The sequence below is a fragment of the Solanum stenotomum genome, chromosome 4, assembly GCF_019186545.1.
Source record: "Solanum stenotomum isolate F172 chromosome 4, ASM1918654v1, whole genome shotgun sequence".
Classification (NCBI taxonomy): Eukaryota; Viridiplantae; Streptophyta; class Magnoliopsida; order Solanales; family Solanaceae; genus Solanum; species Solanum stenotomum.
This window is the reverse complement of record NC_064285.1, coordinates 32307838-32379926: the sequence shown is the minus strand read 5'-3', so window position 1 is coordinate 32379926 and position 72089 is coordinate 32307838.

Genomic DNA, 72089 nt, shown 5'->3' with positions numbered 1-72089 from the left:
ATCCGGGCCATCAAGAGAAGCTTGCTTATCCTCCCTTCCTTTTTCCGAGAGTGTTGGGAAATCTCTCATCTTATGACCTTTCTTTCCACATCCAAAGCACCCCATCTGTGCTGGCAACACACTTACCCAAATGTTGCTTCCCACACTTCGCACACCTAGGCCTCTCAAAAGAAGAACCAATTCCATTCCCTCCTTGAGATTTAGGGTTAGACATCGTATCATTGTTGACCATTGAGGAATCTTGATTGGGAACCTCTTTTTGGACCTAGGTTGACCTTGCATGTCAGTCCTAGACATCTTCAAATCTTTATTCATCCTCTTAAGTTTGGACTCCTCGATGGATTGAGCATACACAATAAGCCTAGAGATATTCATGTCATCATGGAGCATCGCCGTATGGCACTCTTCCTTAACAAGGTCGGATACACCGGTCACAAAGTGAGTCATCTCATCTCTAGGGTTGGACACCAAAGATGGAGAATACTTAGACACTAAGGTAAACTTCAAAGAATACTCCTTCACACTCATACTACCTTGCCTAAGGTTTATAGATTCCTCCACTTTAACCTCCCTCTTCTCACGGGGAAAATACCTACAAAGAAAAGCACTCTTAGACTCCTCCCATTCTATAGGACCCGCTTCTATAGGCCTATTGCTCTTTCATTGAGTGAACCACACTTGGGCCACATCTTTCAACTGATAGGAAGCCAACTCCGCTTTTTCCCTAGAAGATACCCCCATAGCATTGACAATGTTATATACTTTATCCAACAATTCTTGGGGATCCTCTCCTACCTTAGAACCTAGGAAAACTAGGGAATTCATCCTCACAAAGTCCCTCAACTTGGAAGCCATAGTACTCTTAATAACATTCACTCTAGGCCCCACATCTCTATTCACTTGAGCCATCATGTCTTGGGCTAAGGTTAGGAAACCCGACCTAATCTCCTCATTGTTCATTGCCGAGGGATCCACCAAAAATTGGTTGTCTTGAGGAACTTGGCCTCCTTGAGGACCTTAAGGATCTTGAGGAAGAACTCTCTTATTCACATTCTCCTCTTCCACTCTCCTTGCAGGCATCCTTCTTGTATTCATATCCCATAAACACAAGAGAAGGATTAGGAAAGGGACACATATAGAACTAAACTCTAAAGCACGACTTCAAAAATGTGAAAGAAGTGTAACTCCTAACGTCCTATAGCCTCTTGTTCATAGATGCATCGTGACTCACACCGATGTACAAGGCTCAACTAGATGTGGCTTGTGAGACATCAACCCTAAAAAAACCATTCCCAAAACCTTTCGCTCTGATACCATATTTGTCACGACCCTAGAGCACACCTTAGTCATAACTCGACGTACTCGACCCTAAAGGGGTCTTACACATGCCTAATAATATTCATTCATCGCATAGGTAATAGAAATAGTACAAAATTTAAAACTTTTTATTCAAAAACCATACAATGTAAAGACATTTATAAAGCAGTGGCATTCTAAAGTCTCACATGGTCATCTTAGACAAACCATTATACAAGATAGGGTCACGGCCCTTTATAATCGATATCTTGACAATAGTCTTAAAACATGAAAGAACAAGAACAATAAAAGTCCTTGTCCTCGATCTATGAGGACATACCCAAAATGTCTAGGAGAAATCTATTCCAAGCTTGAATAGGAAGAAAAAAATGGATTGTCAATCCCTACACTTCCCAAGAGTAAAGAAAATATGGGTTGGCACATAAAGTACTAAGTATGATAGGCATGCAAAAACATGCTTAAAATGGACATCTTTGTTTAAAAGTCATGAATATGCCGTTTTAGTAAATCTTCATGAACATTGATAAAAAAGGCATAATATAAGTCACAACCAACATCGAAGTCACATTAGAACATAATCCACACATGAACCTTTACCTTTCACCTTAAGCCTTCACCACAAGTAACCCTCAAGCTATACTTTGTGCAATGTATAGGTTGCGTCCCATACCACCACCCACACTAAGGCACCACCTTAAGGTCACCAAAAGTGAACTCACTATTCAAGCTTTCTGCCTTTACACAATAAACCATTTAACAGACATAAACATTACATAAGTCACATCATCACATTAAGACCACACCTAAGACAACTCTAAGTCCTAGTTTTGCAATGTGCAAGTAGCACCACATACTACTACTCAATCTAAGTACTCCTTCGAAGTCACCTTAGACAAGGCACATTCAAACCCAAAAGTCATGACAAGGAAGTAACTCATAATACAATCCAAGTATAACATGCCTCTTTACATTTAAGAACATATGCATTTAAAAGTCAACATTCTTCATTAGCTTCATTTAATTAAGAGCACCTTCATTCTTTAGACATTATATAAACATTCTCATAAATGTCATCATAAGAGCCCATTAATTTCATAAACATTATAAGGAACAAGCCATAACCTCCCTCAAATGCCTACTTGTGCATTTCATAGATGGCGTCCCATACCACCACCCACTCTAAGTAGTACAACCTTAAAAAGCCATAGTTCATTAACATTATTGTGGGGGTAAGACTTTACTGACATAGACCATGTGAGCAATTCATGGAATCACGGTGTCACCCTCACCTGATAAGGGATTCCTACTTGCCTATGGTAGGACCGTTGTACTTTCGCTTCGGTGGATCCACTAGCTAGACCTATGTCAGCACATAGGTAAGGGATAGGGAGATTTCTACTTATTACCCCGCCTCAACTCACAGATAAGCATCCATCTCAAGAGATTGCTACTAGATATCTCGCCTCAACTCTCGAATGAGCATCCATCACAACTCATATCCTCTCGATGCTTTGCATTATTCCCCACGGAGTACATTTTATTCTTTACATTAGTTCATTATGGGATTAGGGATTGCTACTAAATACCCCACCTCAACTCCCAGATGATCATCGATCCCGACCCAACATTCATTCATTCATTGAAAAGCTCATAGATTCAAAGATGAGAATAACCTTTCTCCTAAGTACCCCCTTATTGTAAGAAAGTCCTTTCACAACAAGTCATTAACATTTATTATAGTACAATTGATAATAGCCTTTCAATTAACCCATCTTCAGTAACATTATCATTGAACATCATTCATTCTTCATTCAAGTGTGTGTGTGTGTATGTGTGAGAATAGCCTTTCATATAATTACCATCATTCAAAAGTGTTAATAGAGAGATAACATTCACTCCTTACACAATTAACTTGTATACAAGATCATAATTCATTCATTTTGATCAAACACATGCTTCACATTATATTTATACATTAACCTCCACATGTAGGGTAAAAGGAATATGTATCCATCAATTAAATACCATAACATACATCGTAAGTACACATCTCCACCTTTCAAGTGGAGCAATCATCTCTACCAGAATTCTAATCCAACATGTAATTCCACCACAACTTGACCTTCCATGGCCATGATCAAGATTCACCAACAAACCCACAATTTACTTCAATTAAGGCATGTATAATGATACAATTCAATAATATAAATCAATCTAGACAGAAACCATAAACATTCATTAATGATCAACAACCCACTTCATAAGTTACAATTTAGGAATTGAGAGAATTCCTGGGTTCATAGAGTATTTCCATCATAAATCATTAAATAAACACCAATACAATCATAATTTAAAATTAGAGACCATTTTAAAATGTTTGATGAAAGAACCCATGAGATTGAGTAAAATCCTAGATTTTCATACTTTGAAATCACATTTGAATTGGCTCCTTGAATGTAAAATTAGACAAGGATCAAGACTACCATAACTTTCTATTGAATCCACACAAAAATTGAAGGACAAAAACCTTGAAATCCCCAACCCTAGCTTGAACTTGACCTTGATCTCCAATGGAGTTTCTAGAGAGGACTTTTTGGGAGGTAAGGGGTTTTGATTTGGGGTTTTGAAATAATTTAATGTAAAATAGATTTTAACACTTTTAATACTCTTAAAATATGTAAATAAACCCAAAATAACCGTACAAACACTTAACTAGCCAAGGGAGGAATTTACCAAACCACCCTTGGCGTGGACATGTCTTTGATAGCACATAGGTGCCATTCACGAGACCTAGACTCACGGACCGTGAGTCCATTCATGGACTATTCTGTTGGTCTGTGGTCAGGGTTAGAGAGGTGCATTTAGGGCCTATGACCTACGGAGGATGTACCACTTCTGTAGGTCACCCCATTTTGGAAATCCTCATGGTTTCCTTGGGGTCTTGGGGTTTAGAATTATGGGTCCTCCTCAAGGGCCTTTAGGATGGTCCTTGGGGAGTCATACCTTGACGGTTAACCCCTAAACACCTCAACCATGGCTCAGGACAACACAAATAACCATCAAACCTCACACCAAACTATAACACACACACGTTAGGCTCTAGTTTAACTTATTCATTTTTAGGGTCGTTACATGCTAGAAGAATAGAGGGTGGTAATGTGAATGAGGAAGCTCCTCAAGGTAATCAAGATCATCAAGTTAACCAAGCTCCAGTTGATCCCGTGGTTGAGAATGTGACGCATGTAGAGTTTAGGTCTACTGTCCAAATGTTGGCTCAAGTCGTGCCGACTTAATATAATAGAGAATTTGTAGCTCCGGTCAATCTTAATATGAATTCTGCCGCTTCTAGATTGAGGGATTTTTCAAGAATGAACCCTCCCGAGTTTCATGGTTCAGAAGTTGGAGTGGATCCTCAAGAATTTGTGAAAGAGGTTTACAAAATAATTAATTTCATGGGTTGACTTCAGTAGAGAAAGAGTAGTTAGCCGCTTACCAATTGAAGAGTGTGGATCAAGTATGGTATACTCAATGGAAGAATAATAGGCCGGTAAGAGCGGGTCCAATAGAGTGGGAAGTGTTCAAATAGGCTTTCCTTGATAGATTCTTTTCCTGAGAGTTGAGGGAAGATAAGGTGAAAGAGTTCATTAACCTTCATCAAGGAGGTATGAGTGTTCAAGAATATTTTCTAAAGTTTACTCAATTGACCAAGTATGCTCCGACTTTAGTGGGGGATTCAAGAGATTTGATGAGTAGGTATTTGACGGGTGTGTCTAGATTGTACAGAAAAGAATTTAATTCGGCAATGCTTCCTAATAATATGGATATCTCATGCCTTATGGTGTATGCCCAAGAAATGGAGGATGAGAAACTCCAAGACAAGAATATGGAGGTAAGAAGAGCTAGAACCGGTTATGGGAATTATTACAATGCTAAGTCTGATGGACAAGGTTCATAAAAAGGTTCTCCAACTAAGGCTCCTTTAGTTCTACAAGGGTCAACAAGGATAGGGTGTCTAATCCTAATCCTCAAGGAGGCAATAATGGTGGTTCTTAAGTTGCTAGGCCTAATTGTGCAATGTGTGGTATAAAATATGATGGCAAGTGCCTAGTTGAGTCGAATGGGTGCTATGGTTGTGGAAAGGGTGGCCAAAAGATGAGAGATTGTCTGGTACTCATGGCCAAGGGGATAGAAGGCAAGCAAGTTCCTACAAGTGGTTCATATTGCAATGCTCTAAAGAAAAACTGCTTTTATGCTCTTCAATCCCGAGGTAACCAAGAGAGCTCCTTAGATGTTGTGACCGGTATGTTAAAAGTCTTTTCTATTGATGTATATGCCTTGTTAGATCCCGGTGATACTTTTTCCTTTGTGATACCTTTTGTAGCCATGAAGTTTGAAATACTCCCCAAAGTGTTAGTAGAGCCTTTTTAGGTTTCTACCCCGATTAGTGACTTGGTGGTTCCTAAAATAATTTATAGAAGTTTTCCCATTTCATGATCCCGTAAATTTACTTTGGTGGATTTTATAGAGTTGGAAGTGTATAATTTGATGTGATTTAGGGTATGGTTTGGTTGCATGCATGTTATGCCTCTATCAATTGTAGGACTCGGGTGGTTAGAATATTCTAATTTCTGAATGAGCCTATCTTAGAGTTGAAGGGGGGAGATTATATGCCTAGAGGTCAATTTGTCTCTTGCCTTAAAGCTAGGAAGATGATCTCCAAAGGGTGTATTTACCATCTTGTTGGGGTGATGGATGTTGAGTCTGAAACCCCTTCTCTAGATTCGATTTTGATAGTGAATGAGTTTCTGGAAGTCTTTCGCGATGATTTACCCGGTTTTTCTCCCGAGAGGGAAATAGATTTTGGTATTGACCTTTTACCAGATACGCCACCTATCTCCATTTCGCCTTATAGAATGGCTCCGGCCGAGTTGATAGAGTTGAAAGATCAACTAAAGGATTTTTTAGATAAGGGCTTCATTTGACCGAGTACAAATCCATGGGGTGCTCCGGTATTGTTTGTTAGAAAGAAGGATGGGTCTCTTAGAATGTGCATGGATTATCATCAAATGAATAAAGTTATCATCAAGAATAAATATTCCCTTCAAAGAATTGATGATTTGTTTGACCAACTTCAAGGGGCTAGCTATTTCTCTAAGATTGATCTTCGTTCGGGTTATCACCAATTAAGGGTGAGAGGGGTTGATATTCCCAAGACGGCCTTTAGGCTCTGGTATGGTCACTATGAATTTGTGGTTATGTCATTTGGGTTGACAAATACCCCGACGACATTTATGGATTTGATGAATAGGGTGCTTAGACAGTACCTTGATATATTTGTAATTGTGTTTATTGATGATATTTTGATCTATTCAAGGAGTGAGAAGGAACATATGAACCATTTGAGAATTGAGTTAAATGTTGTTAAGGACCAACAACTTTTTGCAAAGTTTAAAAAGTGTGAATTTTGTCGAGGTCTGTAGCTTCACTTGGTCACATTGTGTCAAAAAAGGGTATTGAGGTAGATCCTAAGAAGATGGATGCGGTCAAGAGTTGGCCTAGACCTCTTATTCCTTCTGACATTAGAAGCTTATTGGGTTTGGTCGGTTACTATAGGAGGCTTGTTGAGGGGTTATCCTTCATTGCTTCTCTGTTGACGGCTTTGACTAAAAACAAAGCTAATTTTGAGTGGTCGGAGGCTTGTGAGAAAAGCTTCCAAGAGTTCAAGGATAGACTTACTCCTGCTATGGTGCTGACCTTACCGGAGAGTACATATGATTTAGTAGTATATTGTGATGCCTCTATAGTGGGGTTGGGATGTGTGCTCATGCAAAATGTAAGGTAATTGCCTATGCTTCAAGGAAACTTAAATTTTGTGAGAAGAATTATCCGACCCATGATCTTGAATTAGAGGCGGTTATATTTACCTTGAAACATGAAGGCATTGTTTGTATGCAGTTCATGTGGATGTTTTAATCGATCACAAGAATCTTCAATATGTGTTTAGTCAAAAGGACTTGAATCTTCGACAAAGAAGGTTGTTAGAACTCTTGAAGGACTATGACATGAGTGTCCTTTACAACCCGACAAGGCTAATGTTGTAGTGGATGCACTTAGTAGATTATCCATGGGTAGCCTGGCTCATGTAGAGGATGCAAAGAAAGAATTGGTTCATGAGGTGCATAGATTGGCCCGACAAGGTGTCCAACTAGTGGATTCTACCAAGGGTGGTGTCATGGCCATAATGATTCCAAGTCATCCTTTGTGATGGATGTGAAGTCTAAGCAAGGTCTTGATCCTTTATTACTGGAGTTGAAAGAATCGGTCTTCAAAAAGTCCATAGAGGCTTTCTCCCAAGGGGGATATGGGGTACTTAGGTACCAAGGTCTATTATGTGTTCCTGATGGTGACAATTTGAGGGAGAAAATTTTAGAGGAGGCTCATAGTTCTCGATATTCTATTCATCCGGGAGCCACCAAGATGTACCCTAATCTACGAGAAGTCTATTGGTGTAACGAAATGAAAAAGGATATTGCGGGATTTGTGGCCAATGTTTCGAACTATGAACAAGTTAAGGTTGAGCATCAAAGACCGGGAGGCTTATTACAAAATATACAAATTCCCACTTGGAAGTGGGTAGAGGTGAATATTGATTTTATTGTGGGTTTGCCTCGTACCCGAAGACAACATGATTCTATTTGGGTCATTATAGATTGGATAACAAAATCAGCCCACTTCATTGCCATCATGGTTTCTCTTTTGGCGGAAGACTATGCAAAATAATATATGTAAATGAGATAGTGAAGTTGCATGGGGTCCCTTTATATATAATTTCGGATCGGGGTACTCAATTTACTTCAAACTTTTGGAAGTCATTCCAAAAAGGGCTTGGTACTAAGGTTAAGCTTAACATAACTTTTCATCCCCAAACCGATAGGCAAGCAGAGTGTACCATCCAAACATTAGAAGATATGTTGAGGTAATGTGTTATAGATTTCAAGGGTAATTGGGATGACCACCTTCCATTAATAGAGCTAGCCTACAATAATAGTTATCACTCTAGTATTGCTATGGCTCCTTTTGAAGCCTTGTATGGTAGGAGATGTAGGACTCCAGTTGGTTGGTTTGAGGTAGGTTAAATTTATCTTATTAGTCCCAAATCGGTTTTTGAGGCTATTGAGAAACTTTGTCTCATTAGAGAGAGGTTAAGAATAGCTCAAACTAGACAAAAATCTTATGCTGAAGTCAGAAAAAAGGAATATAAAATTTGAAGTGAATGATTAGGTCAATTTGAAAATCACACCCATGAAGGGTGTGATGATATTTGGCAATAAAGCGAAACTTAGTCCTCGATATGTAGGCCCATATCAAATTTTGTAACGTATTGGGAAAGTTTCCTATGAGTTGGATTTGCCAAATGATTTGGCCCCGGTTCATCCGGTATTCCATGTTTCTATGCTTAAAAGGCGCATTGGAGATCCGACATCTATTATTCCCTTAGAAGGGTTGGGAGTTAATGAAGCCTTTCCTATGAAGAGGTTTTGGTAGAGATCCTTGAGTGCCAATTTATGTAACACCTCAGAAACTAGTAGACAAAACTTGACCCTCAAGCTCGGGTTCTAAGGTTTAATGTATGTGAACTAGAGTAGTATATGAGACTTTCCATACTTTGAATGAGGGGCTTAGTAGTTGAACGTCAAGACACATGTTAGACCCCATAGCTTAGAAGACTATCTATGTATTGTATAGGGTCGCAAGGGCCTAAGCTATCAAGGTAGTGTGAAAGAGAGCTTGTTCTCCTAGGTGAGTAGTTGGAGATTGGGCAGCTTGATCGCCCAAGGTACTTGGCAATGCGCTAAAGGGCACCTAAGGTCTCCTAGTGGGCTGTACCCTTTGTCCTTTATTCTGGAAGAAAGGGCGAGCTAAGTCATAGTTCCCCAGCCTACTTGGTGAATCGCCCAAAAGACCCCTAGATCGCCTAGTGAAACTGCACCATTATGGACCTTGCTGGAAAAATGGCGAGCCAAGGGTCCACTTGGCGAGCTATGAGTGTGCAAAGTGCGAGCAAGGATGGGAAAGTTAGTAATTTTTTTAGTTAAAATATTTAGGGTCCTTAGTTCTTTACCAAAGTTGACCCTACATTATTTTGTTGCTTTCCTAGAAACTATATAAACATATTAGACCTAACTTTACCTCTATTAAGTAATTTTCCCTTGAATTAAAAGAAAACCCATCTTCATCCTCTCTATAGAATATTTCTCTCTCTAAGAAAAACCTCCATTGAAGACGGAGATAGAGATTGAGGCTTGGGTCAAGAACAAACTCCTTTGTTGAGAGCTTGCTTTACGACTTTCATTACAGGTATATTTAGATTTTCATCTATAGGTTCTTCCACCCATAGATTCCCCTAGAATTTCCCCTAATATGTGAAGAAGAAACCCAATGAAGTTAGGACTACTTGCAATGTACGGGTTTTAGGTGGGTATGATTCCAAATGGTTGGATACTACTCATATATGATTAATTTAGTGTTGATTCATGATATTATAAAGAATTTAGGTGAATTCCTTCGTTAACCATAAATTTCAAAGTATGTGGGTTTATGCTTTTGGATGAAAAATTGATGATTCTTGCTAGATTATCTTGGGTTATTATCATGTATACAACTTGTCCAAGAATGGAAATATGAAATAATGAATTGAACTAGGCTTCTGCATGTATGATAGAACATGAATTATAGTGATTGAAATTGGGACTCTATGGTGATTTATGCTTACAATTTCCTATGACTAAGGCTTAGGGTTAATGTTTCTTGTAATCTAACTAGTATGATGATTGTGGAATAAAGCTTGAATGTGGGATTGAAGTCATAATGTTGATAACTAGGGTTACAGAGTAAGTCTAATATGATGAGATAACTTGCATGTATGTAGAATGTTAAAGGTACTCTCACAAAGAATGATTTAAGATAGAAAGGCTAAATATCTAAAATGAATCATGCTTGTTAGAATATAATGTCTTGAAGTTGAGACTTATGATTCCTTCATGTATAGATGATTTATGTATCTTGGGATGGTAGATCTCTTGGTAGCTTTGGATGGTAGATCTCATGGTAGCTTGTGATTGAGGGATTAAGCTCTCCTAAGGTTAGCTTGAATTAGCATTGGTAGGATGCTTTTCATGGTAGCTTGCATTAGTATAGGCATGGTGGCCTAGGATTGAGGATCTATACTATCCTAAGGGTAGCTTGCACTAACATTGTTAGAATGCATTTCCTTGTATCTTGACATTGTTAGGCCAAGACCATTACATGGTAACTTAGGATTGATACACCATACTCTCCTAAGGATAGCTTAGGGTTGACGGATTCTTACTCCCCTAAGGGTATCTTGCATTTTATTGATTGATGCATGGTGGCTAGGTTTGTATACTTGTATCCTTCCTAGGATAGCTTGGGTTGCATAGTAAGGTATTTTCCATGGTAGCTAGGTCTAGAATAGTAGTATGCTATTCTTTGATTGTTTAGAATGATGATTAGTAAGCATTGAGTAAGTTATCCTAAAGGAGTACTTAGTATGAGTGGTAGCATGGGATGCAATTCATACAATGCACAAATATGACTTGAAGATACTTATGAATTATCCTCTTATGTGATGTATAACTAGCTTGGATTATTGCTATAGTTGCCTTCCATGATATGATTGACTTATGGTGATAGTTCCTTGTCAATATGTAGAAGGTCTATAGTGGCACCTTGAAATGGTTAATATGAATAGGGTGACTTCATGATATGCTTAGTGTGTGTGGTATTATAAGATGGCCCACATGCATTGCACAAGTGTGCCTTGAGGTTACATAGAGGTATAAGTGCTCTTATGATATGAAAACCTACGTCTTGACTATGAGGGTGGACTATGACCAAGAATGACCAAAGAGAGGTACTTAACATGGATAGTATTATGGGATCCTATCTTTGCCCTGCACATGTATGCTTGGAGGTGGCTTGTGGAGTAGTTCTATTGAATGTAAAAGACTAATGGTTGAAATATAAATTTATGTATGCCTTATGTTGACTTGTGATGATATAATGTATATGTTGGAGTTTATGTTACAAATATTTTATCGTCTCTTATGCTTATGTCATATGTTGACTAATCATTTGGGATGTTTTATGTTGGTATGTTAGCTTTCATACTTGGTACATTTTGTACTAACGTATATTGCCTACATTCTAATCAAATGTAGGGTGTTGGGTGATTGAGATGCTTGAAGGCTAGGTTCGTAAGGTGCAAGAAGACTTGAATAATTGGTGAGTCCTCATAGCTTCGAGGACAAACCTACTATGTTCCTTTTATGTCATTTCTTATGTTTTAGACTTTATATGGGCTGCGTCCCAAGACTTTTATTCATGTTATTCATAGATGGTTTGAGACAAAGGCTTAGTAAATACTTTCGCTTTTGTGAAATGTTTTCGATTGAATGTTTTAAAAAAAGTTTCAAATTTCCCCTACTTTTCTATGATCGTATGTTATGATGACGCTATGGGCTTGTATTAGACCCTTTCAGTGTCGAGTACGTCGTGTTATGTCTAGGGGGTACTGTGGGTCGTGACAAACTTGGTATCAAAGCATAAGGTTTTGGGATAAGTTTTAGGATGTTTCAAACCACGTCAAAGTAGAGTCTTATTCATGGGTGTGAGTCGCGACACATTTATGAATAGGAGTCTATTGGATGCTTAGGAAAAGTCTCACTTCTTCATTCTTTTAGTCGTGCCATATAGTTTGGCTTTAGTAGGCCCCTTTACTAATCTGTGCCCATTGTTTGTCGGGGTATGGCTAATACGAGGGTGAATGCTAGAAGAGAAGGGAAAGACATTGGGGACCAAGAGATTCCTCCCCAAATTCCACATCAAGCTCCTCCTCAAGTTCCTAATGACCCTGCTATTTCGAATGTCACTCTAGCAGAGTTTAGGGCTTCTATGCAATTGTAGGCTCAAGCCTTGATGATGCAAGCCAAAAGAGAGGGAGTGGCTCCAGCAAACTCTATTGGGGGAATGGGTGCGTATAGGATTATGGAGTTGTTGAGGATGAACCCTCCGGAGTTTAGTGGCTCCAAGGTGGAAGAGGATCCAAATGGGTTCACATATGAGGTTTATAAGACAGTTGCCATCATGGGGGTAACTTCTAGAGAAAAACCAACACTGACTGCTTACCAATTGAAGGATGTTTCCCAAATTTGGTATGAGCAATAGAAAGATGCTAGGTCGGTAGAGGTGGGCTCTACAGAGTGGGAAAGTTTTAAGTTGGCATTTCAAGTTAGGTTCTTTCCTCAGGAGTTCAGGGAGGCTAAGTTGGAAGAGTTTATAAAGCTTAAGCAACACAACATGGGTGTCAATGAGTATGCCTTAGAGTTCACTCTTTTATTTAAGTATGCTCCATCTTTGGTAGCAAGTCATAGGGATTTGATGAATAGGTTCATGACGGGGGTGTCCATTTTGGTAGAAGAAGAATGTCGTACGGCAATGCTTGTTGATGATATGGATATCTCAAGTCTAATTGTGTTTGCCCAATAGATAGAAAAGTCAAAAATCAAGAAGGAGAGGGCTATGCAAAAAAATAGGTCTAAGGTGGATAATGATGGGTCCGATGGACATAATCGTTTTAAGAATCAACAAAAGTTTTCCAGACAAGGCTATTCTAATGCTCCTAAGTATGAAGATGAAAGAGTGTCTACCCCTAGGTCACAAGGCAAAGGTAGTGAGTCTCTACGGCCTACTTGTTCTAGGTGAGGTAAGAGGCATGAGAATAAATGTTTGGCTGGTAGAGATGGTTGTTATGGATGTGGTGAGAGTGGCCACAGAAATAAAGATTGCCCAAAGGCAAAGGCTACTATAAGAGAGGGATAGAAAGTTGCCTCTAGTGGTGGGGATGATGAGATTCCAAAGATGAATAGGTTTTATGCTCTTCAATCTAGAGAAGATCAAGAGTGATCTCCTCATGTCCCTTCTGGTATGTGCTTCTTTTATGTCTTAGAAAATTTCCAGATTTCTTGTCTTTTGTGACTTATTATTTTGGACTTGATGTTGTCCTTTCTATGAATGATGTTTAGAAAATCATGTGTTGGTTTGTTCCCAAGGGGGATATAGTGTGCCTTCCCAATAAGGCTACCATGAGATTATGCGTCTCTATGATTTGCCCATATGCATGTTCATGAAAATGCCTAGGTCTTGTTAGATATGACTTACATGCATTGTTTTGGCTCATGTCGTAGCATCCTTGAGTCAATATGCATTTTAGGCTCCATGTAGTGTGTGTTGAGCATATTGTAGCTAGGAGATGGTAGTTCCTCCTTGAAATTGAATAGATAAAGAATTTCATGCATGTTGGGTTGGTAGATTAGTTCCTACTCCCTTGTGTTGCATTGATTATGCTTAGCTTCGATTGAAGTTTTCCTCCTTGGTTGCGTGCATTTAGATGTAGCGCATGCATATTGCGCTACTAGTCTAAAGTTGTTCCCTTTGGAAAGTATTTAGAAAGGTCATTCGAGGATGAATGCTCCCAAGGTGGAGATATTGTAACACCTCGGAAACTAGTAGACCAAACTAGAGCCTTGAGCTAGGGTTCTAAGGTTTGATATATGTGAAATCGAGTGGTAGATGAGACTTTTCGTACTTTGAATGAGGGGCTTAGTAGGTGAATGTCAAGATACGTGTTAGACACCGTAGATAAGAAGACTGTCTATGGTATGGTATAGGGTTGCAAGGGCCTAAGCTATCAAGGTAGTGTGAAAGAGAACTTGTTCTCCTAGGTGCCTAGTTAGTGATTGGGCAGCTTGATCACCCAAGGCACTTGGCGATACGCCAAAGGGAACCTAAGGTCGCCTAGTGGGTTGTCCCCTTCGTCCTTTATTGTGGAACAAAGTGCAAACTAAGTCATAGCTCGCCAACCTACTTGGTGAATCGCCCAAAAGACCCCTAGATCGCTTAGTGAAACAGTGATATACCGTGAGTTTACGGTATTTCTAATACATTTCACTTACAAGTTGTGTGTGTCTAGGGCCTTTTTATATTGGTTTTTATGTGTTTTTATCATATTTTGCAGGAAAGGTGTTCAGGCCCGGAAGTTTAGAAACAGCTGAAGTAAAAGCAGAAATAGGGCATTCACGGAGGTGATCTACGGACTGTAGGTCCGTTCACGGTCCGTAGGTTATGACTGTAGATCAGCAAGCATGGTATTCAGGACAAATCAGGGAAATCTGACTAAGTGTGGAACCACGGTGCCCATTGACGGTCTGTAATTGATCTAAGGACCGTATTGTTGATCTGTAGAGTGATACTGCGAGGGTTCCAGTACCTGATTTTTGAAGATTCTAAGTATGGAGCTACGGAGGGGATTGACGGACCGTAGGTCGATCTACGGTCTGTACTGCTGGTCCGTCATTTGCTTCAGAGAAGCTGATTTTTGGAAGCTGAAATATTTTCTAAGTCCCGATTGACGGAAGGGACTTACGGACCGTAGATCCATCGATGGTCCGTAAGTCGGTCTCGTGAATTGAAGACGCATACCTGAACAAAACTTTCCATAATTAGTTTCCTTTTTTATTTAGGATTTGTTTTCTATAAATAGGACATGTAAACCTCGTTTTTGGGGATTAGACACTATTATTCTATTTTTGGTTTGTAACTTTGGAGATTAATTTGCAACTCTAGCAATTATTGATTTCCCAAGTTCGTTTTGAAGATTTTGGCTTTGCAAATCAAGTTAAATTTCTGGGTTTATTATTCTCTTTACGTAAGTTCATGATTTCTTCATCTACAATTATGAATTGTTTTCTTTCCAATATGAGTAAGTAAATCCACAACTAGGGTTATGGGAACCATGAGTGATTAACAAAGTATGAATAGTAAAGAAGCAATTCTTGACTAGTGTTTTGCATGTATTGATAATTCTTTCGTTGAGAAGTCTTTTTAACGATGGCCAACGTTTGAACTCTCCTTGTTAGTACTTGCCGGACCAAGGAGGTAATTAACAAGAAAAGAATTATCAACATAGATTTAGTGTGATACTATCTAATAGGCTACTGTCGATTGGTGCGAAGTAATAACTAAGCCAAACATCGATTATGATGTCTAATATGAGGTGAAGGTAAGGGTTAGTAAATTATACACACGTAGCCGGACCAAGGTGCGGGGTGAAATTCTCTAGATGCCGGACCAAGGATCTAGAGATACCTAACTTATCACTTTGCATGTAATACACTAGAAAAGGATTGCTATTACTAGGATTACTGCGCTATGAGATCGTGGGGAACACGTGTACCCTAGTTATTTCTCTTATCTTGATAACAACCAAAGTTGAGTTTGATTATTGATTACTTATTAAGTTCTTACTATTTGTTTCACACAAGCACAACCCCCCCCCTCCCTTTGTTACCTGTTTCTGGAAATAATTTGACTAATTGAATATAATTGTTGGTTAAAAGTAAANACTGCGCTATGAGATCGTGGGGAACACGTGTACCCTAGTTATTTCTCTTATCTTGATAACAACCAAAGTTGAGTTTGATTATTGATTACTTATTAAGTTCTTACTATTTGTTTCACACAAGCACAACCCCCCCCCTCCCTTTGTTACCTGTTTCTGGAAATAATTTGACTAATTGAATATAATTGTTGGTTAAAAGTAAAGTCTAAACCATTTTCCTCGTGGGATCAATCCCAATCTACAAGTTGGGTTCTTTACTTGATAACGATCGCTTATGCTTCTGTAAGGATATGTAATTTGAGTGTATCAAATTTTGGCGCCGTTGCCAGGGAATTTGGCTTTTAGAGTTATTTTAACTGCATTATTGAACGTTAGTCAAATATTTCCTAATTTTACTTTTTTCATTGTTTTTGTCTCTCTCAGGTTCCGACTCTAGTGTATGCCAAGTACACGGAGGATCCAGAGTTGAACAGAACTTTGCGGAGAATGAACAATCAAGGACTTCCAGTTAATCCTATCGGAGGAAATATAGATGAAGCAGTTGAGTTGCAGCAGCCAAGAGTAGTTGGTGGGAAAATCGGGGTCCAGCTGAAAATCAATTGGGAGATGCAGTGAGAGTGCATGGTCCACCAGGCCCACAACAACATGACAACTATCGGGGCAACATCGACGTAGCAGACTCTGATGGACCCATTGTCCTACCTCCTCTACCTCCAGGGCACACATTTGTGGTGACTAGTAGTTTGATGGAGATGCTTACAACAAGAGGCTTATTTTCAGGATCGCCATCGTAGGATCCACATGCTCACTTGGCCAAGTTAAGGGTGGTTTGCAAAAGTTGTGTAGGTAGACCAGACTTGGATATGAATGTCATTGGATCACGAGTGTTCCTTCTGTCACTGACAGGCGATGCTGTAGTATGGTTCACTGAGCTTCCTTATAACTCAATTTTCACATGGGACAAACTAGTAAAGGTGTTTAAAGCAAAGTACTATCCAGTGTCTAAGAAGCTTAATCACAAAGATAAGGTCAACAATTTTGTGGCATTACCTGGAGAGTCTGTGAGTAGATCGTGGGACAGATTCACTACTTTCGTAAGAAGTGTCCCAAATCACCGTATTGACGATGAGTCACTGAAGGAATATTTCTATCGAGGACAGAATGATAACAATAAAGCAGTACTTGACACTATTGTTGGAGGTTCATATGGTGATTGTACATATGCACAGATTGCTGAAAAATTGGAGAGGATCTCTCGCAACAATAAAGTGTGGAGCACTAGGAGGTCAGATACTAGGAGAAACACATTTGCCGTTCATAATGCAACTGTTAACTCTGCAGATTATATTCGTAAGGAGATGCCTCAAATGAGGACAGAGTTGGGGTTGGTATTGAAGCATGTGAGTGGAGAAGCAGAAAAGGTAAATGCTGTAAACTACTTAACTAGAACTCCACCACCAGTTGAGGAGTGCTATAATGAAGAGGAAACTTATGCGGTGAACGATCAGACGGGGGGTTTCCGACCAAACTCCCAAGTATCCAACAAGGAAAATTGGTGCCAAGGTCAAGGAAAACAAGGTCGGAACAATGGAAATTACAACCGAGAGGGTCACAATGTCCGAGATGGGAACTTCAACCGCAACAACAACTACAACAGGAACAACTGTGGCAACAGAAAAGATCGTGTTGGACCCTATGTTCCCCCTCAAAATCGGGAATCTGTTGCTAGGGAAGCTGGAGGTACTATAATGCGTATCGAGGATATGCTGCAGAAGATGATGAGAAGGTTTGATGCGACTGATGAGAATGTGAAGGAGACGAGAAATGACTTATCTGGTATTGGTCAAAAGGTTGATGCCTATGTAGTGTCAATAAAACATTTAGAGCAGCAGATGACATATTTGTCTACTACAGTGAACCCGCGTCAACCTGACACTCTTCCTTGCAATACCATTCAGAATCCAAAGAATGATGGTCATTGTATGGCAATTACTACTCGAGGGTGTAAGAAAACCATAGATCCACATATGCCGTCCGTGGTGGAAGTTGAGATTAAAAAAGAAGATGATATGATAGAGGGTAGACCAGATTCTAAGAAAGCAACAGAGCAAGAGGTGGACATATCTCAGAAAGTGGTTCCCATACCTAGACCTCCACCACCTTTTCCACAGAGGTTAGTGAAGAAGACTGAATATGGTAAATATCGTAGGTTTGTCACCATGTTGAAGTAGCTTTCTATCAATGTTCCTTTGATAGAAGCCTTGGAGCAAATGCCTGGGTATGCAATGTTTATGAAAGATATGGTGACAAAGAAAAGGTCTATGAGTTTTGAAGATGATGATAGATTGCAGTATTGTAGTGCTATTGCTACAAGATCTCTGGTGCAGAAGAAGGAAGACCCTGGTGCTTTCACGATCCCATGTACTATAAGGTTGCTACACTTTGCTAAGGCATTGTGTGATCTTGGTGCTAGCATCAACCTCATGCCTTTGTCTATTTACAAGAAGTTGGGTCTGGGGGACCCAAACCCACTGCAATGCGGTTACTAATGGTTGATCGGACTGTGAAGAAGCCCATAGGTGTGCTCCATGATGTGCTAGTGAAAGTAGAGTCTTTAATCTTTCCGGCGGATTTTGTGATTCTTGACTGTGAGGTTGATTTCGAGGTCCCCATCATCCTTGGGAGACCATTTCTTGCCACAGGGCGTGCATTCGTTGATATGGAAAAGGGACAGATGATGTTCAGACTGAACAATGAAGAAGCAACTTTCAATATCTGTAGGTCCATGAAGCAGAATGGTGAGCTCCAAACAGTATCTGCTATAACTTACAGAGCGTAGAGTGGGTCGGAAGTGCAAATTAAAGAGTGACTAGGTGTTGAGGCACTAGCAGCAGTCATGATGAATTTCGGTAGTGATGGTATTGAAGAGTATGATGAGTTGGTAGCCGCACTTGATAAGTGTGAATACCAGTCCAAACCAAAGAAGTATGAGGTAGACATAAAGAATCGCGAGTCCCCACCCACAAGACCATCTATTGTGGAGGCACCGAAATTGGAGCTTAAAGCTCTACCACCGCACTTGAGGTATGTATATTTAGGCGAAAAGAATACTTTGCCGGTCATCATTGCAGCAGATTTGAATGCAAGGCAAGTATAGTGTTTGATGACTGTATTAAAGAGGTTTAAGCGAGTGATTGGGTGGACGATTGCAGATATTATTGGGATCCCCCCCGGTACCTGCTCTCACAAGATCCAACTCATGCCAGATCATAAGCCCAGTGTTTAGCACCAGAGAAGATTAAATCCACATATGCAAGAGGTAGTAAAAAAATAGATCATCAAGTGGCTGGATGCGGGAGTTATTTATCCCATTTCAGATAGTAATTGGCTATGTCCTGTGTAGTGTGTGCCAAAAAAAGGTGGTATGACTGTGGTTCCAAATGAAAGAAATGAGCTTGTTCTAATGAGGCCTGTCACTGGATGGAGTGTTTGCATGGATTACCGGAAGTTGAATGTGTGGACATAAAAAGACCACTTTCCTATGCCATTCATGGACCAGATATTGGATAGACTTGCAGGCAAGGGTGGGTATTGTTTTCTTGATGGGTATTCGGGCTATAATAAAATCTCTATATCTCCAGAAGACCAAGAGAAGACCACCTTCACTTGCCCATATGGGACTTTTGCTTTCAAACGGATGCCATTCGGATTGTGCAATGCTCCAGCGACCTTCCAGAGATGTATGATGTCGATATTTTCTGATATGGTGGAGGACACTATTGAAGTGTTCATGGATGATTTTTCAGTTGTAGGTGATTCATTTGATCATTGTCTAGAACATCTAGTCGAGGTGCTCAAAAAATGTGAAGACGTCAACTTGGTGCTGAATTGGGAGAAATGTCATTTCATGGTAAAAGAAGGTATAGTGTTGGGTAATCGAATTTCAGAGAAAGGTATTGAGGTTGATAGAGCTAAAGTTGAGGTAATAGAAAAGCTTCCACCACCCATCTCTGTAAAAGGTGTTAGAAGTTTTCTTCGGCATACAGGNCAACTTGGTGCTGAATTGGGAGAAATGTCATTTCATGGTAAAAGAAGGTATAGTGTTGGGTCATCGAATTTCAGAGAAAGGTATTGAGGTTGATAGAGCTAAAGTTGAGGTAATAGAAAAGCTTCCACCACCCATCTCTGTAAAAGGTGTTAGAAGTTTTCTTCGGCATACAGGTTTTTATAGGAGATTAATCAAAGATTTCTCAAAAATTGCACATCCCTTGTGCAAATTGCTCGAGAAGGATAGAAGTTCTATTTTGATGATGCTTTTCTTAGAGCATTTGGAGAGTTGGAGGAAAAATTGGTTACAGCACCTATCATTATTTCACCGGATTGGGGACATCCGTTTGAGGTAATGTGCGATGCGAGTGGAGTGGCGCTTGGTGTATTATTGGGTCAAAGGCGAGAGAAAATTCTTCACCCTATTTACTATGCTAGCAAAGCTCTAAATGTGGCCCAGAAGAATTATACTGTGACCGAACAAGAACTTCTTGCGGTGGTTTTTGCATTCGAAAAATTTCGTTCCTACTTGCTTGGTACTAAGGTCATCGTGCATACTGACCATTCTACATTGAGGTATTTGATGGCGAAAAAGGATGTAAAACCACAATTGATTAGATGGGTATTGTTGCTGCAAGAGTTTGATTTTGTGGTAAAAGATAGAAAGGGAACCGAAAATCAAGTTGCCGACCACTTGTCCAGATTAGAGTAGGAGGCTATGCTAAAGCTTGGAGATAGGGCTGAAATAAATGATGATTTTCTAGATGAATAGGTATTGGCTGCTTCTAATGATTTGATTCCTTGGTTCGCAGACTTTACTAACTATTTGGCAAGAGATATTGTGCCACCCGATTTGTCTTTTCACCAAAGGAAAAGGTTTAGGCATGATGTGAAGAAATTCTTTTGGGATGAACCTTATTTGTATCGTAGTTGTGCTGATGGGATTATTCGTCGCTGTGTGCCTGAGGTTGAGATGTTGAGTGTACTTGAAGCATGCCATTCATCGCCCGTTGGTGGGCATCATAGTGGTATTCGGACTGCACATAAGATTTTGGAGTGTGGATACTATTGGCCTACCATCCACCAAGATACTCATGATTTCGCCAAGTCTTGTGATCGTTGCCAAAGAGATGGAGGGATTTCAAAGAGGCAAGAGCTCCCTATGAATCCTATACTGCTGATAGAATTATTTGATGCATGGGGCATTGATTTTATGGGTCCATTTGTGAGTTCATATGGGATGAAGTATATTCTTGTTGCGGTTGATTATGTATCGAAGTGGGTGGAAGCAGTAGCGCTCTCCAACAACGAAGGTAAAAGTGTCACCGCATTCTTGAAAAAGAATATCTTCTCTAGATTTGTTACACCGAGGGCTATTATTAGCGATGGAGGCTCTTACTTTTGTAATAAGTTGTTCAAAGCACTACTAGAGAAATATGGTGTCCATCACAATGTAGCCACTCCTTATCATCCACAGACTACCGGTCAAGTTGAAGTGTCCAACAGAGAAATCAAACAGATATTGGTGAAGACTGTGAACGCCAATCGAACGGATTGGTCAAGGAAGCTTGATGATGCTCTATGGGCATATCGCACTGCATACAAGACCCCCATAGGTATGTCTCCTTACCAACTTGCATATGAGAATTCTTGTCATTTACCAATAGAGCTAGAGCACAAGGCTATGTGGGCAATGGAAAAGTTAAATCTGGATTGGGGCACTTCATCTAATCAAAGGATGAATGACTTGAATGTGCTTGATGAGTTTCGCCTAAAAGCTTATGAAAGTTCAGCCTTATACAAAGAGAAGATGAAGAGGTATCATGATCAAAGAATTGAAAAGCGAGAATTTGTGGTTGGTGATCTTGTGCTGCTATTCAACTCTAGGTTGCGCCAATTTCCAGGCAAACTCAAGTCCAAGTCGACTGGGCCATTTTTGCTCACAAAAGTGCTCTCGCATGGAGCAGTTGAGCTTGAAAATAAGGATGGAACAAGGTTTGTGGTGAACGGGCAAAGGATCAAGATCTATTTGAGAAATGCTGAAATTGTTCAAGAAGTGATTGAGGCCTGCAATCTTGATGAAGTTTGAGTAATCAAAGACACATGCGTCGTGCCGCGACGTTAAATCAAGCGCTGCTTGGGAGGGAACCCAAGATGTACAATCTGGCCAACGATAGGGTTTTGTTTTCCATTTAGTAGTTTAGCTTTCTTTGATTACTTGCGTCTTTGTATCAATGTAGGTAGGTGCATCAGTGTTTTAGTTCTTCGAACAGGCTAGAAGTAATATAGGGTCCGTGTCTAAAAAGTGTCCATAAAATGGAACAAAATAATAGCCTATTGGTTGCTACATGTGCAGGTAGACCACGCAATAAATCTGCAGAAAATGGTCTGGTGTAGAGGTCTACAGAGCCCATCGACGGTCCGTCGATTGATCCACGGACCGTCAATGGTATCCCTAGATCCCAGGTAAGTCCCTTAATTTGTCCAAGTATAATAGTGATCTACGGTCTCGATCTATGGACAGTAGATCGACTCACGGACTGTAGACGGGGTCTCGTGAGTCCAAACCCTAAAGTCGTCTGACCCGACCCGGACCCCTATTACATAAAAGCCCCCATGTTTCAAACCATTTCCCTTCCCTCCATTACTCCCAAAACCGTTTCACCCACTCTTTAAACTCCCTAAATCACTCCATAACTACCACATAATATCCTCCCTTCCATAAATTCCCAAAATCCCTTCCATACTAAAAACAACCCATCCCATCATCTAACAAAAAAAGGGTCCGGTGTTTGGTCAGTAACGAAGAGGTGACTCCCTGGTCTTGCTAAGCATAGTATCATCTCGCAATCACCCCACTCCTTGTTGCTTGTAAGGTAATAGACTTTACCTTCACTTTGAATTTCGATTCATAGATTGAATATATAGAGTCGGGAGTTGGGTCTTGACCTTGGGTAATTGTTAGATGAAAATGCATGATAAACTTGCATATTACAATGCCCTTGGAACGATAGATAGTGATTGTATAGCATTAGTGTAAGTGATCGTAAAAACTATATGCTAGTTTTGACTTAGGGTTCCACATCTAGTCTAAATTGTTGGGTATAATAATCAGTCGGAATCTTAAGAATGACGAACTAGCATCATTTAAATTTGTAAATGCATGATGAGGTTGTGTTAATATTGAAAACAAAGGCCAAATATGGATGATACCTGGCAAAGATGGCTTCCACGATATCTCGTCTATGGACCATAGATCCATCTACGGACCATAGATGGTGTTCGTAATTGGATGCACCTGAAAAATTTCACCAAGTGTGAAACCACGGAGGTGGACTACGGTCTGTAGGTCTATCTACGGACAGTTCTGCACTTCCGTGGTTTCCATCTGCGACCTATACGTCAGGCCCCTGATCCACGGAAGAGATCCGCGGACCGTAGATCAGTCTATGAACCGTAGGTCTCCTCCGTGGATGACCACTGTAGCATCTGTCAAAATTATTTTTGGACTTAGTTGAGGGTCGTTACCAATTCTCAAAGTTTCTTTTGCTGCATATGGTTAGTGTTGGCACTAATATCGTTCCCGCAGGTACAATGGCACCCAAGAAGATGGTCACCTACTCAAAACGGGGCAAGTCCAAATCTATTGCCCCTAGTTTGCGGTTGATTGATGAGGACACCGACAACGACTCTAACCTAGCATATGTGCCTCTCAACCATAGGGCTTCTCCCGCTGCACCCAGAAGCACTCCCTGGAAGGTGCTCCCCGATGTAGTCACTGTCTCCCAGTCTGATAAGGAGCACACACTGATCGGGTCACCAACTGGGGCTGCTTCCAGTTCAGAGGGACCTATGTACGGGTCCCAGTCTGCCTATGCCTCAGGCTCCTAGTCTGCCCACTCTTCACAATCAGAGTCTGTCCATGCTACAGGGTCCAATGCCAAATCATCCACAGGGTCCGGAGAGAATGACCAAGCAGCCTCGTCTGACGAGACAACTAGCTCAGAGTCCATACCTGCACCAAGGAATGATGACCCCACTCCTGTAGCCGGCGAGCTGAGTAGGTGGTGTGTAGAAGGTCAATGGCAAATCTATCGGGATGTTAACATGGTCAATGACAAACAAAAGATGGCCCGCCTAATTACAGAGGAGCGCAGAGTCCTCACAGGGAGCTTGCACACTGTTCCCGATATTCACCGGCTATTCAAACTTCATAACTGTGACTGAATGGCTCGAGACCCAGGGACGTATAGCGAGGAGATTGTTCGGGGGTTCTATGCTTCCTATGCTACCACTCTCCGCGGTTCTATTTCCAAGCGTACAAAGCCACTAGCTCAGGCTCCGCTCATGTCCACCTTGGTTTGAGGGTGTCCGGTGGACATATCACCTGCCACCATTGGCCGTTTTCTCTATGGTCCTACCACGGGCCACTATTGGTCTCCTAACACTTCAGAGTTAGATTACTGCTGGGACATCATGCGGAGTGGCGCTTTTCAGAGAAATGCTGAGCAATGAGAGACTGTTATATTATGGCTGGCTAGGTACATTGCTGCGAATGGCGAGCGGGCGGAATAAGTCGCTGCTCCACTGTTGGGCATCCGGAAGGCCACGTTAAATTTTGTGGCCAAGTTCTTCTGGCTGCTGGTGTGTAACAGAGTGTTGCCTACAAAAGCTGACAATCAAGTCACTTGGGACAGAGCGGTGATGGTTGTAGCATTGGTAGCAGGAGTAGCGATCGACTTTGCCCGCATGCTGCTGGCAGAGATTCACGTGAGAGCTTTCAGGACCTCCACCACTTACCCCTTCCCATGTCTGATTTTTCATTTGTGCATGGACTCTGGGGTGGCAATCTGGCATTGCGACAAGTTAGTCCACCCTACAGGGGCATTGGACATCGGCCTTATTCGGGATGACGCAAATGTGGCAGCACCTCGCAGAGAGCCTCAGGTTGAGATACCTCCTTTGGGTGCCGATCTTGCAGACAGAGTGGGGCAGGCACAGGGTGATGACCATAGCATCCCTGATCACACTGACACTCTTCCGAGTTCCTCATCTCAGGCAGCTAGTATGGCTCCTAGCTCTTCCCGATCCACACCGCAGTTAGGAGCTACTGTGGTCCCTTTGGCCAGAGTCCAGAAAGTAGAAGCTCAGATGGCCACCCTGCTGCATCACATCCAGCCGTGGATGCAAAATTCCATCGCCGAGTCAGAGGCCAGAATGGAGCACAGGATAGAGGGGATGATGGACCGTAAGGTCCTGGCTGTTAATAAGTGGCTTGACACCTTTGAGTTGCGAGTCCTCGAGCGATCGGCTCCAGCCACAGACTTATCTTCTTTGCAGGCTGACGTAGCCAGCCTCTGGACTGACGTTGATGCCATTCTTGCTGCACCTTCAATTGAGACTCAGGCTGCTCCTACTGCGCTGGCTGATGATACAGTGCTAGATTCTCTATTGAGTGGCATCGCCGAGGAGGGGCCTGTACCGACACATGCCAAGGGCAAGCGGCACCGCTCTCATCGCATGGAGGAAGAGAAAGCTCAGAAAAGATAGCATCGGTAGGAGAAGGAGGCTAGGAGGGCTTCGATTGCAGACGAAGAGTTGCGCCAGCAGAGGGTGCGTGAGAGAGCTGCAGGGGCATCGAGCTCCGCCCCAGTTGCAGAGGTTCAGCCTATTTTTACGGGCTTTGTGAGCACCCATGATGGTGCGGAGCGGTTGATAGAGAGCACTACTGAGGGTGCTAGGATTGCTGAGGTGGGCACTACTGAGGGTGCCCCCACTGATGTTCTAGAGGGCTCCGGGAAACCGGACCCCCCTGCTTGTTGATGATTCACTAGCGCTTTGCGCCACAGGTTTGCTTCACCCGAATCCATTTTCTTTTATTGTTTATGTATGCATTGTGGACAATTGCATATATTTTTGTTGGGGTGGGGTAAATGGATTGTGAGTGATAGGGTGAAGTCTGAGTAACCCAACTCATGAATCCTCTCTTGAGGCTTTGTTGCCTGTGTTCTTTTCCCCCAAGAGACTGTTTAATTTTTTTTGAACCGGCATGTCTTAGGATTGTATGTGTAGAAGAATGATACAAAATGAAGCATGATAGCTTATAAAAAATGATACCCGTCAGATTTTGGGTTGTAAGCTAGAAGTAGGCTACGATTAGTTGATTGTGTTGGCTCTGAGTATGACATAGTAACAATCGACTCGATGACATGACTAGACCTGAGACTTGAACTGGGTAATCTGATAATCTGATAATGAAACTATTTGCCAAGAGTGGGTGAGAATCATTGACTGTTCAAACGGTTTTGTGCAAAACTAGAACGTGTCTGGTTAGTCCTGCTAAGACAATTCAATCTAGACGATAGGAAGTGATCATAGGCCATTGTTCTGAAAAAAATCCACAAATTGCATAGAAGGATTCAACCAAATGAAATAACTATCCCATTTGATCCAACTTTAAGCCTAAAAATAAACCATTTCTTTCTAAAATCCCGAACTCACTTTCCCATAATCTACTATTTTGGCCCCGGTCCCTCCTTGGACATGTGCACTTTGACTTAGGCCAAAAGCCTATGTTGAGGGTGGCTAATGTAAAAAAAAAAAGTTAACTTCAATCTTGGCCCTGACCTGACATCGGGTATTGTGCACCTCAACTAACGGAAAATCCATAAGTTGAGGGTGGCTATGAAAGAGGAAACTGAAAGAAAAATGGGTATGAAAAGAGTGGAAAAATGTAAAAAAAAATAAAAATAAAAATATATAAAAAAATATATATATATATAAGGGGAAAACGTGAGGAAAGGATGTGACTTGTTAAAAGCGAAAGGAACAATAAAATAAAAGGAAAATGAGCTACAAAGTCTAAAGTCACATCCGTGGTTGAAGAAAAGTAAGGGAAAGAATGTAAAGCGATAATATGATAAAAATAGGGCAAAAAGAGGTTAACAGCCTAGTGTAATGACAAGGAGGGCAGAAAGTCACTAAGCAGTACCCAAATGTACCACACCTGACCCTGAGCCTACGTTACAAGCCAATAAAGTCCTATAGTGATCCTAGCGTCTAGTTTGGAGAGTCTAAGCAGTATAAATAAGGGCAAGCTTATGCCAGAAAGCACTAACTGTATTTGAAATTTCTTCTGAGCGTGAGTGTTGAATAAATCCTTGTACAATGAATGACATTATTTTTTTGTGAAAAGAGGATTTCGTTTGAAGTAAGGGCACTAGTTACATCGTCGGAAAGTTGGTACCTGGGTGACAGTGAGAAGTTGTCTTTTGTGTGTCAGTTGGTTGGTCTGTGTCATGATGTGATCTATATGAGTTGGCTTGTCGAGTCTAAGAGAACGAATGTGCACCTGAACCACGAGGAGGTAGAGAGTCATTTGATTGCTTAAGTTTAGAAATGCTTGCTTCTATACAAGTGTCGTTTAGAGTTGTAGTGCGTCGCTTGAGGTCAAACAACGAATTTAAGTTGAGGGTGTTAATATACAATGATTTTACGATATTTCTAATACATTTCACTTACAAGTTGAGTGTGTCTAGGGCCTTTTTATATTGGTTTTTATGTGTTTTTATCATGTTTTGCAGGAAAAGCGTTCAGGCGCGAAAGTTTAGAAACAGCTGAAGGAAATGCATAAACAGGGCATTCACGAAGGTGATCTACGGACCGTAGGTCCATTCACGGTCCGTAGGTTATGACTGTAGATCAGCAAGCATGGTATTGAGGACAAATCAGGGAAATCTGACTAAGTGTGGAACCACGGTGCCCATTGACGGTCCGTAGATTGATCTACGGACCGTACTGTTGATCCGTAGAGTGATACTCCGAGGGTTCCAGTACCTAAGTTTTGAAGATTCTTAGTATGGAGCTACAGAGGGGATTGACGGACCGTAGGTCGATCTACGGTCCGTACTGCTGGTCCGTCGTTTGTTTCAGAGAAGCTGATTTTTGGTAGCTGAAATATTTTCTAAGTCCCGATTGACGAAAGGGACTTACGGACCGTAGATCCATCGACGGTCCGTAAGTCGGTCTCGTGAATTGAAGACGCGTACCTGAACAAAACTTTTCTTAATTTGTTACCTTTTTTATTTAGGATTTATTTTCTGTAAATAGGACATGTAAACCTCGTTTTTGGGGGTTAGACACTATTATTCTATTTTTGCTTTGTAACTTTGGAGATTAATTTGCAACTCTAGCAATTATTGATTTCCCAAGTTCGTTTTGGAGATTTTGGCTGTGCAATTCAAGTTAAATTTCTGGGTTTATTATTCTCTTTACGTAAGTTCATGATTTCTTCATCTACAATTATGATTTGTGTTCTTACCAATATGATTAACTAAATCCACAACTAGGGTTGTGGGAACCATGAGCGATTAACAAAGTATGAATAGTAAAGAAGCAATTCTTGACTAGTGTTTTGGATGCATTGATAATTCTTTCGTTTAGAAGTCTTTTTAACGGTGGCCAACATTAGAACTCGCCTTGATACTACTTTTCGGGCCAAGGAGGTAATTAACAAGAAAAGAATTATCAACATAGATTTAGTGTGATACTATCTAATAGGCTAGTGTCGATTGGTGCGAAGTAATAACTAAGCCAAACATCGATTATGATGTCTAATATGAGGTAAAGGTAAGGGTTAGTAAATTATACACACGTAGTCGGACCAAGGTGCGGGGTGAAATTCTCTAGATGTCGGACCAAGGATCTAGAGATACCTAGCTTATCACTTTGCATGTAATACACTAGAAAAGGATTGCTATTACTGGGATTACTGCGTTATGAGATCGTGGGGAACACGTGTACCCTAGTTATTTCTCTTATTTTGATAACAACCAAATTTGAGTTTGATTATTGATTACTTATTAAGTTCTTACTATTTGTTTCACACAAGCACAACCCCCCTTTTTTTACCTGTTTCTGGAAATAATTTGACTAATTGAATATAATGGTTGGTTAAAAGTAATGTCTAAACCATTTTTCTCGTGGGATCGATCCCAATCTACAAGTTGGGTTCTTTACTTGATAACGATCGCTTATGCTTCTGTTAGGAGGTGTAATTTGAGCGTATCAAACAGCCCCATTATGGTCCTTGATGATAAAATGAGCGAGCCAAGGGTCTACTTGGCGGGTCGCCTAGTGCCCTTGGCGAGCCATGAGGGTTTAAAGGGCGAGCAAGGACTGGAAGGTCAATAATTTGTTTTACTTAAAACGTTTAGGGTCCTTAGTTCTTTACCAAAGTTGACCTTACATTATTCTATTGCTTTCCTAAGAACTATATAAACTTATTAGACCTAAGTTTACCTCTATTAAGTTATTCTCCCTAGAATTAAAAGAAAATCAATCTTCATCCTCTCCATAGAATATTTCTCTCTCTGAGAAGAACCTCCATTGAAGAAGGAGAGAGCTTGAGGCTTGGGTCAAGATCAAAGTCCATTGTTAAGACCTTGCTTTAGGGCTTTGATTAAAGGTATGTTTAGATTTTCATGTATGGGTTCTTCCACCCATAGATTCCTCTAGAATTTTGCCCTAATTTGTGAAGAAGAAACCCAATCAAGCTAGGGTTACTTGAAATGTATGGGTTTTAGGTGGGTATGCTTCCAAATGGTTAGATACTACTCATATATGATTAATTTAGTGTTGATTCATGATATTATAAGGAATTTAGGTGAATTCCTGGGTAAATTTCAAAGTATGTGGGTTTATGCTTTTGGATGTGAAATTGATGATTCTTGCTAGATTCTCTTGGGCTGTTATCATGTATACAATTTGTCCAAGAATGGGAATATGAATCATGATTTGAACTAGTCTTATGCATGTATGATAGAACTTGAATTATAGTGATTGAAATTGGGACTCTATGGTGATTTATGTTTAGGATTTCCTATGACTAAGGCTTAGAGCTAATGTGTCTTGTGATCTACACTAGTATGATGATTATGGAATAAATCTTGAATGTAGGGCTTGAAGTCATAATGTTGATCAGTAGGGTTTAAAGAGTAAGTCTAATATGATGAGATAGCTTGCATGTATGTAGAATGTGAAAGGTATTCTCACATAGAATGATTCTAGATTGAAGGGCTAATTCCATAAAATGAATCATGCTTGTTAGAATAGAGTAGCATGAAGTTGAGCCATATGATTCCTTCATGTATAGTTGAATTATGTATCTTGGGATGGTAGATCTCATGGTAGTTTGAGATTGAGGTATTAAGCTCGCCTAAGGTTAGCTTGAATTAGCATTGGTAGTATTCTTTTTATGGTAGCTTGTATTAGTATAAACATGGTAGCCTAGGATTGAGGATCTATACTCTCTTATGGGTAGCTTGAACTAGCATTGTTATAATTCATTTCCTGGTAGTTTGACTTGGTTAGGCCAAGACCATTTCATGGCAACTTAGGATTGAGACACCATACTCTTCTAAAGATAGCTTAGTGTTGAGGGATTCATACTCCCCTAAGGGTAGCTTGCATCCTATTGATTGATGCATGGTGGCTAGGTTGGTATACTTGTATCCTTTCTAGGATATCTTGGGTTGCATAGTAAGGTGTTTTCCATAGTAGCTAGGTCTAGCATAGTAGTATGCTATTTTTTGATAGTTTATAATGTTTATTAGTAAGCATTGAGTAAGTTAGCCTAGAGGAGTACTTAGTGTGAGTGGTAGCATTGGATGACATTCATACAGGGCACAAATATGACTTGAATCTGCTTATGAAGTGCCCTTTTATGTGATGTATGACTAGCTTGGATTGTTGCTATAATTGCCTTCCGTGATATGTTTGACTTAAGTTGATAGTTCCTTATCAATATGTAGTAGGTCTATAATGGCACCTAAAATGATAAATATGAATAGGGTTACTTCAAGATATGCTTAGTGTGTGTGGTATTATGGGATGGCCCACATGCATTGCACAAGTGTGCCTTGAGGTTACATAGGAGTATAAGTGCTCTTATGATATGAAGACCTATGCCTTGACTATGAGGGTGGACTATGACCAAGAATGACCAAAGAGAGGTACTTAACTTCGATAGTATTATGGGATGCTATCCTTGCCTTTCACAAGTATGCTTGGAGGTGGCTTGTGGAGTAGTTCTCTTGAATATCAAAGAGTAATGGTCGAAGTATGAATTTAAGTATGTATTATGTTGAGTTGTGATGATATGATTCATATGTTGGAGTTTGTGTTACGAATATGTTATTGTCTCTTATGCTTATGTCTTATGTTGACTATTCATTTGGGATGTTTTATGTTGGTATGTTAGCTTTCATACTTGGTACATTTTGTACTAACACATATTGCCTACATTCTAATCAAATGTAGGGTGTTGGAAGATTGATTTTCTTAAAGGCTAGGTTCGTAAAGGTGCAAGAAGACATAAAGAATTGGTGAGTCCTCATAGCTTCGAGGATAAACCAACTATGTCCATTTTATGTCATTTCTTATGTTTTAGACTTTATATGTGCTGTGTCCCAAGGCTTTTATTAATGTTATTCATAGAAGGTTTGAGACAAAGGCTTAGTAAAGACTTCCGCTTTTATGAAATCTTTTCGATTGAATGTTTTAAAGAAAGTTTTAAAGTTTCCCTACTTTTCCATGATCATATGTTATGATGACGCTAAGGGCTTGTATTATACCCCTTCAGGATCGAGTACGTTGTGTTACGTCTAGGGGTACCCCTTGGTCATGACAATTCAAGAGATTGAGAAACAAGGAAATAGCTTCCACGAAGGTTTTATGGAGAAACCATTTAGTTAAGGGTGCTACTTGGGAGGCCAAGGCCGATATGAAATCCCGATATCCTCATCTCTTTCCTTCTACTCCTATTCAAGCTGGAGGTAAGTAGTTCCTCTTGATTTTTAGTGTTTTGGGAGTCATGTGTGTTACATGTGTTTTCCATGATTTCCTTATGTTATGCATGTTCTTAATGAAATTAATGTTTAGTAACAAAATGAGTTTTTATGATTGACTTTCCTTTTGTGGTTGTGTATCTCATATGAGTTTCCTATTTTAATTCATGAGATTAGTTGATGAACATGCTTTAGTATGCTATTTAGAGTAATTGAATATTGGCTCCATGGTATTGTGTTGAGCATGATTTAGTTGGAGAAGGTAGTTCCTCCTATGAATATGAGAAATGTTGAGTTTCATGTATAATGGGTTGTTAGATGTACTACCTACTTCGTTGTGTTGCTTTGATTATGTTTTAGATGGAGTTGAAGTTTCCTCCTATGAGTTGTGCATTATTTTATGTTGCATTCATGATGGTCTGCTAGTCTTGAGTCTTTATTTCTTTAAGGTGTCTAGGTCGTTATTCGAGGACGAGTGTCCCTAAGGGAGAGCTATTGTAACACTCGGATTCTAGTAGGCTAGACTAGGACTAAGTGTGGGGGGGTAGCTAGCCATGGAAGAGGACAAGGGCCTAAACTACTTTGGGAAGGGGTAGCTAGCCACGGAAGAGGACAAGGGCCTAAACTAGACTAGGACAATACCTAATACATGCTCCATCGGGTATTGATTTTAGAAGTACTAAGATGGATAATATCCCTTCTATTACAAAACCCAATTTAAATATCTTGCCAAAATTGCTTAAAATAAATAAAAATAGTGTTTTTGTTCTACATATTTCATTCTTATAATGGCCGGATGCCTTATCTCAATTCCAAAAATCAATTTATACAGATTTGAGATTGGCTTTTTGGGGTTGATTGGCAGAATAAATCGAGCCTCGCCAACCAATTGGCGATTCACTGATCATCCTTGTACATCCTCTTTTTCTTTACACTTTCATCTCTCATGTACTGTAACATTAGGTGGTCTGCATCAGGATCGCCGATCACTTTTGAGACTCGCCCTTTAGTCTTTCGGCTTGAACATTCAACTTCATCTATTTTTTGTCCAGTGTGTTCGGCAATGCAACCTTGTTTCGCCAATATGTTCGGTGATTCACCAATATGTAGTACCATTTGCCCAAATTTCTCTTGTTTCAGGAACAACACTGTAAAATTAGGCGAGCTAAGGGATACTCGGCGACTCGCCGAAGCTCTTGGCGATCATCAAGATAGCTTTTCTTTCCTTCTTTAGCTTGCTTTGTTCCTTTTTGCATGTTCGTGTTCTCGCTTTGCTCCTCGATCTACAGACTTAAAAATCAAGGTTTATTCATCAGTTCTTAGCAGAAATTAACATTTTAGGACACTAAAATTATCAAAACAAAGCCCTAAATGAGTCCAAATCTAGGACTCATCAACACCCCCAACTTAAACTTTTGCTGCCCCCAAGTAAAACTTAAGATCAACAGTTCAAAAGAATGTATCAAGTAGTTCTACATAAGGGTTAATCATGAACGCACACAACAAAGTTCAGCCTACTCATGCAAAGATCAGTTGTGCACTCAAGTACCCTCACAACAAGGCTGATTCCATATTAACACACAATTTCTCAACAAATTTAAAATTCCGGAATCACATACAACTCTCAGACTCAGAAACATTAACACATGCATGACTTCACCCATAGGTTTGCCCTTAGTTTCCAGTCAACACTTTTAGCTCACTCAAGATAACAAAGGTGTTTCTACGGCTTGTAACGGGGCTGAGTGTTAACATATGATCATTTAGTCTTAGTCGCTGCTACTTTCATGAAATATGATTTGAACATCACCTTCCGCTTTTTGTTTAACATTTTAAACATGCTCATAATCCACCACATTATTCAACTTCAAATGGACTACCAGATACCCTATTTCTTTTGCAACTTCTACCACTTTATTTTACAACTTTTTCATTCTTTTTCTTTGCTTCTTTCCTCTCTCCTTTTTTTTACATGGAGCGGTTCCATATTTTTCAAAATCATTCCTCAAAGGAGAATTTCTCACATTTTTTTACTTTCCTTATCTTTTCACCACACCACAACTTAGGCTTTTTGCCTAAGTTGTCTATTCAAACAAATTGCACTTCATGAAAGTTATGGGTGAATGGAATAAAGAGAGGTCACAATTGTTCAAGGTTATTCCAAGAAAAAGGGTAAGGCTCAAAATGTGTAAAGCAAGGTTCACTCATCTCACAAGGTTGGTCAGAAAAGAGATATATTGTAAAATTGGTTCACTCTTTAAAAATTGTTGCCTAAGATCATTTCAAGTGCTTGCATTACTTAGTCAACCAGACCAACGGACAAAATTCTAGGTGGCATCACACACAATGTTCAAGGTAATCTCATCACACAAGGCATTCGCACCAATATCAATTCCATAATTTCTAGCTAGTGTGAAATGTTCATCACAAGAGACCCATCCGTTAATAGGATAGTCACAACGAGATGCTAAAAGTTTACACATTATCTATGCAACTTCATTTGTCCTCATCGCATCACTTTTGATGGAATAACAGACTCCTACAACCCCCACCAATAGAATCCAACATTTTCCTCAATGTTAGTAGAGATTAAACACTACACAAGATAAACTAAGGATGAAAGAAAGATAACAATAATGCAGAGGCACTCAAATAAATAGAGTAGGGTGAAAAGAAAGATTCTCTTGGTGTTCATTAGGCGAAGCCTTGTTAGGATTGCCAAATCAATCAGTGAAATGCCAAGTAGCATGCATCTCACCGAAATATCCACCATGGAACCACTCCATTGTGGCGGAAAAAATTGTAGAACGACTAGATCACCAAGTAGTATCGGCGTTGTGCTGAGTAGATTTGGGACCTCACCTAAAGTTCCAGGATTCTGACCTTTTGGAGGTGGGGAAAAAGGCGGAGAAATTCAGATCTCCAAGTCATCTCGGTGTCTCACCGAGTAGTGTGTATGTTTCGCCAAATGTTACAGCATCTAAGCCAACTATTTGCACCGCAAGGGCGATCAAAATTGAGATTGACGATTCCACTCTACGGATCGCTCAAGGAGTCATTGCATCGCAGAATTACCTAAACCTGCACATTCAACACACATTATTTAAAACCACTTACACTTGGGTTGCCTCCCTATAAGTGCCATATTTAACGACGTGGTACGATGAGGAAAAGATTTCACGCATCTTCTAAATACACCACTTTAATCAAAGAAATGTCACTGCATTTGATACGCTCAAATTACACCTCCCTAGAGAAGTATAAGCGATCATTGTCAAATAAAGAACCCAACTTGTAGGTTGGGGTGTATCCCACGAGGAATATGGTTTAGACTTTAACTTAACTCACAATTATATTCGTTTAGTCAACTTATTTCCGAGACAAGTAAATAAAAAGGGAGGTATTTGTGAAACAAAACTGATTGTTGTTTAAGTAACAAGTGAGCAAGATTCAAACTTTGAGTTATTAATATGAGAAATAAAACAGGGTATATGTGTTCCCCATAAGCTGTTAAATCAGTAATCCTAACAATAGTACTCATTTTGTAGTGTTTTACATGCAAAGTAGGTAAAATATGTATCTATAAGTGATTGGTCCTCTAAATACGGAATTTCACTCCGCACCTTGGTCAAGTTTCGTGTGTATACTTTACTAACCCTTACCTTTACCTTAGATTAGACATCACATCTATGTATGGCTTAGTTTTCACCCTTGCACCAATTGACATTAGACTATTAGATAGTATCACAGTAAATATTTGTTGATAATTCTTTTCTTATTAACTACCTCCTTGGTCCGGCAAGTAGCAACAAGGCGAGTTCAACGCGTGAACTCATTAAAAAGACTTGTAAGTGAAAGAATTACCAATGCAAGCATAAAAACTATTGAAGTATTACTTAGTTATTAGTCGTACGTTGTTAATTGCTCATGGTTCCCATAGCCCTAGTTGTGGGTTTAGCTACTCATGCTTGAAAGAACACAATTCATGTTTTAATAATAAGAATTTATGAACTTACGTATTGAGTAGAAGAAGCCCGTAATCTCGAACTGAATTCCAAAGCACAAATCTTATAGATCGAAATCCAGAAATAAAATTGCCAAACTTTTCAAGTTAATTATCAATAAAAATATCAAAAGCTAAAAGTAAACAATAATGTCGAACCCCCAAAAACGAGGTTTACATATCGTATTTATTGAAAAACATGTCCTAAACAAAAATGAAACAAATAAAGCAAATAAACTTATAGGATGCGGCTTTGATCGACCTACGGAACGTGGGTCGACCTAGAGTCCGTAGGTCCCCTTCGTTAGTCAACACTTAGAACTTTTCCACAATGGTTGGAACCTTCAAATCCCAGTTCATTAATGACGAACATGCAGGATGAACCGTAGGCTCACAAACGGTCTGTGGGTCCTCTTCAATGGCTCCACACTTGGGATTTTCATCAGGTACTAGAATTTCAACCTTCTGAACACCTTCTACGGATGTGCACGACAGCCCATAAGTCGACCTAATATTTGTGGATCGCTTTGTGGTTCCACACATGGTCAGACTTTCCTGATGCTCCCATCTACGCCTACCCATCGACGGACCGTCACAGGACCTACGGTCCGTAGGACCATCTATGAGTGGCCACTTTTGCAGAATTTCAGTTGTCATCCCATTCAACTGCGTCCAAGCATATTTCTTGCAAGCATGACACAAAAACATTATTTTCAATACAAAATTTCCCTAAACACACACAACTCTTAAGTGAAATGTATCAAAAATACCGTAAACTCACAGTATATCAACACCCTCAAGTTAAATATGTTGTTTGTCATCATGAGACACACTAACACTCTATACGACACTTGTGTAGAAAATGACATAAAAATTCTGCAATCACATGGCCATTTCAACCCATTCCATCTTCTTAGTGCAAATCTTTTCTATCAATATCAACAAGAAAACTCATGCGGATCAAAATATGACAAAAATCGACCAATAGACACCATAACATATACTTTTCACATTCACCAAAGTACCAACTTTCTGACTATGTAACTAGTGCCCTCACTTTAAACATAATCCTTTTCACACAGTAGATATCACTTTTGAGTTTTAGGATTCATTCAATACTCACGCTTAGAATTGACTTCAAGTACAGTTAGTTCTCAATACCATAGGCTTGCCCTTATATTCACTGCTTAGACTCTCCAAACTAGTTGCTAGGATCACATTAGAACTTTCTTAGCTTTTAATGTAGGCTCATGGTCAGTTGTGCTACATTTGAGTACTTTTTAGTTACTTTCTGCCCTCTTTTACATTACATTAGCTTTTTAATCTCTTTTTTCAACCTATTTTTGACATCCTTTCAATTTACTTTATTTCCCTTGACCCTTTTCCATTATAGATGTGAGTTTTGACTATCTGACTATTATGTTTTACTTTCTTCTTTTTATTTCACTTTATTTTTCTTTATTTCTTTCAGCACTTTTATTTATCATCTTTTTGCTTCTTTTGGACAAAGTCACATCCTCTTCTATCTCTTCTTTTTCTCTTTTCAATATACAAATTTTTTCATACACTTTTTTCTTTCGGTTTCCTCTTTCATGTCTACCCTCAACTTATATATTTTGTATTAGTTGAGGAGCACAATATCCGATGTCGGACTAGGGACAACATCAAGGTAACTTTTTGCATTAACCACCCTTAACTTAGGCTTATGTTAAGGTGAACATGCCCAAAGGGGGACCAGGGACAAAAAAATTATTTTTGTGAAGGTGAGTTAGGTGAATTGAAAGAAATGGTATGTATAAGGCTCAAATATTTGGATCAAAGGGAACACAAATTTAATTTGGTTGGATCATTTTAGGCTTTAGTGGAATTAATTTGAACAAGGGCCTATGATCACTTCCCAACTTCTAGTCTAGATTATCTTAGCAGGACTAAGGGGGCAAGTTCTCGCTTGGCACATACACTCTGAACATTATAATTTTCTCACTCACTCTTGGCACATTGTTTCATAAGCAGATTATCAGATTACCTTATTTAAGTTTTAGCTTAAGTCAAGAGATCAAATCGGTTCCTTATCATGTCACATTAAGATCTAACACATTCAACTCTTCAAGACTATCGATCTAGCACATTTCAAACTTTTTGGACAGGGAACAGTTTTTTCATGGTTTTTATGCCATCATTCTTTGGTTTATCTACTTACTCCTAAACATACATTCCTAAACATATTAGTTCAACATAAATTAAATAGCCTTGGGGAAAAAAATACTACCAAGAAAATCCTAAGAGAGGATTATGAGTTGGGTTACGGAGACTTCACCCTATCACTCACAATCCATTTAGCCCACCCCTAATAAAATAAACTACAATTGTCCCCAATGCATAAAAAATAAAGTGTAAAGGCCCGGGTGAAGAGAAGCTAAGGCACATATGCGCCAAAGACTACTTAAGAAGCAGGTGGATCCGGTTTCCCGGAGCCCACTAGATCTAAACTTGGAACCCAATCAGTAGTGCTCCTATCAACTATCTGTAGTGCTCTCATCAACTCTCTCGGCACCATTATTAGTGCTCACTCTGGCGAATGGTCCAACACCTACCTCCATAGCCCGCTACTATATAAGATCCTCATCAACTAAGGATGACCTCCGAGCCTCCTCAGTTCGTTGTTGCTCCCTCTTTCTCAATCTATGGGCCTCAGCATCATCAGAAGTACGACTGGAGCGGAGATGCTTCCCAACAGCACTGGAAGAGTCCACTGATGACATGGAATCGCCAATAATAAATATATCACCATGGTGTCAACCCTCTCTGTAGGGGTAGCCTATAGTGCAGACTCTGGAGGGGCTAGGAAGGAATCCATATCGGCACGAAGGCTGGCCAACTATGCTTGGAAGGTAGATAAATCAATGGTCCAAGTCGGCCTCTCCAAGACTTTCAGCTCGAATGCATCGAGGCTCTTATGAACGACTTGATTCTTCTGGTCCATGAGTTGCTCCCTCCTAGCCCCTGACTGCTTAATCGAGCGTTGCATCCACAGCCTAATTTCTTGTAGTAGTGTGGCCATCTGTGTCATAAGTTTCAAAACTCGAGCTTGAGGGATGGCGGAGGACCGTGATGAGAGAGTGGATCTGGATGAGCCACGAGACAGGGTGGTGGCCAGTGAGGGAAGAGCCTGGGCGTCTGCTATAGTGGCTGGAGGGCAAGGTCATCCACTGGCATCTGTTTCACATCTGCTACGAGATCATCACCCAATTGTGGCACCTCAAACTGTGGCTCCCTGCGAGATGCAACTACATTGGCCTCATCCAGAATCAGGCCGATCTCTAAAGTCTTGGTTTCCTAAAGCAACCTATCACTTTGCCACACTGCTACACCAAAGCCCATACAAAGCTGGAAGATAAGGCAGGGGAAGGGGAAAGTGGTAGTTGCCTTGAAGGCCCTCTCATGAATCATCAAAATCAGGATGCGGCCGAAATCTATCTCCAAACCAAAAACCATAGCAGCAACCATCACCATACGATCCCATGTGAGAACATTATCCACCTGAGTAGGGGGTGTACAGTTACGCACCAGTAGCAAGAAAAATTTAGTGGCAAAGGTCAGGGTCTCCCTCTTAATATCAAAACTCAGGGTCTGGCCCACTCAACGCGCTCTTTATTAGTAACGAGCTGTCAAACAAGCCATCTCACAGGGGACTCCCTCTGCTTGGCATCCTACTAAAATTTTCCGCTCTGATTAATGCACATTCGATAATCGAACAATGTTGTATTAATGAGCAGAGTCTGGTCTGGGCCATAGATGAACGTGCGGAGGATGGCCTCGGAGATATCCACGGAAAACCCCCGAACGAGTGTAGCATCAAGTGGAGGCTGAGCTGCATGCTTGGCCATCTTGGAAATTGACTGTCTAATAGGTGCAACATAGGAGGCGTAAAACTCTCTGACTATCTTCTAGTTGTACATGTCTGGGGGTCGTGCTATCCACTGACATATGTGTCTACAAAATAGCCCCTGTATGACTGGAGTGGTGTAGAGGCTACCTGTGAGAACCTGACGCTTCTCGGGGACTAGTCAAGCAATCTTATTGTTCTCATTCAGCATGCGGGCATATCTGTATAACTTAAACAGGACGTCCACACACCATCGATTATTCTCCTCATTTACTGGTCCAGGCTTGAAACTAGGGGGCAATAGAATGTCACCCGCACTATCAACCTCAGAAGACAAGGTAGTGATGCCATTAGAATTGGAGTCAGAGCCTGACTGGGATGCGGACTCAGAGCCAGCCGGTGATCTGAACAGTATGACCCCCTCATCAAACTGTGGGCAATGACTCGGTTCCTCATAGTATGAGGAGGAGTAGGGGAGGTCCTGATGATGGGAGAAATATAGTCAGTGTCTTCCGTGTCCGCTGCAATGACCAAACGTCGCGAGGTAGCGACTGATTTCAATTTGCCCATTGCAACGTAAGTCAAAGATTGCATGGGGGCCATAGTACCTATAGAATCTTAGTTAGTACCAAAACAAGCAAAAAAAAAACACTTGGATGAATTTTAGAACAATAAAAGAATCAAAAAGAAAAACTAAAAAAATTTTGGGCAGTAGCTGAACTGCCGACCCATGGTGGCTACCAACGGTCTCTAGGTTGACCTATGGTCCATAAGTCCCCTCCGTAGGTTAGAGTACTCAAAATTAGGTCTCAAATGTGGGAACCATTGTTGTGTAGAACGGTTCATCGATGGAACGACGAACCGTCGTCCACACCGTGGTTCGGCACTTAGCAAACGTTTTGTGTGTTCCTTGTCAATAAACACGACCTACGGTCTGTAGAATGACCTATTGTCCATAGACGGGGTCTCGTGTGTTAGTCTGTGCCAGGTGTTTAGATGGTTCACTTCTTTCAAACCTTTTCCTTCACAAATTTTACACAACATAGGCTTATACATGCATTTCAACAAGTAATATGGTATTTAATCATCCTTAGGGTTCCAATCTTATAGAATTTTACAATTTATCACATAGATAACCACGAACCCTGAGTCAAAACATCCAATTTGGCCAATTAACTTGAATTATTCAGTTTTAAGTTATTACACCCTTACATACCATCATACCAAGGGTGTTCTACCATATATTTTCACATACAAACACCAAATTAACAACCCAAGGTCAAGTTCATTGTTGTTTATACAAGCCTCATAGCATTCTTGAACATAAGAACATAGGAAAATAGAGAAGAATTAAAAACATTCTTTTACAATCGAAGACATTTTCATTTAAAAAGCAAGCGGAAGACTTTCTAGAGTTTATACACTATGTCTCAAAGCATCTAATACCTTCAATACAACATTGGGACTTAGCCCATACAAAAGCTTTAACAAAACTAAAGACATAAAAAGGAACATAATGGGTTTTGTCCTCGAAACTATGAGGACTCACCAAGTCTTCATCTTCAAGCACCTTAGAAACATATCCTTCAAGCATAGAACACCAACATCTCCAAAGCCTACACTTTGGTAAAACGGATAAGAAATATGGGTTAGCACATTAGATGTACTATGTATGGAAGTCATGCAAAAACCATGCTTAAATGGACATTTTCTTTGATAGTCATGATATATGCCATTTTGATAAAACGTGCATGAACATAAACATAAGAGGCATAATATTCAACCACAACCAGCATTCAAGTCATAATTTCACATTTGAACATAATCAACATAAAACCATTACCTTCACATTAGCCCTCACCTCAAGCAACCCTCAAGTCATACCTTGTGCAATGTATGAGTAGCGTCCCATACCACCACCCACACTAAAGTACCATCTTAAGGTCACCAAAAGTGAACTTACCATTTATCCTTTCCACCTTTTCACAATAAAGCATATTAGAGACATAAACATTACATAAGTCATATCATCCCATTAAAACCAACATCTAAGAAAACTCTAAGTCATACTTGTGCAATGTGCAGGTAGCATCCCATACTACTACTCACACTAAGTACTCCTTTGAAGTCACCATACACAAGGCACATTCATACTCCACAAGTCACAACAAGGAAGAAACTCATAATACAATCCAAATATAGTATGCATCTTCACATTAAACATATATGTCTTTAAGTCACCCATTCTTGATTAGTTTCATTTAGAACACCTTCGTTCATTAGACATTAAGCCAACATTCTTATTAGCATCATCATAAGATCCCATTCATTTCATTTAACATTATAAAGGAACACATCATGACTCCTCTCAAAGCCTACTTGTGCAATGCATAGATGGTGTCCCATACCACCACTCACACTAAGTAGTGCATCCTTAAGAAGCCATAGTTTCATTAACATTCTTTGTATGGGTAAGCCTTAACCGACATAGACCATGAGAGGCTGACATGGAATCCCGCTGTCACCCTCACCGGATAAGGGATTCCTACTTGCCTAAGGTATGACCATTGTTCTTTAGCTTAAGTGGATCCACTAGCTAGACCTATGTGGGCACATAGTCATACGGTAGGGAAATTGCTGCTAGATAACCCACCTCAACTCAGGTGAGGGCATCCATCTCCAGAGATTGATACTAGAAACCCCGCCTCAACTCACATGAGGGCTTCCATCTCATTTCAATTCCACTAGGTGGTTGGTATTATTCCCCGCGGAGTACTTGACATTAAAAACATTCGTTTATTATGGGACAAAAGATTGTTACTAGATACCCCGCCTCAACTCACATGAGGGCATCCATCTCAAACCCAACATACTTAAAAAGAGGTAGGGATTGCTACTAGATACCCCACCTCAACTCACATGAGGGAATCCATCCCAACCCAACATTCATTCATTGGAAAGCTCATAGATTCAACGATGTGAATATCCTTTCACCTAAGAATCCGCTTATTGTGAGAAAGTCCTTTCACAACAAGTCATTTCATTCATTCGAGTACAATTGAGAAAAGTCTTTCAATAGACTAAACATTCATTAACATTATCATAAACTTCATTCATTCATTCGTGTATATGTGTGAGAATAGCCTTTCACATAATCTCCATCATTCACAAGTGCTAATAGAGAGATATATTCAATCCTAACACAGTTAGCTTCTAAAAATGATCATCTTTCATGCGTTTAGATCACACACATACTTCACATCACATTCATATATATACAACACTTTGAACATACTTCAATTACTCACAATATGCCTTCAAGGACATGATCACAATATACATAGTAAGTAAACACCTCCATCTTTCAAGTGGATCATCAATTCAAACACAATTCTATCTCACATGTAATATAACCATAATTTGCCCTTTCAAGGCCATGCTCGCAAGTCATCACCAAATCTTCAATCATACATAATGGTGCCAATCAATATCCCAAAGGATTATAGACAAGTTTCATTCATAAACCTTCATAATCATCAAAACCCACTTCATAAAAGTACATTTTAGGAGTTGAAGGAAATTCATTGGTTCATGGAGTATTTTCATCATAAAATACAATTAAACATCAATCCAATAAATATATGCCATTAGAAACCATTTGAAATAGTTTGGCAAAAGAACCCATGAGATTGAGTAAAACCCTAGATTTTTCAAACTTTGAAATCACTTTGGATTTGTCTCCTTGAATGGAAAATTTGACAAGGATCAAGACCATCATACCTTTACTAAGATTCTCCAAGAAATTTGACGAAGAACCACCTTGAAATCACCAAACCCTAGCTTTCACCTCTTCTTCTTCATCCTTGAGCTAGAAAGAGAACTATAGAGTGAGGAAGACTTTCTTTTTATTCTATTTGGAATGACTTAAATGAAAGGAATTTAGAGCTTAAAATGTTATATAGTTGATAGGAAAAGAATGGAATAGTGTAGGGTCAATTTTTTAAAAGAGCTAAGGACCACCAAAGTCATAACTTAAAATTTCAGCCCTTGCCCATTTTAGTTCGGCCATTGGACACTTGGGCTCGCCAAGTGCATTAGGCGACTCTCTAAGTGCACCCTTGGTCCGCCCTTTGTTCCAATGTGCTCACTAAGTGGACTAGTCATTGGGCAATAGGAGGGGAGAAGGGTGACACACCAAGCTAGTTGGAGATGATGCACCTAGTTCACCCTTTGGAACCTTGGGCTTGCCAAGTGTACTAGGCGATTCGCCAAATGCATACTTGGTTCGCCCAATTTTCCAGTTGGATTACTAAGTGGGCAGTTTCTTAGGGGAGGTGGGGAGTCATTGGGCAACTCGCCCATCCCATTGGGCGACCAAGGCTGCCCATCGCCAAAAGGTCCTTAGGTGAACAAGGTTTCTTCCACTCTATCTTGCTAGTCTCGATCCTTGCTTGTACCCTAGGCTTCTTCCTTGATCAAATAAGTTCTAAAATAGTCTTCACATCCACCTAAAGTCATACTCACCCAAACGTCAAGGCTCTAGTTCAACCTATCATTTTCCAAGTCCTTACACATTTATTAGATATCTTTTTAATTTTTCTTTTTAATTACTTGTGACAAAACCCCAATTTGATACTTGACGCTTGAGTCACCCGTTTTTAATTTGTTATGTTTTCATTCCCCAAAGTATGTAGTTATTGTTAGCCTTAGCTCTTCCGTAGTTAACTACTAAGTTTCACGCCCACTCCTATAGGACTCGACCCCAACCCTTGGCTGGGTTACTAAATTATTGTATGATCATAGACACTTACATCGGAAGTTGTGTCTTGATTACAGAAACATCAAAATGGCGGTGCTGCCGGGGAGTGATGTTACGTGAAAGTTTTTGGCTTGAGTCGAATTTTGCTTTTGATAGTTGTAGTTTTCTAACTTTATTTTTAGTTTTGTTTTCCTTTCAATTTGTTGATGTGGGTAGGTACCCTAAGCATTGCTGGGGGAAATGTTGACAACTCGGCTGAGACGACCCATGAAGTCGAGAGGGACTTCGAGTTAATTGCACTAGTTACTCAAATGAACGAGTCGTCCACCAAAATATCAGAGGTGGAAAACCAGTACAAGAGTCAAGGGAGGTACATACCTCCGTACCAGAGGAAACCGTTTAGAGACAGGGAGAACAATCGCGGTGAGGACACACTCCAAATTATTCCCCTAAAGATCACAGAACAAGATCAAATGTTGGAAGAGATGACGGAGAATATTGAAGTGTTTAATCAAATGGTTGGGTCTCACTCTAGATCGATCCAGCTGATCAGGACACTCCTGAATTATGCGGTGCCTCCTCTTCGCCCAAATGAACTATTGGGGTTACCTAGTAACACTAGGGACAATCCCACAAATAGAATGTGATTGGGGACTCGCATCGTGCCATGACGTTAAATAAGGTGCTTTTTGGGAGGCAACCCAAGCTTTTAAATGTTTTATTTTACTTTTATAAATAATGGTGTGTTAGTGGCATAGGTTTAGAAGCTGAAAGTGTTTGGAAAATATAGATTGGAGAGTAAAATGGTTAGTTGGCAAATCGCTGAAGAGGTCAGCTTGTCCGACTTTACCCGTCGTATGGATCAATTCAAGGTTAATTCAGAGCATGTAAAAAATGGTGAACTTAAGAAGCAGTTCGGCGGGTCGCCGACCAGGTCGGTGACCTCAATGTAAACTATCGTCGTGACCCTAAAGAAACTAAAAGAACTTTAGCAATCGGTGGGGCAGGTGATAACTCGTTGAATCACCGAGTAAATCGGTGAGTGAGAGTAACGTAGGCGAACATGCGTGAACAGGATGGTTTATAATGGTAAAGAAACTTCAAATTTGAAATTCCTCACTTTCCCTCACTATTAAACCTACTAAATTCACACGAAGGTAGTATTTTCTTTATTTTAGCCATTTACTAGCATTTTAGTTTGTTGATTTGTGCTCGGAGTTGGAATACTTTGCCGCATAGCTTGTTAACGCATTTTAAGCGGCATCTAAAGTTGGTTTCCGAACCTCGAGTTTATTATTGAAAATTTTGAACTCTTTTATAATAATAGTATTGTATTGATGTGTGTTGGGCCTCTCTGATAGGATTATAATTCTTAAATGCCTATTTTAATTTGAAAATCTTTCTCGTATTGTTAGATTGTCAAATGCCCGTAATTTTTGTGATTTTTAATGATTTGGGTCGTGAGTGGGTGCTGTTAGAATGATTGGGTGAAGTTTGAGTACCCTAGGTTTGTGCTAAAAGTCAAAAATTTGCTCAATGATAAAGAGGGTAACACCGCTCTTAAGAGCAAATATTGTCAATTGGTCAAATGCTGCAAATTCGGGAGAAACCTGAGTTTCCCGGGGTGATGGGCAGTACGGATCCCGTTTGAATTTCGTTAGTGCATTCTTTGATTTTGTTTTCGGGGATTGCGGGGTTGAATTTGAGAAGATGGATGGAAAATGGGCACATTTGGTTATTCGGTGAGCTGAGTTGAGCTCGCCGAACCACTTGGCAGTTCACCTATTTGCTACACCTCACTTTTTAATGTCGCGTCAAATTGGCTGTTTAAGTCTGTAACTTTCGGTAAGAAGCCATGGGTTGTCGAAAGCCCTCGGCGACTCACCGAAAGTACTCTTGATCGCCTTTTGTATGCTATTATGACCCCTTAATGAACTGTAACTTTCGGCGAATAAACCCATGATCACTGAAAGTAGTCAGTGACTCGCCTAAAGGTTCTTCCCATCGCCGAATTGCTATAATTTTAAGGAAATCCTTTGGGTGAGCCCGAGTTAGCTCGCTAAAGAGGTTCAGCGACATGCCGATCCACTTGGTGAGTCTTCCTGCCGTAGATTGCTTGTGCTTCTATTTGAATTTTTTTCCTAAGTCTTCCCAATCTTTTGCAGATATGGTACGTACAAATCTAATCGAACCACCCTAGAAAAAGGCAAAGGTAATTTCAATAAATGAAGGAGGATCAAAACCTCCAAAGAGGAGAGGGGATGACCTACAACCGAGAGACAAAGGCAAGAGGAAGAAACATATAGCTAGAAAAGGAGCAACTATTGAGCCAGATTTCTCTGAACCAGAGGATGAACTACCTCTGATTAACCGAAGGGATGCGCTTCGGGCCAGATCTCAGAACAGAGCAACCAGTACTCTTTCAGCTGCTACCCCGCAAACTACTGAATCAGTGCCAACTCAAGCACCCTCAGAAACTCCTACACTACCTGTTGCTCCTCGACCTAGATTGCTGAACAAACTAAAAGGTGAAGGAGTCAGGACTATCATAGAGGAGAAGCCACTATCTACGAAGGGTCTGGAAAGCAAATACCCATATGTTTTGGGCACCCTCCGCTACCACGAGTTTGAGCAGTTCGCACAGCTCCGAGGCCCTTACATTCCTTCTTGGGTGAGAAAGTTTTACATTGCTTATAGGTAGTTGGTGCCTCAGAACAAGAACAAGGCAAGTGAGTTTCGACCAGTGCAGTCGGTCATGGTCAGAGGTAAGGAAGTGGAGTGTCACAATGAGCATATTAATTTTCTAGTGGGTAGACCGCCTCACTCTTTATTTCTTTACGAGGGGTTATCGATTGTTCAGTCCCTAGATGATTTGAAGGGTTGGTTGGCTCCAATGATTTCTGACACCACCCCGAGGTGGATGGACGCAGGGGAACCTATTGAGAAGAGGGACATGAACATCGTCTCCAGGTTCTGGTTTGGCTTCATCAGCAACAACATAATGCCATCCCAGAACGAGTCTATTCTTCGCCATCCTAAGGGGGCTTGCCTTGGTTATATCATGGCTAGGAGGTGGATCAATCTATGACTGCTGATGTCACAGGAGATGGCTATGAGAGCCAAATAGAAGTTGACGTCTCTGCCATTTCCAGTTCTGGTCACTGAGCTGTGCTGACAAGCTGGAGTACCTCATTACACTACGAGGGCTGTTAAGGTCACCCCATCTTTCCCCACTAATATATGGCGTATTGAGGCCGAGTTCACACGAGAGGAGGTTGACAGGAGGAGAGCAGGTCCAACAGACACTTCTGCAGAGGTCAATGTTGACTCATTACCAATAGAGGCATCTCCGCCGGCTATGACCTCTGAGCCCTCAGGTATTCTCGCTCCTTCTTCCTCTTCCTCACTGTCTCCAGGTGTTTCCTCATCCAACCAGTCTGTCAGGATTACTCACGGCATAATCCTGAAGATGGGGCAGTTGGCCTATTCAGCTGATATGAGAGCTACCCGATTGGAGAGATCCATCCCGAGGTCGATTGGAAGTGCCATGTTGGCTAAACTCACCCCCCTTAGGGCCTCTATTGATGATTTGGCTACCAGAGTCACTGTTTGTGAGATCGGACGGGGGCAGACGTCTAGAGTTTCATCTTTGAAAGCCGAAGTAGCAGATTTCAATGCTACGGACTTCACTTTACTGATGCAGGATGCAGATGATGAGGATGGTCTTGAGACCTTGGGGATTCCTCCGGCTACCACTGGTGATGTTCAGAGGGATGGCACAGCACATGAAGAGTCGGATGTAGACCACAACGAGAAGTTGATATCAGTACATACTGAGGAGAAACAGGAGAGCAGAGATGAGGGCATATTCAGAGACTTGCCAGATCTTATAGAGATGGTTGTATAACCGGTGATCCAGATATTATCGAGTGAGACATCCACAACAGCTCCTAGTAGATCTGGCATTTCTATTCCGTCTGAGGTTACTCAGGGCACTGAGGCCTATATACAGACTGATACACCAACCACTGAGACCCCAATAGAGAGAAAGACTACATAGAAAAGACCTTTCTTTACCTTCCTCTCAGTCATATTATATTTTCACTTATGGATACTTTTATTTGCATTTTAGGACAAATACTTTTTAATTGTGGTGGGGTGAGGCCCACACCTTTTGTGTTGATAGTTGTGTTTTGTGTTTTATATTTGTGTTCCTCTACTTTAAAATTGTGTTCTATCTGTTTCTGTGAATGATTGAGCTTATGGCTTCTTTTATTTTATATTGTAAACTGATTTTAACCGGTCCAAGATTGTTGCCAACTCTTGTATGATGAACGTGGTTGTTCTTTTGCTAAATTTAAGTCTCTGTCCCGATCAATATCGATGATTTGAATAGTGCTCTCAATCTAGCGAACATGAATGTGCAGCTACGATGAGGCTAAATAAATTTGCATAGACAATATGTTATCTCTTTGCATCTTATTTTGACTAGCCTAGTATCGAATCGAGTCTCTTGTAATGACCGTTGAACACTAGCGAAAGTGTGAAGTCTTGTTTGACTATAGTGTTGATGCCTAGTGTAATGAGCTAACTTTGAAACATGCATCATAAATCCTAGAATTTGCCCCGTTGATCCAATCGACTAAGTAAGGCTAGCTCTTGATGTAATCTTAGGCGATTCAAAGAGTGTGAACCAATTTGACATATACCCCTTTGTGGCCTACCTTGTGAGCATGTGTCAACCTCTGTTGAACACCCATTGAGTCTGACCTTTCTTTGGAAGAAACTTGATGAAAACTATAGCTTCCTTTATCCACTACCTATAATCCTCTTGAGTTGTGGTTATTTGAATAGCCAACTTAGGCCAAAATCCTAAGTTGAGGGTGTGGTGAAAAGAAAAAGGAAAAGTCAAGAAAATGCAAGAAAAGTCTCCCTTAACTTGTGGTGTTGATAAAAAGGGAACCCCTCCATAAAAAATATATATAAAAAATAAAAAAGAATGAAAAAGAAAATTGTGGAATAAAGAACCAAGGAAATGGCGATTCCAAACAATCCATGGGAAGTGAATAATGAGATGACTTAAGAGCACTAGCAAAAATGATAAAGGAAAAGGAAGGGGAGTGTTGTGAATACCACATCTCATAAGGATTAAACCCCTTGAGCCTAAATGACCATACCTTTGCACTCAGCCCCATTACAAGCCTTAAAAATATGTTTTTGATCTTGAGTGAGCTGAAACTAATGTCGATTATGAAAATACGAGCAAACCTATGGGTGATAGCATGCATTGTTTTCATATTTGTGAGTGTGAGTGTTGCATATGACTCCTGAATTTTAAATGATTAAATCTTCATAAGAGAATATGGAATCATTGTTCTGTGAGGGCAGTCGAACACTTTGGTTGAGCTTGAACTTGCATTTAAGGAAGATGACTAAGTTTCCTGACTGTGCTTCAGATTAATGCAAGAACAACTCGATTAAGAAAATGAGAGGGATGTGAACATAAAAAAGATTTGTCTCAAATGGAAGTGATACAAGAGCACATGAAGGGGACGTACGGAGTATTTCGAGTTGAGGAGGGTTCTTCTTTTGGTTACTTAAGACTGAGGGAGAATCAAGGTTGGAACTCCAAAAGAGTTGAGGAGGGTTCTTCATCTGATTACTTAAGGCCGTAGGAGAATAAAGGTTAGAACTCCACAATATATGAGGAGGGTTTCCACCCACACTATCAATAGCAGGGCGAGAATCAAGGTTGGAAGCATTATAGGAGTGAATAACCAAGGAGATATTGCCACGGTTGGGCTAAGCAAGATGACCACGAGAAAGACCATACTCAATTGAGTGAAGGCCCGAAATCAAAAGGGAGTGCAAGTAGTCCTCGGGTAAATGATTTATTGTCACGCATAGTAGATAAAGTTGAGGGCTCTTAAGATTTGCTAAAAGGGAAGAGAGATGACTTTTCATCATTAAACAATAAAGTGAATTCTGAAATTGATGCCATCAAAACTCTAGAAGGTCAATTGAGTCAATTATCAGCTCAATTAACATCCAGGAAAATGATGGAAGATAATGGAAGAGGTCTGGTTGTAGTTACCCATAGTGGAAAGATGGAAAAAGAGAATGTGATGGAGGATGAGGACTCTCGAATGTAGGAAGAGAGCCAGGGTATAGATGAACGAGAATTGCCTATTCCACAAAACCTTGCCAAAGAACCACAGAGGATGTAGAGCAACATGTTCAAGTTCCAAAAGTCACTAACCCTTTACCCAAAATACCCTCACCATTTCCTCAACGTTTGAAAAAGAAGAATGAAGATGAGAAGTTCAAAAAATTCTTGTTAGTATTTAAGAACTTATCAATTAACCTTCCTATGGTGGAAGCGTTGTTGGAAATGTCGGGATACGCCAAATTCATGAAAGAGGTAGTTACAAAGAACAGGATCTTGGACTATGAAACGATTGAGGTACCCCATAGGTGTTGTGCAATTATGACAAATGAGTCAATCACTAAGAGAGAAGATCATGGGGCTTTCACAATCCCGTGCACAATTGGCATGCTCCAATTCGCTAAAGCTTTGTGGGATTTAGGAGCAAGCATTAACTTGATGCCTTATGCAATATACAAGCAACTTGGTTTGGGTGAACCAAAGGCAACCACAATGAGAATCTTTATGGCTGATCGATCAATCAAACACCCAGTGGGCATACTTTATGACATATTCGTAAAAGTAGATTGGTTCATCTTTCCGGCTAATTTTGTGATTCTAGATTGTGAGATCGATGTTGAAATGCCTATTATTCTGGGAAGGCCATTCTTAAGTACCTGGAGAGCATTGGTGGATGTCGAAAGCGGGAAATTGAAGTTCCATGTGAACGATGATGAGGTGACCTTCAATATTTATAAATCCATGAAGCAACCAAGTAATATTCATGTGGTGTCTACTGCGGATATTATAGATGAAGGAGTGGGAAGTGTGAGCCATTTAATGCGCAAGAATGAACCCCTTTAATATGTACTTGGCAATTATGATGAATCCCAGGTTCAAGTCTATGATAAAGTGGTAGTTGCCTTATCAGGGTTAGGAGTATATTCAAAGAATCTAATCAAGTTGGATATCGACCTGAAAAACAGAGAAAGTGCTCTAGCAAAGCCATCAATAGAAGATCCACCGAATCTTGAGTTAAAAGCCCTATCCTCTCATCTCCAACATTCCTTCTTAGGAGCCAATAATACTTTACCAGTGATTATCACAGCCGATTTGCTTGAAAGGCAGGTGAAATTGCTCGTTCAAGTATTGCGGAAGCATATAATAACTATTGGATGGACAATAGCCGATATAGTAAGAATTCCTCTGGGCATCTGTACTCACAAGATTCGGCCCGACAGTGAATGTAAATCTAGTGTGGAGCATCAACAAAGATTGAACCCTCCAATGCAAGAGGTAGTGAAAAAGGAGATCATCAAGTGGCTAGATACGGGAGTGATCTACCCTATTGCAGTTAGTAAGTGGGAAAGTCCAGTGCAATGTGTATTGAAAAAAGGAGGTATAACCGTAGTCCCAAATGCNCAAGAGGTAGTGAAAAAGGAGATCATCAAGTGGCTAGATACGGGAGTGATCTACCCTATTGCAGTTAGTAAGTGGGAAAGTCCAGTGCAATGTGTACTGAAAAAAGGAGGTATAACCGTAGTCCTAAGTGCAAAAGGAGAACTTGTGCCAACAAGACCAGTGACTGGGTGGAGAGTATGCATAGACTATTGAAAGCTTAACTCATGGACCGAGAAAGACCATTTTCCAATGCCTTTTTTGGACCAGAGGCTTGACCAGTTATCATAAAGAGGATGGTATTGTTTTTTTTATGGGTACTCCAGTTACAATCAAGTCTCTATTGCGCCAGAAGACCAAGAAAAAAGCACTTTCACTTGCTCCTATGGAACATTTACATTCAAAAGAGTTCCATTCGGACTATGTAATGCCCCAACCACATTTCAACGTTGCATGTTGTCTATCTTTGCGGATATGGTCGAAGACTCTATGGAAGTATTTATGGACGACTTTTCAGTTGTATGGGACACATTTGAATAGTCCACTTATGGCAAGTTCTTCAATGATGCGTTGAGACGAACATGGACCTAAATTGGGAGAAATGACTTTTCATGGTGAAGGAAGGTATTGTTTTAACACACAGGGTGTCGCAACAAGGGCTAGAAGTTGATATGGCAAAAATTGAGGTAATTGAGAAACTACCCCAGCCAATTTCAGTAAAGGGTATTAGCAACTTCTTGTGGCATGCAGGTTTCTACCGAAGGTTCATTAAAGACTTCTCAAAGAATGCACACCCACTATGCAAACTCCTAGAGAAAGAAGTGAAGTTCTATTTTGATGATGTTTATATGGCCGCATTTAAGTGTTTTAAAGAAAAATTAGTATCCACCCCGATTATCGTCAGTCCTGATTGGTCAGAATCTTTTTAAGTAATATGTGATGCTAGTGATCTGGCATTGGGGGTAGTGTTGGGGCAAAAGCACAACAACCTATTTCACCCAATTTATTACGCAAGAAAAACTCTGAATAGTGCCTAGTGAAATTATTCGGTCACTGAACAAGAGTTCCTTGCAGTGGTCTACGCATTTGAAAAGTTTTGGGCATATTGGCTAGGAACCAAAGTAATAGTACACATTGATCATGCTGCACTCCGCTACTTGATGGCGAAGAAAGATGGAAAACCAAGATTGATAAGGTGGTTGCTACTATTACAAGAATAGCCATTACATATAATCCTCTTGAATGAAGGTGGGTGCTACCTTTCTTAATCCATTACCTATAATCCTTTTGAATTGTGGTTAATTGAATAGACAATTTAGGCCAAAAGCCTAAGTTCGGAGTGTGGTTAAAATGAAGAGGGAAAGTCAAGAAGTGCAAGGAAAGTCTCCTTTAACCCATGGTGTTGAGAAAAATGGAACCCTTCCATATATATATAAAAAATAGAAAATAGAAGAAAACAAAAAAAAAGAGAAAGTTGTGGAATAAAGTACCAAAGAAATAAGGTTTGGAACAATCCATGGGAAGCTAATAATACGATGACATATGATGCACTAATGAAAATGATGAAGGAAAAAGAAAGAAAGTTTTGAGAGCACCACATTTCATTAGGATAAAAGTCACTGAGCCTATATGACCATACCTTTACACTCAGCCCCGTTACAAGCCTTGTTAAAACCTTTGTGATCTTGAGAAAGTCGAAACAAATGTTGATTAGAAAATACGGGCAAACTTATGGGTGAAAGAATGCATTATGTTCTTCTTTGTGAGTTTGAGCATTGTATCTGATTCTTGAACTTTAAATTGATTATACCTTTACATGTGAAAATGGAATCATCATTTGTGTGAGGGCATTCGAAGACTTTTGTTGAGCTTGAACTTGCATTTGAAGCAAGTATTGCGAGCTTGAGAATCATTGGTAATTGTGTGTCACAACTTGAATCTTTGAGTACACAATTGATCCTTGCATAAGTAATTGAGTCTTGTTGTATACATTCATAATTGAGTCTTGTGTAGCACTGTTTGAGACATACCTGCTGAACTGCTGCACTTGAGTTTAGTTGAGGACAAGCAAAAGTTTAACTTGGGAGGTTGATGAGTCCACAAGTTGGACTCATTTAAGGCTATATTTTAATAGAAATTGTGTCCTCAAATGCTTATTTTATCTCAATATCTGATGAAAACCCTTAAGTTTCAGGTATTCGAAGTTTGAAGAAAGGCATGGACACTACGTCGCAAAAACGAATGAAAAGGCTAAAAAGAACGAAGAAATGAAGGCATGAGGATTGCCGAGTCCACTTGGCGAGTCGCCGAAGGGTCTTACTTTACCAGTGTGATGAGCCCTGAATGACAAAATAAATTCGGCGGAAAAAGGGAGTAGTCGGCGCATCGCTGAGAAGTTCCGCAAAGCAGTACCATGTAACCCAATGACCCAACGCTCGACAATGCTGAAGGCTGGTGCAAGACGGCGATGAACTACACAAAAAGGCGAATCTCCAAGTTGATCGGTGATTCCTACTAACTATACCGAAAGATCCGCTGCAGCACAAATCTGTGAAAACTATAAATACTAGTTAGAGTTGTAGTTTTAAGAGTCGAACAATTATTTGAGTTTCATCTAGAATAGTACTTTTTGATATTTTTGCTCTATGATCCAAAGGGTTTCATCTTTAAGATTTGGATTTGGGTCTCTTGGATTCTTCAATTTTGGCATGTATCAAGACTTAAATGTTCATACCAGTTGAATGCAAGCTCAATTTGGTATAAATTTCTATCTCTTACACATGTGTGGCGAAAATCCCCAATTCTTGGGGTGTGATTTAGCAAATATGGGTTAAGATAATTGTTGGGTCTTGATTGCTGATAGTTTAATCGTAGTTTAATTGTGATTTCGTTTAGTAGTTGTGGATGAATTTAATGAATTTATAGTTGCAAATACAAGTTTATTTATGTGTTTTCGGTTTTCGAGAGAGAGAGGTTGTAAAACTAAAACTACTAAATTGATAGACGATTGGAGTGGGTTGACATGAGGTGCAGCTCGAGAGAGTGAATCCTAGTCTCATTCCCACACACACCGCTCGAGAGAGTGAGTGGGTTAAGGTGTAGCCTGGTCTTCATGCGGCAAGTGGGTGTCCGAGAGGAACACATTTGAAACGGGATAAGTTACTCGAGATAGAGCTTATCCCCCTTAATGTTTAGCCAAGTCCCAATTATTCTATAAATCTTCTATCGAAAAAATGTACCCAATAATCTAGCTTAATCCATATTCCCGTCACATCCCAACGATCCCATCTCATTACTTAGAAATCCTTGGGGAGTCATACCCGGACGTTTAACCCCTAAAACCCTTTTTCCAATTACGGGAACCATTTCTTTTGATTTTAATCATCATACGACACTCCAAAACTCTTACAAAAGGCTCTAGAACAAATTAGTTCAACTCACTAAATTACGGGGTGTTACATGCCATTTTCCCCTTACCCTTACACATGATTATGTATGAATTGTCTACGATGATGATAATGTTGTTTTGTTGTTTGAAAGTATATTCTTATGAAACCCTATGAAGATGATGTGAAAGGTTACTCACATGATAATGATAATTCTACGGTTGAAAGTCCATTCTCACCTAATTGAATCTATGACATAATTTACTAGTTGTATTGAATGAAGGTCAAGGTATTCCTTTACACATGTAAATGAAATTCACGACTAATTATCTATAATTTGTGGAATAATGCTTAGCACCGAGTGGATATCGTAAATGAGGTAGAGGCCCTCCCGTCAATACAAAAGGTCTGGTCATCTAAATTATTTTCATGAGATGGTAGCTCTTCCACCAATATAATAGATCGGGTTTTCTAGAAGCAATCTCCCTATCCCATAACTATGTGCCCACATAGGTCTTTAGCTAGTTGATCCACCTAAAAGCTAATACATGTAGTTCTACCTTAGGCAAGTAGGACACCTTCTTTCGGTGTGGGGTTACACGACAATGGATTCCATGTAGATCACATGGTCTATGTTGGTTAAGGCTATTTTCCCTACATGGAAAGATAATGAATATGACACGAACTATACTTATGACTTCTAGATGAGCTTTACTTAGTAGGAGTAGGGGTATGAAACTTCACTTTTACATTGCACAAGTAGACTTATCAAGGTGTTATGGGATGGTTTCTTATGCTATGATAATATACGATGTATGCATGTATGTTGAATGGATTTTTGCTATGGATGACTTTCCTTATGTTCAAGTTAATGTACATGACTATTTCCTTGTCTATCAATATTGACTATGATGAGGTCTATGTATGTTATGTATGACTTGGGTGGCCTCAAATGAGTACTTAATGTGGTTTGTATTATGGGATGCCAATCATACATTGTAGAAGTACAACTTAAGGTTACTAAAGAGAAGATGGTTCTATTATGACTACAATGTTCTTACATTATAAATGTGATTATGACTTGGGTTGTACCTTGAAAGTGCATGGTGATTCTCAAACTTAGCAAATGCGCACTTTTCAACTAAAATGTCCTTTTTAACAAATTTCAAGGATTTTTGTGCATGCTTCCATACTTAGTACATCTTTGTGCTAACCCCTATTTCTTCTACATTTTTTATAAGTGTAGGTTCCGGCTAGGTGAAATGTACTTCTTTTCTTGACAAAGGTTTGGATTGCTTATCTCCAAGACTTGTGGTGAATCCTCATGGTTCGAGGACAAGATGCTATTCACTTCTAGTTGCTTTCTTATATTCTACTTTTGAGACTTTTTAAATTGTAAAGGGCTGTGACCCTATTGACATTCTGTTATAGTTAATGGATTATGAGACAATGTCTAGATTCTTTTCAGTTTTATGAGAAAAACACTTTCATTGTAAAATTTTAAAATTCGCATCATTTCCATTTCCTATGCTTATGTTTGCTAAGGGCATGTATGAGACCCATTCGCGGTCAAGTACTCTGTGTTGCCTCTAGGGTGTACCCCTAGGTCGTCATAGGGAGCAAGAAAAGAACATGGAGTCATAGAGGGGGTATATCTAGAAATACAGGAAGGCCCAGTGACAAAGAGTAGGCAATACTGCCTATACATGTAATTACTCAACCTCAATCGTCGGGGATTTGTCCATCCGAGTTGCCCTCTTTCTCTCAGCCTCATGTTTTAATTAATCGGCCTCAGTACATCGGATGTGAGTATAAGAGGTGGGAGTCACTTCCACATTGGCCTTTTCATCTCGCGGTACATGGGTCCATCTACAAAGCTCGGTGATCAACACCAAAAAGGGGAGAGATGTTTGTCTCTACCTAGCTCTCATGGCCATCTCCTGTCCAATAATTGCACGTAAATGTATTTTCATCCCAGCGATAATGAATCCAAGAAACGCCGCCTCTGTATTGCGGAGGATAGATTCGTTCTGGGATGGTATAATCATGCTAGTAATGAAACTGAACTAGTACCTCGATGCCATATTGAGATCTTTCTTTCTATTGGCATGTCGACATCAATCCACCTAGGAGTAATGTTAAACAAGAGAGGGACCAACAAGGTTTTCATGTCCTCCAATGTTTTTCCCTTGATCATACTTTGGTAATCATCTGTAAAGTTGTAAGTGCATTCCAATATGGCATTGATATCATCACTAGCACCTTTGACCTTATTTCCTCGGACAACCACATGATCCACTTGTTTGAAGGTAGCAGCCTTCCTCTTTCCCTATGGTATCAAAGCTCCATAGGCTGAGTAGAACTCTCGGACCCAATTAGGAATGTCGGTACCCTGGGGTTTAGTGAAGATATAGAATTTATCGGACTTTAGGGTGCTCCATATCTACAGATATCTTTCCAACACACAATCTGTGGACAGCCTCTTCTCCTCAATAGCGAAAAATCAATGGGTAGGCTAGACTATAAGGGAGTTAGCTGTCTCTCGAACAACTATCCAAAATTAGGTGATTTCTTTCAAAAGTCAACAAGCATAGCAATGAAGAAGAGCCCACACCTTAATTCATCCACTATCTCAAGCTAGATTAGTAGGATTGGGTTTAGGATTCACTCTCTCGAGGTGAACCCAACTCAACCCAATACCTACAAATCATTTATCAATAATCTTAGTTATAAAACCCCTTTTTCAAAAAAGCCAAGAACACATAATGAGAACCGCATTTGTGATTAACATATCTACTACACCTCATCCCATACTATGTGTAGACGATCGTTAAGCAGTATAAACCCAACAAGAGAGTTGGGGTCGATCCCACAGGGAACAATTTTATTTTCAATTCAAGTATGAAGTTAAAATACTAATATTTGTACCTGAAGGAATAGAGATGTTAGGAAACAATTAATAAAGTTAGAAGTGCGACAATACTGTCAGGGAAAGGGGTTTAGATAACGAAACAACCTCAACAATCAAGTAGAAATAATCAAATAGAAGAAAGATACTTTGGGGTTTGACCAACCAATTGCCAAACTCAACTCAATGGGTGTTAATCGATAACCAAAAGTACCATTCTTCATGGGTAAGATAAGCTTTACATGAGATACTTTTCACTTGAACAACTACCTCATTTCAATTGAGTTCTCTCGAACCTCAATCTGTTAAAAATGAAGACCTACCCATAGCATCACCATATTCACTCTCTCGAGCGGAACAAATAGAATGAATCTTGGAGTTCACTCTCTGTAGTTGAACCCACCATGAACCAATAACTACGAGTGCCAACTTATCACCTTAGTTTAACACCTCTTTTTAATCAAGCATAAAATACTAAATCATAAAAAATAACATTCAATAAAGCAATTAAACCACGACAATAAGTCAGACCCACTCTAACTTAGCACTAAAATTGATACTAACTAACACCCATCAAGCCAAATTTAGCTATTAATCACATTGTCAAAAACCCAAGACTGGGGTTTTAGGTAATCATGATAAAAGAAGAAAATTCAATACATAATACATGCTCCATTGTTAGGTATTGATTTTCAAAGTTCTAAGATGGATAATATCCCTTCTATTACAACACCCAATTTAAATCTCTTGCCAATATTGCTTAAATTCAATAAAAATAGTGTTTTTGTTCTCCGTATTTCATTCTTACAATGACTTGATGCCTTCTCTCTATTCCAAAATTCAATTTATACATATTTGAGATTGGCTTTTTGGGGATGATTGGCAGAATAAATCGAGCCTCGCTAACCAGTTGGGGATTCACTGATCATCCTTGTACATCCTCTTTTTCTTTACACTTTCATCCCTCATGTACTGCAACATTAGGTGGTCTGCATCAGGATCGCCGATCACTTCTGCGACTCGCCCTTTATTCTTTCGGCTTGCACATTCAACTTCATCTATTTTTCGTCCAGTGAGTTCGGCAATGCAACCTTGTTTCACCGATATGTTCGGTGATTCACAAATATGTATTACCATTTGCCCAAATTTCTCTTGTTTCAGGAACAACACTGTAAAATTAGGCAGGCTAAGGGATACTTGGCGACTCGCTGAAGCTCTTGGCGATCATCAAGATAACTTTTCTTTCCTTCTTTAGGTTGTTTTGTTCCTTTCTGCATGTTAGTGTTCTTGCTTTGCTCCTCGATCCACAGACTTAAAAATCAAGGTTTATTCATCAGTTCTTAGCACAGATTAACATTTTAGGACACTAAAATTATGAAAACAAAGCCCTAAATGAGTCCAAATCTAGGACTCATCAACACCCCCAACTTAAACTTTTGCTTGCCCCCAAGGAAAACTTAAGATCAGCAGTTCAAAAGAATGTATCAAGTAGTTGTACAAAAGGCTTAATCATGAACGCACACAACAAAGTTTAGCCTACTCTTGCAAAAATCAGTTGTGCACTCAAAAATTCAAATTGTGACTCACCGTTACCAAAGATACTCAAGTTCACAATAATTGCTTCAAATGCAAGTTCAAGATGAACAAAGGTACTCAAATACCCTCACAACAAGGATGATTCCATATTAACACACAATTTCTCAACAAATTTAAAATTCCGGAATCACATACAACTCTCACAATCAGAAACATGAACACATGCATGACTTCACCCATAGGTTTGCCCTTATTTTCCAGTCAACATTTTTAGCTCACTGAAGATCACAAAGGTGTTTCTACGGCTTGTAACGGGGCTGAGTGTTAAGGTATGATTATTTAGTCTTAGTCGCTGCTACTTTCATGATATATGATTTGGACATCACTTTTCTCTTTTTCTTTAACATTTTAAACATGCTCATAATCCACCCCATTATTCAACTTCAAATGGACTAACGGATAGCCCATTTCTTTTGCAACTTATACCACTTTATTTTACAACTTTTTCATTCCTTTTCTTTGCTTCTTTCCTCTCTCCTTTTTTTTACATGGAGGGGTTCCATAATTTTCAAAATCATTCCTCAAAGGAGGATTTCTCACATTTTTTTACTTTCCTTATCTTTTCACCACACCCCCAACTTAGGTTTTTTGCCTAAGTTGTCTATTCAAACAAACTGCACTTCATGAAAGTTATGGGTGAATGGAATAAAGAGAGGTCACAATTGTTCAAGGTTATTCCAAGAAAAAGGGTAAGGCTCAAAATGTGTAAAGCAAGGTTCACTCATCTCACAAGGTTGGTCAGAAAAGAGATACATTGTCAAATTGGTTCACTCTTTAAAAATTGTTGCGTAAGATTATTTCAAGTGCTTGCATCACTTAGTCAACCAGACCAACGGGAAAAATTCTAGATGTCATCACACACAATGTTCAAGGTAATCTAATCACACAAGGCATTCACACCAATATCAATTCCATACTTTCTAGCTAGTGTGCAATGTTCATCACAAGAGACCCATTCGTTAATAGGATAGTCAGAACGAGATGATAAAAGTTTACACATTATCTATGCAACTTCATTTGGCCTCATCGCATCACTTTTGATTGAATAACAGACTCATACCACCCCCACCAATAGAATCCAACATTTTCCTCAATGTTAGTAGAGATTAAACACTACACAAGATAAACTAAGAATGAAAGAAAGATAACAATAATTCAGAGGCACTCAAACAAATAGAGTAGGGTGAAAAGAAAGATTCTCTTGGCGTCCATTAGGCGAAGCCTTGTTAGGATTGCCAAAACAATCACCTTGAAGGAAGGCATGGACACTACGTCGCAAAAAGGAAAGAAAAGGCTGAAAAGAACGAAGAAATAAAGGCATAAGGATCGCCGAGTCTACTAGGCGAGTCGCTGAAGGGTGTTACTTTACCAGTGTTATGAGCCCTGAATGAAAGAATAAAGTCTACGGAAAAAGGGAGTAGTCAGTGCATCGCTGAGAAGTTTCGCAAAGCTGTACCATGTAACCCAATGACCCAGAGCTCGATGATTCTGAAGGCTGGTGCAAGACGGCAATGAACTACACCAAATGGCGAATCGCCGAGTTGATCGGTGATTCTGACTAACGATATCGAATGATCCGCTACAACACAAATCTGTGAACACTATAAATACTAGTTATAGTTGTAGTTTTAAGAGTCGAACAATTATTACAATTTTCATCTAGAATAGTACTTTTTGATATTTTTGCTCTATGTTTGAGAGGCTTTTGCATACATGAAGATCCAAAGGGTTTCATCTTTAAGATTTGGATTTGGGTCTCTTGGATTCTTCAATTTTGGCATGTATCAAGACTTAAATGTTAATACCAGTTGAATACAAGCTCAATTTGGTATAAATTTCTATCTCTTATACATGTGTGGCTAAAATCCCCAATTCTTGGGGTGTGATTTAGCAAATATGGGTTAAGATAATTGTTGGGTCTTGCTTTCTAATAGTTTAATCGTAGTTTACGTGTGATTTCGTTTAGTAGTTGTGGATGAATTTAATGAATTTATAGTAGCAAATAAAAGTTTATTTATGTGTTTTCTGTTTGTGAGAGAGAGAGGTTATAAAACTAAAACTACTAAATTGATAGACGATGGGAGTGGGTCGACATGAGGTTCAGCTCGAGAGAGTGAATCCTAGTCTCATTCCCACACACTCTGCTCGAGAGATTGAGTGGGTTAAGGCGTAGGCTGTTCTTCATGCGGCAAGTGGGTATCCGAGAGGAACACATTTGAAACGGGGCAAGTTACTCGAGAGAGAGCTTATCCCCCTTAAAGTTTTGCCAAGTAACAATTGTTCTATGAATCTTCTATCGAAAGAATGTACCCAATAATCTAGCTTAACCCATATTCCCGTCACATCCCAATGATCCCCTTTCATTTCTTAGAAATCCTTCTTTATTTTGTTGTTTTTACTTACTTGTGACCCCCCCCCCCCCCCATTGTTAATTGACACTCATGTGTCCCCCTTTAATTTACAATATTTTTAATCGTTAATGTGTTGTTAGAACTAAATTTTATTTTTCTATTAATTCTCAAAACCACTCCCTTGGGAATGATCCCAACCCTTAGTTGGGTTACTAAACTGTTCTACGATTGTAGACACTTGCATCAGAAGTTGTGTCTTGATTATGAAAACATCACTAACCTAACTCAAGCTACTCTTGACACGTAACTTACAATGCAAGGTCAAGCTACCCTTAGGAGTGTGTAAGTCCTCTATCCCAAAGCTACCATAAAATGGTGTTGGCCAAACCAAGTCAAGCTACCATGAATGCATCCTAACAATGCTAGTTCAATCTACCCATAGTAGAGTATAAATCCTCAATCCTAGGCTACCATGACTACATCTAACTCATGCTGCCATGACATGCATTCTACAATGCTAAGTCAAGGTATACATTAGGAGAGTAATTCTCCATCCCTAGGCTATCAACCTTGGTCTTATCCTACTAAGCCAAGCTATACATGAACGGATCATACATCACAAGTTCAAGCTATTCTAGTCTACATGGTTTGATTCATTTTAGGTTATTAAGCAAACCTAGAATCCTTCTATGTGAGAGAACCCTTGGATCTCCTAGCAATTCATATCTAAGTGTGTAAGAGAAAGAGAATACACAACAAGATCACATCATATTGACTTTACCCCCAAAGGCCTAACAATGATGGCTACAAGACCTACTTTCAAGCCTAACTTTATTCTATCTTGATCCATGTCTAAATTACAAGCTATTCAATCACATTCTTTACTACTAAGTGATTCTAGTGATAATTGATTCATAAAGGTTCAATTCTAACTTTACAAGTCAAGATCCTTCCTATTCAATCAAGTCTAGTTCAATTCATGATTAGATGATCCTAACTATGATCAATTTGTATACAAGACATTGATTTAGGAAGTTCACTTTTGAACTTTCAACTTTTCCTCTAATGGCATAAACCCACAATTATCATATTCATCAATTTAGATTAGGGTTTATCATAGAAATAATATGAAATCATCATAATAGCACTAAAAAAAGGCTAAACCAATCATAATCGGGTGATATCCACTAGATTGGAATCACACCCAAACCCTACCCACACTGCAAGCACAACCCTAGCTAGAATTGGGTTTTTGATTTCACAATTGGGGAAACTATGGGGGATATATGGGTGAAAGAACCCATGGATGATTAAGTTTCACATACCTTTAATCAAATCCCCAAACAAAGCTTTAATACATAGAGAAACACTACTATGTTCTCTTCTCTTCTTCTTCTTCTTAGCTTCTAGGAGAGAATATTTCGAGAGTGATTTGGGGGTTCGAAGATGAATAAGCTAATGACTTAGTATTAGGGGTCTATTAGGTATTTATAGGTGGCTAATTAACTAACTAACTGACCTCCCTATGCCCCTAGTTAATTACTAACCTAATCCCCCAAAGCTTAACTTAAAACTAAAATGTTAAGAACTAGCAGCATCTACGGATCCCCACCTACGGACCGTAGGTGGGTTGACGCCTCATTCTGCACCTTCGTGGTTTGCATCTGAGGCTTGTCTTGGTAGGCCTCAACAGGCCTTGATCTACGCCCAAGACCTATGGGGCGTGGTCCAGTTTACTGGCCGTAGATGGCCTTCCATAGTTCATCAAAATTTAACGGTTTTGGGGTCCTCCTCAAGGACCCCTTGGGTGGTCCTTGGGGAGTCGTACCCGGACGTTTAACCCCTAAAACCCTATTTCTAATTACGGGAACCATTTCTTTTGATTTTAATGCTCATACGACAATCCAAAACTCTTACGAAAGGCTCTAGAATACATTAGTTCAACTCACTAAATTACGGGGTGTTACGGGCCATTCTCCCCTTACCCTTACACATGATTATGTATGAATTGTCTAGGATGATGATAATGTTGTTTTGTTGTTTGAAAGTCTATTCTCATGAAACACTATGAAGATGATGTGAAAGGTTTACTCACATGATAATGATAATTCTAAGGTTGAAAGTCCATTCTCACCTAATTGAATCTATGACATAATTTACTAGTTGTATTGAATGAAGGTCAAGCTATTCCTTCACACATGTAAATGAAATTCACCACTAATTATGTATAATTTGGGGAATAATGCTTAGCACCGAGTGGATATCCTAAATGTGGTAGAGGCCCTCCCGTCAATACAAAAGGCCGGGTCATCTAAATTATTTTCATGAGATGGAATGTCTTCCACCAATATAATAGATCGGGTTTCTAGAAGCAATCTCCCTATCCCATAACTATGTGCCCACATAGGTCTTTATCTAGTTGATCCACCTAAAAGCTAATACATGTAGTTCTACCTTACGCGAGTGGGACACCTTCTTTCGATGTGGGGTTACACGACAACGGATTCCATGTAGCTCACATGGTCTATGTTGGTTAAGGCTATTTTCCCTACATGAAAAGATAATGAATATGACACGAACTATACTTATGACTTCTAGATGAGCTTTACTTAGTAGGAGTAGGGGTAGGGAACTTCACTTTTACATTGCACAAGTAGACATATAAAGGTGTTATGGGATGGTTTCTTATGCTATGATAATATATGAATATATGCATGTATGTTGAATGGATTTTTGCTATGGATGACTTTCCTTATGTTCAAGTTAATGTACATGACTATTTCTCTGTCTATCAATATTGACTATGATGAGGTCTATGTATGTTATGTATGACTAGGGTGGCCTCAAAGGAGTACTTAATGTGGTATTTATTATGGGATGCCAATCATAAATTGTACAAGTACAACTTAAGGTTACTAAAAAGAAGATGGTTCTATTATGACTACAATGTTCTTACATTATAAATGTGATTATGACTTGGGTTGTACCTTGAAAGTGCATGGTGATTCTCAAACTTAGCAAATGCGCACTTTTCAACTAAAATGTCCTTTTTATCATATTTCAAGGATTTTTGTGCATGCTTTCATACTTAGTACATCTTTGTGCTAACCCCTATTTCTTCTACATTTTTTATAAGTGTAGGTTCCGACTAGGTGAAGTGTACTTCCTTTGTTGACAAAGGCTTGGATTGCTTATCTCCAAGTCTTGTGGTGAGTCCTCATCGTTTGAGGACAAGATGCTATTAACTTCTAGTTGCTTTCTTATATTCTACTTTTGAGACTTTTTCAATTATGAAGGGCTGTGACCCTATTGACATTCTGTTGTAGTTAATGGATTATGAGACAATGTCTAGATTCTTTTCAGTTTTATGAAAAAAAAACTTTCATTGTAAAATTTTAAAATCCGCATCATTTACATTTCCTACGCTTATGTTTGCTAAGGGCTTGCATGAGACCCATTCTGGGTCAAGTACTCCGTTTTGCCTCTAGGGTGTACCCCTAGGTCGTGACAGGGAGCAACAGAAGAACATGGAATCGTAGAGGGGGTATATCTAGAAATACAAGAGGGGCCAGTGACAATGAGTAGGCAATACAGCCTCTACATGTAATTACTCAACATCAATCGTCGGGAATTTGTCCATCCGAGTTGCCGTCTTTCTCTCAACCTCATCTTTTAATTACTCGACCTCAGTACGCCGGATCTGAGTATAAGAAGTGGGAGTCACTTCCACATTGGCCTTTTCATCTCGCAGTACATGGGCCCATCTGCACAGCTCGGTGATCAACACAAAAAAGGGGAGAGATGTTTGTCGCTACCTAGCTCTCATGGCCATCTCCTGTCCAATAATTGCACCTAAATGTATTTTCATCCCATCGATAATGGATCCAAGAAAGGCCGCCTTTGTATTGCGGTGGATAGACTCGTTCTGGGATGGCATAATCATGCTAGTAATCAAACCGAACCAGTACCTCGATGCCACATTGAGATCTTTCTTTCTATTGGCACTTCGACATCAATCCACCTAGGAGTAGTGTTAAAAAATCGAGGGACCAACAAGCTTTTCATGTCCTCCAATGTTTTTCCCTTGATCATACTTTGGTAATCATCTGTAAAGTTGTAAGTGCATTCCAATATGGCATTGATATCATCACTAGCACATTTGACCTTATTTCCCCGGACAACCACATGATCCACTTGTTTGAAGGTAGCAACCTTTCTCTTTCCCTGTGGTATCAAAGATCCATAGGCTGAGTAGAACTCTCAGACCCAATTAGGAATGTCGGTACCCTGGGGTTTAGTGAAGATATAGAATTTATCGGACTTCAGGGTGCTCCACATCTACGGATATCTTTCCAACACACAATCTGTGGACAACCTCTTCTCCTCAATAGCTTAAAATCAGTGGGTAGGCTAGACTATAAGGGAGATAACTGTCTCTCGAACAACTATCCAAAATTAGGTGATTTCATTCAAAAGTCAACAAGCATAGCAATGAAGAAGAGCCCACACTTAATTCATACACTATCTCAAGCTAGATGAGTAGGATTGGGTTTACGATTCACTCTCTCGAGGTGAACCCAACTCAACCCAATACGAACAAATCATTTATCAATAATCTTAGTTATAAAACACCTTTCTCGACAAAGCCAAGAACACAAAATTAGAATTGCATTTGTGATTAACATATCAACTACACCTCATCTCATACTATGTGTAGACGATCGTTAAGCAGTATAAACCTAACAAGAGAGTTGGGGTCGATCCCACAGGGAACAATTTTATTTTGAATTCAAGTATGAAGTTAAAATAGTAATATTTGTACCTGAAAGAATAGAGATGTTAGGAAACAATTAATAAGGTTAGAAGTGTGACAATACTGACAGGGAAAGGGGATCAGATAACGAAACAACCTCAACAATCAAGTAGAAATAATCAAATAGAAGAAAGATACTTTGGGGTTTGACCAACCAATTGCCAAACTCAACTCAATGGGTGTTAATCGATAACCAAAAGTACCATTCTTCATGGGTAAGATGAGCTTTACATGAGATACTTTTCACTTGAACAACTACCTCGTTTCGATTGACTTCTCTCGAACCTCAATCTGTTAAAAATGAAGACCTGCCCATTGCATCACCATATTCACTCTCTCGAGCTGAATAAATAGAATGAATCTTAGAGTTCACTCTTTGGAGCTGAACCCACCATGAACCAATAACTACGAGTGCCAACTTATCACCTTAGTTTAACACCTCTTTCTTAATGAAGCATAAAATACTAAATCATAAAAAACAACATTCACTAAATCAATTAAACAACGACAATAAGTCAGACCCACTCTAACTTAGCACTAAAATTGATACTAACTAACACCCATCAGGCCAAATTTAGCAATTAATCACATTGTCAAAAACCCAAGACTGGGTTTTAGCTAATCATCATAAAAGAAGAAAATTCAATACCTAATACATGCTCCATTGGGTATTGATTTTCGAAGTTCTAAATGGATAATATCCCTTCTATTAAACACCCAATTTAAATCTCTTGCCAAAATTGCTTAAAATCAATAAAAATAGTGTTTTTGTTCTTCGTATTTCATTCTTACAATGACTGGATCCTTCTCTCTATTCCAAAAATCAATTTATACAGATTTGAGATTGTCTTTTTGGGGTTTATTGGTAGAATAAATCGAGGCTTGCCAACCAGTTGGTGATTCACTGATCATCCTTGTACATCCTATTTTTCTTTACACTTTCATCCCTCATGTACTCTAACATTAGGTGGTCTTCATCAGGATCGCTGATCACTTCTGCGACTCACCCTTTAGTTTTTCGGCTTGCACATTCTACTTCATCTGTTTTTTGTCCAGTGCATTCGGAAATGCAACCTTGTTTCGCCGATATGTTCAGTGATTCACCAATATGTAGTACCATTTGCCCAAATTTCTCTTGTTTCAGGAACAACACTGTAAAATTAGGTGGGCTAAGGGATACTCGGCGACACTCCGAAGCTCTTGGCGATCATCAAGATAGCTTTACTTTCCTTCTTTAGCTTGTTTTGTTCCTTTTTGCATGTTAGTGTTCTTGCTTTGCTCCTCAATCCGCAGACTTAAAAATCAAGGTTTATTCATCTGTTCTTAGCACAAATTAACATTTTAGGACACTAAAATTATCAAAACAAAGCCCTAAATGAGTACAAATCTAGGACTCATCAACACCCCCAACTTAAAGTTTTGCTTGCCCTCAAGTAAAACTTAAGATCAACAGTTCAAAAGAATGTATCAAGTAGTTCTACACAATGCTTAATCATGAACGCACACAACAAAGTTCAGACTACTCAAGCAAAGATCAGTTGTGCACTCAAAAATTCAAATTGTGACTCACCGTTACCAAAGATACTCAAGTTCACAATAATTGCTTCAAATGCAAGTTCAAGCTGAACAAAGGTACTCAAATACCCTCACAACAAGGGTGATTCCATATTAACACACAATTTCTCAAGAAATTTAAAATTCCGGAATCACATACAACTCTCAGACTCAGAAACATGAACACATGCATGACTTCACCCATAGGTTTGCCCTTATTTTCCGGTCAACATTGTTAGCTCACTCAAGATCACAAAGGTGTTTCTACGGCTTGTAACGGGGCTGTGTGTTAACATATGATCATTTAGTCTTAGTCGTTGCTACTTTCATGAAATATGATTTGAACATCACCTTCCCTTTTTTCTTTAACAGTTTAAACATGCTCATAATCCACCACATTATTCAACTTCAAATGGACTACCAGATACCCCATCTCTTTTGCAATTTCTACCACTTTATTTTACAACTTTTTCATTCTCTTTCTTTGCTTCTTTCCTCTCTCCTTTTTTTCTACATGGAGGGGTTCCATATTTTTCAAAATCATTCCTCAAAGGAGGATTTCTCACATTTTTTGACTTTCCTTATCTTTTCACCACACCCCCTACTTAGGCTTTTTGCCTAAGTTGTCTATTCATACAAACTGCACTTCATGAAAGTTATGGGTGAATGGAATAAAGAGAGGTCACAATTGTTCAAGGTTATTCCAAGAAAAAAGGTAAGGCTCAAAATGTGTAAAGCAAGGTTCACTCATCTCTCAATGTTGGTCAGAAAAGAGATATATTGTCAAATTGGTTCACTCTTTAAAAATTGTTGCCTAAGATTATTTCAAGTGCTTGCATCACTTAGTCAACTAGATCAACGAGCAAAATTCTAGGTGTCGTCACACACAATGTTCAAGGTAATCTCATCACACAAGGCATTCGCTCCAATATCAATTCCATACTTTCTAGCTAGTGTGCAATGTTCATCACAAGAGACCCATCCATTAATAGGATAGTCACAACGAGATGCTAATAGTTTACACACTATCTATGCAGCTACATTTGGCCTCATCGCATCACTTTTGATGGAATAACTCACTCCTACAACCCCCACCAATAGAATCCAACATTTTCCTCAATGTTAGTAGAGATTAAACAATACACAAGATAAACTAAGAATGAAAGAAAGATAACAATAATTCAGAGGCACTCAAACAAATAGAGTAGGGTGAACAGAAAGATTCTCTTGGCGTCCATTAGGCGAAGCCTTGTTAGGATTGCCAAAACAATCAGTGAAATGCCAAGTAGCCTACATCTCACCGAAATATCCACCATGGAACCACTCCATTGTGGCGGAAAAAGTTGGAGAACGACTACATCACCGAGTAGTATCGGCGTTTCACTGAGTAGATGTGGGACCTCGCCTAAAGTTCCATGATTTTGACCTTTTGGAGGTGGGGCAAAAGGCGGAGAAATTCAGATCGCCAAGTCATCTCAGTGTGTCACCGAGTAGTGTGTATGTTTCGCCAAATGTTGCAGCATCTCAGCCAACTATTTGCGCCGCAAGGGGGATCAAAATTGAGATTGACGATTCCACTCTGCGGATCGCTCAAGGAGTCGTTGCATCACAGAATTACCTAAGCCTGCACATTCAGCACACATTATTTAAAACCACTTACACTTGGGTTGCCTCTCTATAAGTTCCATATTTAACGACGTGGTACGATGTGGAAAAGCTTTCACGTATCTTCTAAATACACCACTTCAATCAAAGAAATGTCATTGCATTTGATATGCTCAAATTACACCTCCCTAAAGAAGTTTAAGCGATCGTTGTCAAATAAAGAACCCAACTTGTAGGTTGGGGTCGATCCCACGAGGAATATGGTTTAGACTTTAACTTAACTCACAATTATATTCGTTTAGTCAACTTATTTCCGAGACAAGTAAATAAAAAGGGAGGTATTTGTGAAACAAAACTGATTGTTGTTTAAGTAACAAGTGAGCAAGATTCACACTTCGAGTTATCAATATGAGAAATAAAATAGGGTATATGTGTTCCCCATAAGCTTTTAAATCGGTAATCCTTATAATAGTAATCATTTTGTATTGTTTTACATGCAAAGTAGGTAAAATATGTATCTATAAGTGATTGGTCCTCTAAATAGGGAATTTCACTCCTCACCTTGGTCAAGTTTCCTGTGTATACTTTACTGACCCTTACCTTTACCTTAGATTAGACATCACATCAATGTATGGCTTAGTTTTCACCCTCGCACCAATTGACATTAGACTATTTGATAGTATCACAGTAAATATTTGTTGATAATTCTTTTCTTATTAACTACCTCTTTGGTCCGATAAGTAGCAACAAGGCGAGTTCTAACGCGTGAACTCATTAAAAAGACTTATAAGTGAAAGAATTACCAATGCATGCATAAACACTATTCAAGTATTACTTTGTTATTAGTCGTACGTTGTTAATTGCTCATGGTTCCCATAACCCTAGTTCGGGGTTTAACTACTCATGCTTGAAAGAACACAATTCATGTTTTAATAATAAGAATTCATGAACTTACGTATTGAGTAGAAGAAACCTGTAATCTCGAACTGAATTCCAAAGCACAAATCTTATAGACCGAAATTCCGAAATCAAATTGCCAAACTTTTCAAGTTAATTATCAAGAAAAATATCAAGAGCTAAAAGTAAACAATAATGTCTAACCCCCAAAAACGAGGTTTACATACCCTATTTATCGAAAAATATGTCCTAAACAAAAATGAAACAAGTAAAGCAAATAAACTTATAGGATGCGGCTTTGATCGACCTACGGAACGTGGGTCGACCTATGGTCCATAGGTCCCCTCCGTTAGTCAACACTTAGAACTTTTCCACAATGGTTGGAACCTTCAACTACCAGTTTATCAATGACGAACGTGCAGGATGAACCGTAGGCTCACCAATGGTCTGTGGGTCCTCTTCAATGGCTCCACACTTGGGATTTTCATTAGGTACTGGAACTTCAACCCTCTGAACACCTTCTACGGATGTGCACGACAGCCCATAGGTCGACCTAATATTTGTGGATCGCTTTGTGGTTGCACACTTGGTTAGACTTCCCTGATGCTCCCATCTACGCCTACCCATCGACGAACCGTCACAGGATCTACGGTCCGTAGGCCCCTCTATGAGTGGCCACCTTTGCAGAATTTCAGTTGTCATCCCATTCAACTGCGTCCAAGCATATTTCCTGCAAACATGACACAAAAACATTATTTTCAATACAAAATTGCCCTAAACACACACAACTCTTAAGTGAAATGTATCAAAAATACTGTAAACTCACAGTATATCAACACCCTCAACTTAAATATGTTGTTTGTCATCATGCGACACACTAACACTCTATACGACACTTGTGTAGAAAAAGGCATACAAATTTTGCAATCACATGGCCATTTCAACCCATTCCATCTTCTTAGTGTAAATCTTTTTTATCAATTTCAACAAGAAAACTCATGCGGATCAAGAGATGACAAAATCGACCAATACACACCATAACAGACACTTTTCACATTCACCAAGGTACCAACTTTCTGACTATGTAACTAGTGCCCTC